We start from the raw sequence: 72,089 nt of genomic DNA, 5'->3' as shown, positions 1-72,089 counted from the left end.
TTATCCTTCACTGCGACGCGTCACGAGAGGGCCTCGGGGCAGTATTGTATCAAAGACAGTCACAGGGTGGGCTGGCAGTCATCGCGTACGGGTCTAGGACACTGACAACTCCTGAGAAGAACTACCATCTCCACTCAGGGAAGTTGGAGTTCCTCGCGATGAAATGGGCCATATGTGAGAGATTTAGAGATTACCTCTACCACGCTCCATCATTCACTGTCTACACAGACAATAATCCCCTCACCTATGTGCTCACGACAGCCAAACTGAATGCGACCACCCACAGGTGGGTAGCAGAGTTAGCCGATTTCCAGTTCTCTATCAAGTACCGGCCTGGACGAGCCAATGGGGACGCAGATGGCCTCTCACGCATGCCGATGGAGCAGTACATGCAGACCTGTTCACAAGAAGTACACCCCGAGGTCATGAACAGTGTGACCCAGGCGCTGTCAGTACAGCTGGAGAGAGCTGAGCCTTGGATGTGTCCGGTAACCATAGCCACAGCACTAGCCGAGTTTGAGAAGGAACATACATCACCTGTGGCAGAGATACCCAGTCAGACGGTGAGAGACGCCCAGAGGGAGGACGCTGTCATTGGTGAGGTGCTGAAGTACATAACCTCCAATCAGTGGCCTCGGGGAAAAACACAGTGTGCGAGCAGGGGTGTTGCGACACTCATGAGAGAGAAGCATCGGCTGTGCCTTGATGATGATGGCATCCTGCGCCGGAAAACAGCTACCCGAACTCAGCTAGTCCTGCCGAAAAAGTTCCATGAGCTGGTGTATAAAGAACTGCACAGAGACCTGGGCCATCTAGGCGTGGAGAGGGTGTTGCACCTGTTGAGGGACCGTTTCTATTGGCCTCACATGCAGAAAGATGTGGAACATTACATCACACAGGTGTGTAGCTGCCTGAAGACCAAGCGCCCCAACAAACCAACCAGAGCCCCTCTCACCAACATCGTGACCACACACCCATTTGAGATGGTCTCCATTGACTTCTTACACTTAGAGAAGTGTAAGGGAGGGTACGAGTATATACTGGTGGTTATGGACCACTTTACCCGTTTTGTTCAAGCCTATGCATGCAGAAACAAAGCTGCCAAGACCGCCGCAGAGAAGGTATTCGGGGACTTTGTGCTGAGATTTGGTTTCCCGGCGACGCTGCACCATGACCAAGGGAAGGAGTTTGACAATAAGATCTTCGCCAAGCTGCAGGAGTACAGTGGAGTCAGGGGTTCTCACACAACACCGTATCACCCGCAAGGAAATGGTCAGGTCGAGCGTTTCAACAGAACGGTTCTGGCGATGCTGAGAAACCTGCCAGCGGTTGCGAAAACGGATTGGAAAGCGTCACTCCCAAAGGTGATACATGCATACAACTGCACCCGAAATGAAGCGACCGGATTTGCACCTTACTATCTGTTGTTCGGCAGAAATCCAAGACTTCCCATTGACCTGATGTTTGGCCTTAGAGCAAAGGACCAGGCACTATCCCATCAAGAATATGCAGAGAAGTGGAAGGCCCGCATGAATGACGCCTATCGCCTAGCATCAGAGACAGCACGGAAGGAGGGGGCCAGAAACAAAACACTATACGACAAAAAGGCCCACGGGACAGAGCTGTATCCCGGATGCAGGGTTCTCATCCGCAACCTGAACGAGAAAGGAGGACCGGGGAAATTAAGACCATTCTGGGAGGACCAGGTGCATGTAGTAACACAGAGGAAGCACGCCGACAGCCCTGTGTATGAGCTGAAGCCGGAGAATGGAAAAGGACGAACCAGAATCATGCATAGGAACCTTCTTCTGCCATGCGACTTCCTGCCGGTGGAACCAAGAGAAGAGGACTTACCTGTGAAACCTAGACGGGAGAGAAAGAAGACAGACAGACAAATGCAGTGGAACCAGGAACAGGACAGTGACTCAGATGATGAGGATAACTGGAGATGCATCGTGGGACGACCAACAGTCAGAGCCAGTGAGCGGATCCAGAGTCAGCTGAGCCCAGACGCCTTGGAGTTCTATCCGGAGGAAAGAGACGGTCAAGATGAAGAGGATTTTGCGGAGCAGCCTGCAACAATAGAGGACAATGGGACAGTGTCAGAGAATGGCGAGACATCTGGAGCTGAAGAAGAGGATGAGCCCGATGACGACAAGAGCCCGGAAGATGCCTTGCAGCCTCCACCAGAAGATGCCTTGCAGCCTCCTCCAGGGGAAGCTGTGCAGCCTGCCAGAGAAAAAGCATATCCTTTGAGAAATAGAAAACCTACACCAGTGTTTACTTATCACAGACTAGGGCAGCCTAGTGTGTCTGGTAGATAAGCAAATCAGACAAGTCAGTATAAATAAATAAATGAAAAAAAAATTATTTTTTTTTAAAAAAACCAAAAAAAAAACTTTTGACATGTTACAATTGTTATAGCTATGTGATTTTAGTTGTCCTGTGATCACCAGACATAGAGTTACTGTAGCATTGGTGTTTTAGAACACACCTGTTACCACCAGGGATATTACTATTACAAAGTTATTTGCTTTTAGTCAGATACTATAGCTCCCCGGCCTCAAGACGGACGAAGCAGTGGATTCAAGTGCACATTATTTACTGCAAACATATACCATTAATAGGAGATGTGTGTTATATGTTATGACTGATTACAGTACAGTATCCAGATTGACTCCTGCTTAGTAATAACCTATCTTTTCAATGAAAAGTTATGCAATGTGGACTGGTAGATTTGTTATGTCGGGACGCCATTATCTTTTTGAGGGGAGAGTGTGGGGTACTTGGGATTTAGTAGCCCCCCATCTATTTTTTATTTTATATACTTACCTTCATTGACCACTCACTACTAGTAAAGAGGAGAATTGTCTGCTGTGTTGTTGTGATAGCCGGTTCTCGCCACAGGAGGGCACTGCAGGTTAATTGCTTCTAGCCTGTGTGACGTAGTGCTGGCTCCCGCGGTGCACTCTGGGGCATTCGGGTAGAGTCGTCAGATGAGTGTTGCCGTTCGTATAGTGAGCCGTGCTCTGAAAACGTGTCCTCTGTAATGTCTATTTGACAGATGGAGTAAAACAACAAAAACACCAGCCCTTGTAAGTGTCATTCTTATCAAGTGTGCTACAATAGGCTCAACATAAATGTGGGAGGAGTTAGCTTGAAGATGCTTGTCGACTCCGGGGCTACTTGCAATGTGATAGACGAAAAGACCTGGGAGGGTTTAAAGTCAGAGAAAATTAGGTGCCACTCATATTTCCCAAAGCCGGAAAGGAAACTATTTTCTTATTCATCTAACCAACCTCTACCCATTAAAGGGGCCTTCACATGCAAAGTAAAAATAGGAGAACGCTGTGAACAAGCAGAATTCATAGTAATCAGAGGTGATGGAGAACCACTACTAGGAAAAGAGTTGGCCATGAAACTAGGTGTACTGAAAATAGGTGCCAACATATCAGCCGTCAGAGACATGAACCAATCACTTCAGCAGCAGTACCCGACTGTATTTCAGGGGGTAGGGAAGCTGAAAACAAAACAGATAAAGCTACACATAGACCCAGAGGTGACACCAGTAGCACAGCCACTCAGGCGTATACCCTTCAACCTACGGGCGCCTGTGGAGGCCAAGATAAAAGAGCTCCTAGATCTAGACGTAATAGAACCGGTCGATGGACCAACACCATGGGTAAATCCAGTGGTCATCGTGCCCAAGGCAAACTCAGAAATAAGACTGTGTTTAGACATGCGACAGGCAAACCTTGCCATCATCAGAGAGAGGTATCCAATACCCACTGTGGATGAGCTACTACAAGGGATGAATGGATCGGTGGTGTTTAGTAAACTGGATTTAAAGTGGGGCTACCACCAACTTGAAATGACCCCAGAATCACGCGGAATCACCACATTCGCCATCCACAACAGAGTCTACAGATACAAGAGACTCATCTTCGACGTGTCTTCCGCCAGCGAACAGTACCAGCATGAAATCACCGCTGCACTGGCTGGTATAGAAGGTGTGGAGAACATCTCAGATGATGTCATAGTCCACGCTAAGGATGAGGAGACACACAACGAGCGACTACACACAGTCATGAGGAGACTGGAGGAGTGCGGACTGACGCTAAACCCTGCCAAGTGTCAGTTCAACATGGATCGACTGATTTTCATGGGAATCCTGCTGTCTGAAAAAGGAATCGGTCCTACAGAGGAGAGAGTGAGAGCCGTGAGCGAGGCGAGAGAGCCGGAAAACGCATCGGAGGTGAGAAGCTTCTTCGGGCTCGTAAGTTACAGCAGCAGATTCATTCCACAGTTTGCAACAGTGTCAGAGCCGCTGCGACGCCTGACAAGAAAGGACACTCCGTTTGAATTCGGTCCAGAACAGAAACAAGCGTTTGAGGCGCTGAAAGAGGGCTTAGCCAAAGCAGGGACACTAGTCTACTTTAACAAAGATGCACCGACCAAAATCATTGCAGATGCTAGTCCAGTGGGATTAGGAGCAGTGTTAGTACAGACCCAGAATGGAGAAAATGTTCCCATTTGTTATGTCAGTCGTGGTCTAACCGACTGTGAACGCAGGTATTCTCAGACAGAGAAAGAGGCCTTAGGTCTGGTATGGGCGTGTGAAAGGTTACTTCCCATACATCTATGGTAGACGATTTGACTTGGTTACAGACCACAAACCTCTTGAATCTATCTACAGCCCACGCTCGAAACCATGCGCTCGTATAGAGCGATGGGTCCTAAGGTTACAGCCTTATGATTTTAAAGTAGTACATATCTCGGGCAAAAAGAACATAGCAGACCCACTATCACGTCTGCTGGGGAACAGCGCACTGAAACAGAAACATGCACACGGATCCGACGAGTATGTGAGATTTGTTGCAGTGAGTGCCACACCCAGAGCATTGACAACCCGCGAGGTGGAGGAGGCATCAGCCCACGACGAAGGAGCTGATCGAGGTGCGTAAAGCTATTGAGAGTGGACACTTTGAGAAGTGCGCAGCATATGCCGCAGTGGCTAGTGAGTTATGTGTAATAGGACAGTTGGTTCTATGTGGAACGCGTATTGTGCTGCCACAAGTACTGCAGGCACGCGCTCTCTCACTAGCACATGAAGGACACTTAGGAATTGTCGGAACTAAACAGCAACTCAGGAGCAAAGTCTGGTGGCCAACAATGGACAGAGAAGCCGAGAGACATTGTAGGTCATGCCACGGATGCCAAGTTGTTGCTCGGCCAGACGCACCGGAACCGTTAAGACCAACAGAGTTACCAGAGGGGCCCTGGCAAGATATTGCCATTGACTTACTCGGACCCCTGCCTACAGGTGACTCGATTCTAGTTGTAGTTGATTACTACAGCCGCTACTATGAGTATGACGTGTTAAAGTCCACAACCACGTCAAAAGTGATAGACAGTCTAGAGACAATCTTCAGTCGACATGGACTTCCCGTCACACTGAGGTCGGACCAGGGTCCTCAGTTCAAACAGAGGAGTTCAGTGAGTACTGTGACACCAACGGAATCAAGCATGTGAAAATAACGCCACGACGGGCGCAGGCGAACGGCGAGGTAGAACGTCAAAACGCCTCGCTGATGAAGAGGATTCGCATCGCTGTTTAAGATGGACTCAATTGGAAGCGAGAACTTAGAAAGTATGTGACAGTATACCGGAGCATCGATCACGCGACCACAGGGAAGAGTCCCGCGGAGCTGCTCTTCAAAAGAAAGATGAGGGGGAAGCTGCCAAGCATCACAGCAGCACACGCTGATCTGGAGGTAAGAGACGGAGATGCGGAACAGAAAGGACAATCAAAGATCTATGCAGACGAACGGCGTCACGCCAGGTACTCGGATGTCAATGTCGGTGACACGGTCCTGGTGAGACAAGAAAAGACTGATAAACTGACAACACTATTCAACACAACGCCACACAAGGTGGTGAGCAAATCAGGAAACCAAGTTGTCGTCGAATCTCCAACCGGAGCCAGATACACACGGAACACAACATTCGTGAAGCGATACACCAGTACTCAGGAGACACCTGCCGGAGGGAGCAGAAGCATCACAGGATGCCGAGGACTGCACATCAAACAGAGAGACACTGGGTGCTCAAAACGCAGAGCGGAGCAACACCAGCAATGACACCCCGGCCGGGGGCAGACAGGCCTCCAAGAGAGAGACGCTTGCCATCGAGGCTGGCAGACTATGATATGACATAGACTGGAGAAATGTAAAAAAAAAAACTGTTGGGTCAAGTTCAGTGACGATTGTTGTTTGATGATGCAAATGTGAAATTAACATGTTAAAAGGTCTTATATGTTTACAGACTGTTCATAAGTGAATATGTGTTAATGGAGAATTAATACATGGTTCTAATTAAGGTGAAAGCATACAGAATATGTGGTATGTGTTTTGGTTAGGAAAGTTTTGATACTGTCATTATATGGGTTCATATTTTTGAATTGAAAATAACCTGAAGTTTATTTCCCAGAAAAGGAGGGATGTCATGTACCGGTTTGGCATGTAAGGGCACCCGTATGTATGTGACGTCACCTGTTGATGTGGGGAGAAGCGCGAGGAATATTGTTCGGGCAGTCTTGCAATACTGTGGAATAAAGCAAGCCACGTTAGGCATTGTGTAATAACGGTGTGCCTAATCATTTATAATTAATGACACCTAAATAAGCATATAGGTGGGAATAACAGATCAGAACAGGGGCAGGGAGCAATGTGACTTACGGTAGGGTGAAAAGTGTCGTGAGTTGATGTTGGTTAAGTAAAAGTTATAAACGTGGCTCCCGGTGTGGCCATTGACTGAACATAATACTATTCGCTCCCTGTCGTGAACTAGTAAAACCCACTGTTGAGACTGTCTGAGCAAAGACAGTTCTAGAAGAGTATTCTTGAGAATGCTTGACTTCCGGTAGAGTGTGTGTGTGTGTGTAAGTGCGTGCGTGTGCGTGTATAAAGTAAATATATTGTGTGAAGTGAAAGCATTGAATCTTCTCAACATTTAAATCTCGGCTAATTATTGTCTGAATTATTGTCTATAACTTTTAGATGCAATAAGTGTGTCTGTGTGTGTGTGTGTGTGTGTGTGTATGTGTGTGTGTGTGTGTGTGTGTGTGTGTGTGTGTGTGTGTGTGTGTGTGTGTGTGTATGCAAATGAATGCCACTCCTTGCCCATTGTTCTATAAGTTTCATTATCTGGTAAAGCGAAACTTTAACGTTCACCTCGGCAGACTTAACGTTCACCTCGGCAGAGTTTCACCTGAAGTGAAACTTAACTACGTAGCAATAAAAAAAAAAAGAAGAGCGAGTGAAGGTAAATGATTTCACCCAAGTGTCTGTGAATGTTCTCATTCATCCAGGTCATGGTCATCCAAAGGAGTTGAATCAAGTGCAACTGGACTTGGTATATATATCCGTGAAGACGTTTCGCCCAAGTGCATTTAAAATGTTTATTTCGACACCATTCCAGTAATAGATACCATTTCCCCCAACTGATGAACCTCTCTTCAAAGAGCACGTGTAGAGTAGAAACTCCTGAATCATTTCCTTCCTTTAATCCTTCAATCATTGTTTAATATTTGCCCATGAATAAACATGCCCCCCCCCCACCTTGTTCTTCATTCTTTAAGAAGAAAGCTTGATGGAAAAAAACACCAACATCCCAACAGAATCAGAATCTATTTTGATTGGCTATATGTTTGCTCATTAACATAATTTGACTTGATCAAAGAAAGGTGACTCAGTTCATCGGGACACAACGTTTACTGACAGAAACATTTCATCACTCATCTAAGTGACCTCTTCAGTCTCAACTGACTGCAGGTACAGCAGCATAACGACCGAAAACGCTGATTGAATGATGGATGATTGAACGAATGAATGAAGGAATGAATGATGAGTTATTTCGAACATGTAACATACACATAAGCCATTGCCAATAATCTGAAGGGATCAACAAATCCACACATCAAACTCAGCGAACAAATCTCCTTATGTATCAGATTATTTGTTATATGTTTGAAAAGGAGTAGGAGGAAGTACACTGATTTTCATATGCAAATTGGGGGTGACCGGTTTCACTGGCCATGTGTACTTTGTGTTTCATTCTGTTCCGTTCTTTACTTAACCTTACAGAAGGAACGCTTAAATCTTCTGGCGGCCGGCCCAGGGTCAAAGTCCAAGTGTCTTTATTGTCTCTTACAGAAAAATTAGTTTCCAGCCAGTAAAACAAAACTCTCACACAAAAACGAAACTTACAAACACAAAGGCAGAATTGACAACAGGACATAGTAGGCAATAGCATAGCCATACATTTGCTGGTCGGTGGGCGTACATGAAACTAGGTGGGCAAATTAAGTTTCTCTAATAGGCCTATATGTCTATATACACATAGTAACTACAATGTAGCCTTTGTGCAAGTACATAGTTGTTATATCCAGGGGACACTTTTATGACTCTGCTCATAAACCAATAAATCACTCAGACACAGGGCTACGATCAACATCGGTCTTTACTCGGAGCCTTCAATTAACTTTTTTAAAACAAACATCCGGGTTCCCAGCATGCATTGCTCACACACCTACGGCAAGTAGTGTAGAACAAAAACATAACAATGGCTAAATAATTTTACCACATGTATTTTGTGATCGCCAGTTTTGTAATTACACAAGCCAATGTTTGGTACAGTATGAATTAGATATGTATATACTTGTATAGTTACAATAGCGTTACTATGTTTATACACAGGTGTTTCGTGTTCTCATGAATGACGCAGGGTTAGTACTCATAACCTGGTTTATTAACCAACACGACGAGGATGCAAGAAGACGACATACGTTGTTACGGGTCTAGATAGATCGATGCCATCGGCTATCCACTAGTTTACCTTAGATACACATGACCCGCGCTCAGGAACATGTTACATCACTTTGAATATACTTGGCTGCACTGAGCAACTCGTGTGTGTGTCATTCTTTATAAGATAGCCTACTGAAACATGGTGCCAGAAGTCGGAGAACTTATTTCTTATTTTACTAGCTCGCATGTTTAAGTTTGTAGGCCTGAGTAGGTCACATGTCGGAGGATTCCGATTCAGAGCAAAGTACTTCTGCTGAAGACGTTGTCACAGAGGAGCTAACGCTAGCATTACCGGCGCCGATAGCATCACATACAATGGCAGCTAACGTGAATATTCCACCACCCTCCCCGATGAGCTTCACAGGCGATTGGAGTGTCAATTGGGACATTTTTCGGGCCGAATATGAAGACTACGTCCTCGTCACGGGCATACTTGGCAAGGACAAGAAAATACAAGCGGCTACTCTAAGAAGTGTGATGGGAAGTGAATGCAGGCATATTTACCGCCACAATCTGAACCTCTCAGAAGATGATCAAGGGGATCCTGACGCCATACCGAGAGAGTTGGGGAAATACTTCAAGCCAGCAAAAAACACAATATACGAGAGGTACTACATTTTCGGGAGTTGCAAGCAGGAGGAAGGAGAATCGTTTGATACCTTTGTGACGAGACTGAGAGAGAGGGCAGCAACCTGTGAGTATGGACAGTTGAAAGATGAAATGATCCGTGATAAGATAGTCCTGGGAGTTGCAAGCGAGGCCGTTAGGCGCAGGCTGTTGAGAGAGAAGGATTTGAACATGGTCACAGCTATTGACATGTGTCGCGCAGCAGAGCAAACTGACATCCGTATGAGAGCAATGGAGTTTGCAACAACACCGCAGCCGGAGGCAGTGCATGCCGTTGCTAGGCAACCCAGACAAAACCAATGGAAACAGAGCAATCCACCCAGAACAGCAGGAGATGCAGGCAATTGCAAATATTGTGGCAGCTCGCATTCAAGGGGCAGAGAGCATTGCCCGACCTTCGGGAAACAATGTAGGTCATGTGGGACACTTAATCACTTTTCTAAAGTGTGCTTAAAGAGCAAAAAGGGGCATGCTGAGGGCAAGGTAAACTGTGTGGAATACACAGAAGAACCCCCAGAGCATAGTAATGATGCAGATGATGTGTACATGTTTGAGTCAATCGGCGCAGTGCACACCAAAGGAAAGAAGTGGTTTGTGACTCTGAAACTCCACGACAAGCCACAACAATGTCAGCTGGACTCTGGAGCCACCTGCAATGTAATGGGCTTTCAAGACAAGAAAAGGCTGGCCCCAAACACACCTCTCCGCCCGAGTGACACCAGACTGAAGCTGTATTCGGGGGAAACACTGAGCTCTATGGGCACCTTTGAGACTGACTGTACTGTGAGAGGCCAAACACACAAGCTCTCATTCGAAATAGTGAGGACCAGCCAACATCCTCTTCTGTCAGGCTCCACCTGTGAACGCTTAGGGCTCATGCATTTCACAATTCCAGAGGATGTGCTCAAAATGGAACACACACAACCAGGAGCCCTAACTAAAGAACAGCTTATCAACAGATACAGTGACGTGTTCAACTCCCCTGTGGAATCCGTGCCTGGGGAGGTCCATTTTGACCTTGATCCTAGTGTTGCTGCAGTACAGAGTGCCCCTCGCAATGTCCCAATCGCAATGAAAGCAGCAGTCAAAGCCCAGCTGGACAAGTACGAGGCTGACGGCCACCTTGCGCCTGTCACAGATCCTACAGATTGGATCAGCAACATGGTGATTGTTAAAAAACCGGAGAAGCTGAGAATATGCATTGACCCTAAACCATTGAACAAAGCCCTAAAGCGCTCTCACTACATCATGCCTACCTTGGAGGACATTTTGTATAAATTGCCCAAGGCCAGAGTCTTCACGTTAGTGGACGCTCGGGATGCATTCCTGCAATGCAAACTGGACTATGAGAGTAGCCTCATGACCACGTTCTGGACCCCCTGGGGGAGGAAGCGGTGGCTCAAGCTACCATTTGGAGTATCGGTGGCGCCCGAGGTATATCAGCGCAAGCAGCACGAGCTCCTCGCCGGTCTGAAGGGCGTTGAGCCCATTGCAGACGATATCCTGGTCGTCGGCTGCGGGGACACAGACAAGGAGGCTGGGGACGACCACGACGTCAAGCTTGCGGCGTTGATGGAACGCTGCCGCGAGGTCAAGCTTCGCCTCGGCCTGAAGAAGTTGCAGTTCAAGGTGGCTGAGGTGCAGTTTCATGGCCACATTCTCTCATCTGCTGGACTGAAGCCCGATCCAGAGAAGGTGAGAGCCATTATTGACATGCCGAACCCAACAGATGCCAAGGGCGTGCAGCGTCTCATTGGCTTCGCTAACTATTTAGCCAAGTTCATGCCTCATCTATCTACTGTCTGCGAGCCGTTGCGACGCCTGTTGGACAAGGACACACCCTGGCACTGGCTGCCTAAGCACGAGGCGGCGGTTCATGAGCTTAAGGCGCTGGCGACAGCCATGCCCGTCCTGCGCTACTATGATGTAACTAAGCCAATCGCAATCCAGAGCGACGCCAGCCAGAGCGGTCTCGGTTGTTGTCTCATGCAGGAAGGTCAGCCCATCGCATTTGCCTCGAGGGCTCTTAACCCCACCGAAAAAACTATGCACAAATTGAGAAGGAGTGTCTCAGTATCGTCTTCGCCTGCCAGAGGTTTCACCATTACCTATATGGCCACGACCCAATCACAGCAGAGACGGACCATAAGCCTCTGATCTCTATTTTCAGCAAGCCACTTCTCAATGCGCCCAAGAGACTCCAGAGCATGCTCATGACTCTGCAGAACTACGACCTGAGGGTAATCTACAAACCAGGCCCAGAGATGTTCATAAGCGACACGCTCAGCAGAGCTACGGCTGGATGCTCCGGCAGAGGGACTGCATATCAGCGACACGCTATCTGCTCTCTGCAACAAGAGCAGGAAGACATACAGCACGTGAACCAGGCAGAGTACCTGAATGTGACTAACCAGCGGCTGGAACAGATCAGACGACACACCGACAGAGATGAATGCTTACAGGCACTGAAGAACACTGTTCTCGTGGGCTGGCCAGATGTAAAGGAGGAAGCGCCCCTCATCGCTAGGGAGTACTGGCCCTTCAGGGATGAAATCAGTGTGCAGAACGGAGTTCTGTTCCGGGGGCAAAAAGTCATCATCCCAAAGTCACTCCGCCCAGAAATGTTGACGCGCATACATTCAAGTCTCATAGGGGGTGATGCATGCTACCGACACGCTCAAGAGACATTGTACCGGCCCAACATGCAGTCAGAGATAAAGGACTTTGTAAGCAGCTGCTCGACCTGCAATGTGTACGCCCACAATCAGCAAAAGGAGACCATGCTCTCTCACGAAGTACCAACCAGGCCATGGCAGGTCTTGAGCATGGACCTATTCAGCTTCAGACAGAAAGACTATCTCCTAATAGTCGACCACTATTCCGATTTTTGGGAGATTGAGCTTCTACCCGACATGTCTGCAGAGACAGTCATCAAGCGATGTAAGGCACAGTTCGCCCGACATGGTCAGCCAGAGAAGGTTATTACAGACAACGGCCCTCAGTTCACAGCTCAGTTCACACGGTTCGCTTCTGAGTGGGAATTTGAGCACGTGACCTCCTCTCCCAGGCACCCGAAAGCGAATGGCAAGGCCGAGTCGGCCGTGAAGATTGTAAAAACTCTTCTGCGTAAGGCCGCGCATGATGGTGAAGACCCCTGGAAAGCCGTGCTTCACTGGAGGAATACACCTACGGAAAACATGGGCAGCAGCCCAGCACAACGCCTCGTGTCCCGCCGGTTGAAGACGTCCATCCCGGCGGCAAGCAAGCTCCTGGAACCAGCTGTTGTCGTGGGCGTCACTGAAAAGCTGCGCCACAGGAAGCAACTCGCCAAATCCTTCTATGACAGATCTGCCCGTGAATTGCCGGCACTTGAAATTGGGGAAGTCGTACGGATGAAGCCCCTGCCAGGTGATAACACTGGCCGCTGGAGAGTCGGAACTTGTCTCCACAGGGTTGCGCCGAGGTCTTATCTTGTGGACATTGATGGCTCCCTGTACCGTCGTAACAGGATCGATCTCAGAGTGGCTGAGCCAGCTGCACGAGCCGTGCACGATCCTGTTGAACCCGCTGCGGCACACACACCGGACGGGGATCCAGCTACAGAAACTGTCATTGAGACCCCTCAGGCTGTGTTCGAGCCGAGCCCCATCAGGTCCATGCCCAAGGCGCCATCTACTCCTTTTGGCGCTCCGCGTTCGGATGGACACACTTACACAAGGGTTGGACGGCTGTCTAAACCTCCACTGAAACTCACTATGTAATCTGAATAATGTTGATGGTTGCTATGTGGGAGAGAGGGGGAAAAGAGGAGAAATGTTATCATACGCTACTGTGGTTATTACACTGGTATGGGATATGAAGAGATTTACTGCTGTTGCACTGTTATTGGTTGTTCGTATATGAAAGTAATTTTATTTTGCACTAACTTCATGTGTATGTGTTTATACTTGGAAAAGGAGGATGTTACGGGTCTAGATAGATCGATGCCATCGGCTATCCACTAGTTTACCTTAGATACACATGACCCGCGCTCAGGAACATGTTACATCACTTTGAATATACTTGGCTGCACTGAGCAACTCGTGTGTGTGTCATTCTTTATAAGATAGCCTACTGAAACATACGTGTAGCTGGCATCCAGCACTACCGCTTCGTGGGCCCTCACCCGGTAACCTGTATAACTGAGTGTTCCTCAGTACGGTGTCTGCAGTGGCTCAATAAACATCATCAATGACACGGTCACTGATCTACAACAGGTATTAGACACTTACAAGTAGCCTACGTAAGAACAAGAACATATTATCGCCTACCATTGTTGTCAAAATCACAGCACAAGACGACGTGGCTTGGTGTTGAACATTAAAATAAGTTCATCATAATCCAATGATGGTCGGTTCTCTTTCGAATGAGAGCAGTGACAAATTGTTCAGGCGGCCGGTGGGCATTGACGCCCTGTTGCTCGTTTTGATCCGACTGACAGTCGAGAAAAGACGTTCTACTGTGCAGCTCGTAATGGGCAGAGTGATGATGGCTCGAAGGAGACTGTTCATGCTGGGAAATATGTCTTTAGGACAGCTGTCAAGAACCTCGATGAGGGATGGATAGGAACGACCCTCGGTTAAGCTGGTGTAAAAAAAAAAACAGTACTGCATCCTCCACAGAAGTACCATAATGTGTGCAGGGTGGCTGCATCGCTGTCATTTGACCAAATGAGTCGGATCGGGGCAGACAGGCAGCGGAGGCCTTCATTATCCCATATGAGTCGTTCTGAAAATGGCTGTTGAGGTCTTGAAATTGTCGGTCCAATATCTCGTTCCCTAATGCCCGTAGATCAGAGTCGCTCCTAATAGATGCTGCTCTTCCCAGTGTAGATGTAACATGCGCGTCCCCAAACCTAGCTGGCAGGTTTCTGTTTCGGGAAATGGTGACATCCCAGTTGCAGATTTCATGTTTGGCCATTAACTCCTCAGTAAGCTTGATGACTTTATCAAAATCACCAGTAGAATTTTCTCTGAAAGCACTGAAACTGTCTTTAAGGCCTTCGATAGGATCAATGCAATCTGTGATTGATAGAGAAGGGGGCTGTAATCCTTTGGTAGGAAAATCACTGGCGTCAAATAACTTGGAAAACGTGACTAATAAGAACACAAATGTTTTGGTTTACACTTGCTGTAGGAGAGACTGTGCGTCAACTTTAGTCTGACCTGTGCTATCGGCGAATTCAGCGAGAGTTTCTAATATTGCATCAAACAGAGTTAAAAATTTATGCACTGAGCCAGACTTTGAACTCCATCTGGTGTCAGTGGACCTCTCCAGTTCGAGACATGGTCTGCGTGGGTGCAGTTGCTTTTGAATTTCTAAAAATCTGGTGTGCCGGTTCGTTCCAGTCATGAAATGATAAGGACTGTTCAAATTTTTTTTAAAAGTGACCACGCTAGGAGATTCCTTCGACGCCGTACAAAGCACAAGGTTTAAGCGGTGCGAGTTACAATGTACATAGATTGCTTTGGGGAAAGTTTCCTTCAAAATTGTCTGAACCCCACCTCGACTACCAGACATAACCGTGGCCCCATCAAAACTGAGTCCAACACACAAGGCAGGGTCTAATTCTAGTGCTGTCAACACCTCCAAAATCTTTTCAGAGATCCCATTCGCCATCATGTCCCTGGTTGCAACAAACCCGACTGCTCTCTCTTTCAATGCACCCTTGTAAAGATATCTTACGCAAACAGTAGCTAGTTCTCGTTTAGACAAATCTTTACATTCGTCCGCCAAAATGGCAAAATATGTGTCCGGTTGTTGGTGTAGCTCTGCTTTAATCTTTCTGAGAAGGAGCGACGCAGCCGTTTCCAGCAGTTCATTCTGGATATCAGGGCTCATGAGAGTCACATTTTTTGGGAGCTCATCTAGTCGCTTTTTAATCTCGGGATCATAACTGCATATGAATTTGAAAATTTCCAGAAAGTTGCCCTTATTAAGTGTCTGTGAATGTTCTCATTCATCCAGGTCATGGTTATCCAAAGGAATTGAATCGAGTGCAACTGAACTTGGTATATATCCGTGAAGACGTTTCGCCTCTTCATCCAAGAGGCTTCATCAGTTCGTGCCTTTCTGACTAGTGTAACGGGGGCAGTCCTATGCTGTTCTATGCTGGTCAGCCTGCTGCACGCCCGTCACTCTCATCATTAGCTCTGCGTTGTGTTCTAGTTGGGTGGGGCCCCAGGTGTTGTGGGGGGCCCTCAGTCTCTCATCATCATCATCATCATCATCATCATGATAAAGGAAGGAGGGGGGACACACAGGACTCTATTTGGCCCCCCTTGCCATTTATTTTGGTTTCAAACCCTTCGACAAACGTCCAGTCCTCCAGCGGGAGCGGTGTTTCTTACGGACGTGGGGGTCGAAGTTCAACCACTGCCCGGACTTCACTCGTGTGCGTTAGAAGGAGAAACCGTCCACGGGACTCCGATGTAAGAAAGGATAAACAAGTATTTTATCCCACAGCTTGCAGTATCTTCTTACAGGGATACTCAAGGTTACGTTCTCCTCAACCAGCAAAACTGTCCTACGGTAAGAAACACGTGTGGCTCGGCTCGATTGCTGCTTGAGACTCCTCCCACAAAACAAAAATGGCCTCTCCCGCGTTCCCTCTTCCGTGTACCCACAAGACCTCTCTCTTAAAGCGACAGTACACGTATATGACGGTCATTGTAAAACATACATAAAAGTAAATAATGACATAAAATAAAATGTAGTAAACACAAATAACAGCACACAGACAGGATTTGGTGATATTTCATACTCAAACAAAATAAAATAAAAACATTAATTTTAACCTGGTTACATTCACCCCTCCTGAAATTCACCAACATCCTGACAGCAGGATAAAAAGAGAAAGAGGAAAGGAAAAGCCCATCACTGACTACTGGCACAAGTGAAAAGAAGGACCTAGTCCTCCAGTCAAGTTAGGAGCTACCTCGGTTACGAGGTCCAGAAAATAATGAGGTTGATCAAGTCTCAGAATTCCCTTAGATCAATGTGACGCCTGATACGCCACACCATGCACTTGGCCCAAAACAACCCTGTCTGATAGACACCTAATAACTCACATTAAACTAGTTTGAATGACTCCAACCTCCATCAAAGTTCAAACCCTCACACTCCGTAGAAATGGCATCTGAGCCATAGATTCTATTAACCTGTTCACTGACCTCACCACCCTCCCTGTGCGTGTCCTAACCCGACCATCGCTCTCTACTTGTGTGCGTGAGACAGTGCGAGCTGCAACATCTGTATCGAGTGAGTGTGATGCCTCTATGTGTGGTGCATGTGTGTTGTGTGGTGCGTGTGTGTTGGGTGGAGACTGAGCAGTGGCCCCCACAGGACTGACTACCAGACTAGACGGAATGAACTCTTCCACTTCTGCCCACTCAGATCTAGGCGAGTCTCCAAGTGATGAGACTGCTAGCCCCACTGCATCCCCTGAGACCGTCAGGACATCTGCACTGTCCTCCTCATCGGACTCTGCGCAGTCAAACAACTGACTGGTTGTACTGGACTCCTCACCCTGATCTAACTCAGGAAGGGGCAAGAAGTTGACCTCCAACAAACGGTTCCTGTGCACCACCCTGGTGTGCCCCTCTGCATCCTGAATCTTGTAGACGTGGATATTGGGGTTGACACCGACAACCGTGTACACTCCGTTCTCCCATTTGTCAGCCAACTTTCTCTTCCCTCGCTCACTCTGGTTCGCAACCAAAACACGATCCCCGACAGACAGGACAGTGCCCTTGGCACGTCTGTTGTACTGTCGCGCCTGATGCTGCTGCTCAGCCATGGAGTGCTTCTGAGCGATCTCCATTGCACTCCTTAGACAGGAAAGCAGAGACTGAGCATAAGAGTCATAATCAACAACGTGAGGATCATGCAAAACCTGCCTGAACATAACATCCACCGGCAGTCTTGGGACACGCCCATACATCAGGAAGAAAGGCGCGTAACCCGTGGTCTCGTGAACAGTGGCATTGTACGCGAGCGTGAGAGAATGGATCTGCTGAGGCCACTGTTGCTTCTGCTGAAGCGGAAGGGAACGGAGCATATTCCCCATCGTGCGATTAAACCGCTCTGTCCCGCCATTACCCATAGGATGGTAGGCCGTCGTGTGGGACTTCGCTACACCCGCCAACCTGAGAAGCTCTGCAATCAGGTTGCTCTCAAAGTTTGTGCCCTGGTCAGAATGTATTCTCTCCGGAAACCCGTAAACACAGAATACATGATCCCAGAGTTTCTTGGCGACCTGCTTCGCTGTCTGATTGGCGCAGGGGAACGCGTGAGCAAGCTTAGTGAAGTGGTCAGTAACCACTAGGACATCGACCGACCGCAGCTTACTGTCCTCAGCGGACCAGAAATCCATACACACAAGCTGCATCGGTGCGGAGGTTTTAATGCTCTCTAGGGGCGCGCAAGCAGCTGGCTCTGGGGTCTTCCCAAACACACATCTCCGACAGCATCTGACATATGCTCTGATATCCCTCTCCATGTCAGGCCAATAAAAACGCTGCCTTGCAAGAGAGAGAGAGAGTACGGTCCTGGCCCTGATGACCAGCGTGATCGTGGATGCCAGACAGTGCCTTGTCTTTCAGACTCAGAGGTAAAACATACTGAGACCTCCTCTGCTTGGACACTGGGTCCTTTGTCACCCTGTACAAGACACCATCATTGACTTCCAACTTCTTCCACTGTTTCAGCAGCCTGAGGACCTTCTGGTCAGCACCTTGCCTCTCACGTCTCGATGGCCGCTTCCGAACAGCGACAAAGGGCAACACCTTGGAGATGCAGGGGTCCTGCTCCTGACTCAACCTGAGCTCCTCGGTGGATAACATTGGCAGTGTATCCTGACCACCTGACAGATGCTGAACGTGCTGGACCAAACTGAGTGCTGTGAATACTGATGCATCAGGCCAGTCACATTTGGCTTGACAAAAAGCCCTGACCTCAGCTGCATCACAAGCAAACCCAGATCGCGCACTACTCACTGTTTGGGACTGGCAACTGAGTCTGAAAACATCCTGCACAGAGTCCCCCTCAACCCTGTCGGCTTCTTGAACAAGGGCCGGGAAGGGCTCCCTAAGTAGCCTCTGACTGACGGGCTTGGAAAAAGGGTCGCGACTCAAGGCATCCGCCACCACGTTTTTCTTCCCTGGCAGGTGTTTGAGATCGAAAGTGTAAGACGCCAACTTAGACACCCAGCGGATCTCACACGCGTCAAGCTTCGGCTTCGTTACTAGATAAGTCAGCGGATTATTATCTGTCCAAACGGTGAAGCTTTGACCCTTCAGCCAGTGGCTGAACTTTTCACAAACACTCCACTTCAGCGCCATGAACTCCAGTCTATGAGCTGGATACTTCCGCTGTGAGGCACTGAGGGACTTGCTTGCAAAACCAACAGGTCTGGCCTTGGACTCTCCTCGGGGCACTTGAGACAGCACCGCGCCGAGTCCGTCCAAAGACGCATCGACCGACAAAATGAAAGGCACCTCAAAGTCTGGATGGGCAAGCACCACACACTCCAGTAACATCGTCTTCAACAGATCAAATGCTTCCCCACATTCCACCGTCCAGTCTGCGGAGGTAAGCTTACGGAAGCTGCCATGGGGCTTCTTATCCTTAGCTGACCTCCCCCTCCTCTTTTGTCCAGCTGTAAGGGCGAACAGGGGCTTAGCCACGGAGGAGCAGTTCGGGAGGAAATGCTGGTAGTAAAATACCATACCAAGGAAAGATTTGATCCTACGAACAGAAGGCGTGCACCCATCACCTTCCATGAGATCCTGCACTGTCATATTGGAGATGACCTCTACTTTGGAGGGATCGACAGACGCACCTCCGCCATCAACCACGTGGCCCAAAAACCGCACCCGCTTCTGCAGCAGATGAGACTTCTTCGGAGCCAGTTTCAAGTTGTTCTCCCTCAACCTCTGAAACACAGTGCGGAGCCTCGACAGAGCCTCAACCTCTGACGGCGCGAAGACAAGAAGATCATCAAGATAGCACAAAAGCTTCGTGAAGTTCAGATCACCAAAGATCCCAATCATCATTCTCATGAAGGCTGCAGGGCTATTACAAAGGCCCTGTGGCATGCGATTGTATTCATGCAACCCAAGGGGAGTCGTGAAAGCAGTGTACTTCTTGTCATCTTCATGCATTGGGATGTTGAAGAAGCCAGAGGTGAGGTCCATCGTACTAAAGAGGCAGTTACCACCCAGCGCGGCAAGACAGTCCGACTGGTGTGGCAAGGGATGAGCGTCTTTCAAGGTCCGAGCATTCAGCCATCTGAAATCAGTGCAGATCCGAAGCCCGCCATCCTTCTTCCATACCATAACCAGCGGTGAAGCGTATGCGCTCGAGGACTTCCGGATAATCCCTTTCTCCTCCATATCAGTGAGAACCTGTCTCAACTTCTGATAGTGGGCTGGGGGAACCCTCCTGTAGGGCAAGCGAAAGGGGCGCTCATCCACCAGATGGATGCGATGTGTGTATCCTGTGACCTCGCCACAGTCCAGAGAGTCCCTGGAGAAGATGTCATGGTACTCGGTGAGCAGCTGAGTGAGCTGGGACTTGCATGCCTCACTAACCTGACAGGAGCTGAGGTCAATGTCACTGAGTCCGAGCTCTGACAAACTCCTAGCCGGCTGGACAGGGGGACAGGCACTATCTGTGGCGTTGGACTCATGCCTCCCTGCAACTGATTGCAGTCCCTGGAAAACATTAAAGTCCTCAATCGCCAAGCATGGAAACACATCAGCCAACTTGCAGTTCCTTTTCAGTGTGATGGCTTTGTCAGATGGATTGACAACAGTCATGGGTACCCACCTATCACCCCAGAGCGGTGTGACAAGTCGACCTACGAGGACACTGCGTGGCATGGCCTTGGAGTCTGTCGGCTCCACAACAACAGTGCTTCCAGCTGACACAGGCACCTCAGCAGGAAGTCTGCCCCAGACTAAGTGCTCGTGCCTCGGTAAGAGTGTCACGGCCTGGGTGAGCTTAACAGTACCTATCTTCTCAGGAACTGCACCACCCCTCCAGCGCTCTACATTCATGAACATGGACAAGAACTGTTCAACGTCAGGACTAGACGGATGTTCTTGTCTGGACGCGATGTCCCAGTACTCAGTACCACTCTTGAGTACATGGGCCACATGTTTAATGACGTTTGTGCCGACTATCAGATCATCATGCTGACCGGGCACGACCAGAGTGGATATGACAAAGGAAACACCATAAAGCTGCATGTTGAGGTCATAAAAACCATCAGGCCTAGTCTCCAGACCACCGCAGCCAATCAAGACAATGTTCTCTTCAGGCTGCTGCTTCTCAGGTAAAACACCCCCAGAGCGGAGCTTCTCTACTGCATTTTCACTGATACTGCATGACATAGAGCCAGTATCCAACATGCCATTAAGCTGCACACTCTGGTTGACAAGAACAGGAGCATAGAACAAGTCACTGAAAGCCTGAATCCTCTGTGTCGCCTGAATGACCATACGCGAACCCTGAGGTGCTTTGGCACACTTGTCTTCATACAAGTGAGCCAGGTCGGAGACATCAGTGAGGGATACATCTACATTACCCACACCATCCCTCTCTAGGTGTGGGTTTAGTAGTTTAACGGACGAGACTGACGACCAGCTCTTCCACCAGGCTGAGAACGGAGCTGGTTGGGCGGCTGAGGGTGAGGACAGTCCCTCTTCCAATGACCAGGAGACAAACAGTTTATACATCGGTTCTCCCGGCTGCAGTGGGAAAATGTGGAGTGATCCGGAGACTTACAAACCCTGCACAACCTCTGTGGTGCGTCTGGCACCCGACCTGCGGCGTTAGCTGGCGGTTGAGTCAGCGTCGGTGTCCGGACTGCAGCGCTAACTGGAACCTGAGTCTGCATTGTGACCAAACGGTCTAGCAAGCTCACCAAACTCCTCATATAGTCATCACCGCCAGAGACAGGTGCGGGAGACGGTGCGGGAGATGGTGTAGGAGACCTTGCACAAAATGGTATAGGAGATGACGCATGAGCCGGGACGGGAGATGGCACCACCGGCACGGTCGTGTTCAAGTCGGGAGCCATGTCGACTACAGGGACATGAACCTGTGAATGGAACCTACGCTCTACTGCGCCTGCTTCACGTTGTCCACCTGCAGCAACACGGGACTTCCTCTCCAGCATGTACTCATCAAGCCTCTCCTGGATCTCGCTAGCAGACCATTTCCCTGCGGACTTGAACTTAAAAACATTGGCAAGAGACTGATCTGGACAGTGTTTGATAAACATCATGCTTACCTCGTGGCTTGGCTCTTCAATACTACGGCCCTGCCACTTCAAGCATTCGTCAGCCACCTCCACTGTTTTATTAAGCCTAATCCAATACTCCATAGCGTCCTCACCTGGCTTGGGCAGCGTACTGTAAAAGTCCGCCAGGGGCATGCTCGAGTATGTGAGGTCACTAAAGTGTTGCTTCAGTACATCAAAAATAATGTGGGGGTTCGCTATGTGGTCGACAGATGTGTTGCGCAGCTTTATCCTCACCACGTCCCCTGCTTTCCCCATAAGCTTAGCTAGAATCTCATGTGACTGCTCACTAACTGGAATGGCTTGCTTCCTCAAATACAAAGTCATAAGGCTCTCCCACTCATGAACTGTAAACTTATCAGAGCTATCGCCCCTGAAAATAGGAGGCTCCCTAGCGTCTGTCTGCATTACTACTCTAACACTAGGCACTGTCTCCGAACACTGTTCAGCAGACCTAGCACTGTCTGTGTGTGTGTTTCTAAGCATTTGTGTTTCCTGCAGCTTAGCAGTGATTGACTCTCCTATCTTCTCTGCTAATCGAGTAATGAGCATGGCTAACTCACCCACTGGCTGCTCGCTGTTACCTAGCACAGCCCCTTCGCTGATACCTGGCCTGGCCCGTTCTACGTAGCGTGTGGAGGTGAACTGAGGAGTGCCAAATGTGGTCGGGTCTCTAGGTCCTGGTGCTCTGGTGTCTGGTTCCCCGCCCTCTAAGAGCTGCCCGAAACTCCTACCTACACCTAGCCGTAAACCCCCACCCACATCTAACTTGTACCCCCTCTCCATAGCACACTGGCGATCCAAAAGATCCTGATCAGCAATGTTACCCCCACTTACGTACGAACCACCCTCTGCCATGTTCCTACCTCTAACACTCAGATAAAATAAAAAATAAAATAAAAAAAGTGAAAAGCTCAATTCATTTAAATAATGAATCTAGAAATCACTAAGAGATTGAAACAATCACACACAATCAACAAATTCACCAATAGATTAATCACATATGCACATATCCAGTAGTTTAGATCAATAGATTATTCACACGAGTCCTTCAATCACATCAACATTAACCTTTTTTCCTTTTTTTTCGTGTGTTTTTCTTCCTTCAGTATATACAAATGTCCTGTTCACAAGCCCAGTCCATGGTAACCACAGCTATGACTGTCCAGTGTCCACACAGCTCAACTCCAGTCCACTGTAACATGAGTGTACAGTCTATAGAAATACCTGAGGACGTCTGGGGCTTGATGACGACAGCAGCCTCCCGCGGCGAGCAACTGATGTCACTTTCAGGATCCAGGAGGGTCACGGCACCAATGTAACGGGGGCAGTCCTATGCTGTTCTATGCTGGTCAGCCTGCTGCATGCCCGTCACTCTCATCATTAGCTCTGCGTTGTGTTCTAGTTGGGTGGGGCCCCAGGTGTTGTGGGGGGCCCTCAGTCTCTCATCATCATCATCATCATCATGATAAAGGAAGGAGGGGGGACACACAGGACTCTATTTGGCCCACCTTGCCATTTATTTTGGTTTCAAACCCTTCGACAAACGTCCAGTCCTCCAGCGGGAGCGGTGTTTCTTACGGACGTGGGGGTCGAAGTTCAACCACTGCCCGGACTTCACTCGTGTGCGTTAGAAGGAGAAACCGTCCACGGGACTCCGATGTAAGAAAGGATAAACAAGTATTTTATCCCACAGCTTGCAGTATCTTCTTACAGGGATACTCAAGGTTACGTTCTCCTCAACCAGCAAAACTGTCCTACGGTAAGAAACACGTGTGGCTCGGCTCGATTGCTGCTTGAGACTCCTCCCACAAAACAAAAATGGCCTCTCCCGCGTTCCCTCTTCCGTGTACCCACAAGACCTCTCTCTTAAAGCGACAGTACACGTATATGACGGTCGTTGTAAAACATACATAAAAGTAAATAATGACATAAAATAAAATGTAGTAAACACAAATAACGGCACACAGACAGGATTTGGTGATATTTCATACTCAAACAAAATAAAATAAAAACATTAATTTTAACCTGGTTACACTAGACCAAGCTAGTCTGACTGGCTGGTGATGAGACTAACATGTTTATCCTCTTTGGAGTCGTTGTCAGCGCTAACGATGTCCATGGCTCTTTGTGTTCCGATGTGTAGCAACGCCCGTCGTTATCTGAGGTATTGATGTAACCGGTTATTTTCTTGCCCGGTGCGGGATTCGATACGGGGTGTACTGCACCACAAGGCGAAATCACTAACAGGTCGACTAAAGGGTCAGACCCGTTAGCTAGGGACTAATGTGTCTTATTAGTAGTTTACAGTCGTCACCCTCCCCGGAAGCGCGCCCTCGCGCTTTGTCATTCCGTGCTCCGAAAAGACTTCTGAGGATCTGCACGCTTCCGGATCCCACCGCTGCCACCAATGTAACCGGTTATTTTCTTGCGGGATTTGATACGGGGTGTACTGCACCACAAGGTGAAAACACCAACCGCTCGACTAAAGAGTCAGACCCGTTAGCTAGGGACTAATGTGTCTTATTAGTAGTTTACATTGATATGCGTCGGAAAAAAACCATCGGAAAACAAAGAGCCATGGACATCGTTAGCTCTGACAACGACTCCAAAGTCGATAAATATCTGAGTCTCATCACCAGCCAGTCCAACCCAGTCGCACGGACTTTCGTGATGGCATCACATTAATTAATAATCGTGATACCATCACGATTATGATCTGATTTACGTGATGTGGTCACGATCTGATAGAACCCTAACCCTAACCCTAACCCTCGAGTCGTGACCACATCAAGTAAACCAGGTCATAATCAGTCGTGATGGTATCATGATCGAAAGTCCGTGCGACTGGGTAGGCCAGTCAGACTAGCTTGGTCTAGTCAGAAAGGCACGAACTGATGAAGCCTCTTGGATGAGAGGCGAAATGTCTTCCCGGATATATACCAAGTCCAGTTGCACTTGATTCAATTCCTTTGGATTTGCCCTTATTAAGAGTTGCCTCGTTCTCGCGGTGGCCACGTAATGGTATGTCCTGTTTGCCACACAAAAGCACAATGTCCATTATTACTTTGATGTGTGCTCGATTCCTTTCAATAAAGGACACATTGGCTGCATGTGCGTCCATATTGAGCTGATTAAGGATATTTCCTCGTCCTGGCTGGTGGCTTTCTCTAAAGGCCTTGGCTTTGACCACTGCAGAAGGATGTGCTTTGCTAGCTTCATGTTTAGAACATAACTGGCTCATGTGTCTCCAGTCATTGAAACCAGTCTTAATGAACCGATCAGGGAAATTCGTGGCATGGTTGGCAAAACACAGCATTTCTCGATATGATATAATCCATCCATTTAATCTTTCATACCATCGACAGGAAAAACTTCTGTCCCAGTTGTCCGTTCTTGTAGCAGGGAATGTTCGCAGCCTAGGCTGAGAAGCTGGCTCATCTACCGCTTATAGGTCTGTGGGGGTGAGTGGAGCAGTGGCACCTATGTCGGTAAATTCCGGTGCGTGGGCTGGGGCCATGACTGCTGGTAGTGGAGGGGGAGAAGGCACGGTTGTTCTGGATTCGGTGGCAGAAGCATGCTTGACGACTTGAGGCGTGTGCTCCTCTTCTTAAGTACGTTGTGGTCTTTTGAAAAAATTGAATAGAGAGCTTGGTTTGGCCATTTTAACGTAGGCTATTCCAGAGCCCTAGAAAGAGAGAGTTACGTTAACTCCGTAGACGTCAATGGGCCAATTATTTAACAGCGATGGCAGATCATGGGAGCCCCGGATAGTTCCAAACAGTGCGCATAGAATATGTGTCACGTTGGAATATATCTATATCTATATATAAATGTAAAAATCTGAAAATATTGGTTAGTAGTTACCAGAAATCGCAGCTAAGCAGTTCATTTAAATGACCCGCTAAGCTTCGTTTAGAATTATTCGACAGCTACATGAACCACGTGACCCTCTTGCGTTCTGACCCCTCATTGATGCAACTCTCTCTTTCTAGGGATCTGGGCTATTCTACTTAAGCTAGTTGGCTAGCTAGCTAGCTAGCAAACGATACTCACGCACACACAGCACTTCAGCAGCACTTCAGGATCTCGCAGCTACGCAGACACAAGCACGTGCCTTGTAACGTGATAAGATGATTGGGTGGGAGTGTGGTCATAAAATACCTAATTAAATATTGATATATTTATGAAATATATGGAGGCTGGTTAATAATATTAATATAAAGGTTTTTTTTAAGTTTTTTTTTTAAAAGAAACGGATTGAAACTGACCAAACTGATTGGGTGGGCAGTGGTTCCAAGTGGGTGGCGGTCGCCCACCCACGCCCACCAGTGGCTACGCGGCTGGTAGGCAAGCAGAACCAAAGGAGTTCAAATAAATATGCAGACCAAGGAAACAAGCGATCTGCAGACAACAAATGAATACTATTGTAGTGAATTCGGGGGGCAACCACAGGAACTGCCGCAGCCGGGACGCGAACCCGTACCTCCCGCACCGCGGGAGACGTCGTGCATGTGTAACGTGCATGGATAAGTAGAGACGTTGGCCCTTGGCTAACGAGTCCGAGCCTTTAGTCGACTGGTTAGCGATGTCTCCCGCGGTGCTAGCGGTACGGGTTCGCTTCCCGGCTGAGGCAGTTCCTGTGGTTGCCCCCCAAATTTGCTACACTATCTACCGTTTAACAATTGAATGGCAATGGGGACAAAGGAAGCCTTGTATCTCTTAGTCCTAATACAGGACATCCTCAACTGACGAAATCTTACTAGCCCATTTGATGAGTCTATCAAACCGTTTTTTAATGGGCCAGATTCAGTTTACCAAACCAAGCAACAATACAGCACATTAAAACGGTTTCAATAAAACTTCTATAAAAGAGTCTTCAGGGTGCCTCCCCGCCTGCCGCCCAATGACTGCTGGGATAAGCTCCAGCATCCCCGCAACCCTGAGAGCAGGATAACCGATTTGGATAATGGATGGATGCTTTACTTATTAGTTTATTAATATAAATCCTTCAATCATACAGCTCCGTTACTTTCAGCTCTAGTCAGCGTCACTCAGAGTCTGTGTCACACTCTAATTGCTCCCCGGAGGAATAAAATCCTATTGTTACATCTTTTCTTTTGTTCTTTGAAGTTAAGTCATTTAGTCAACATATCATTTACTCTAAGTTGTCCGTATTATCAGCAAACAAAAGAATTATGTTATCAACACATCAGTGAACAAATCAATCAAAATATCACTCGTAAATGACTACATGTATACTCTAACATTATACTCTGTATTCTTATAATAATTATTAACAACAGTATCAGTTCAAATATCCAAAACCAAGCATTTTAAGAAACAAACTGTGTGTAACCATTCCACTCCCACATCTCTCGTTCCTTCTTTTCTTTTCCCTCTGAGTATTACACCATACTCAACTCTCAGTTTCACTTTCCTCAGTCCTTGCAAAAAAGATAACGAACCCATTCAGTAAAGTCATTTGGGTAGCACGGTCTGTTAAACTGTCGACCAAGTGGTAACAGGGTGTTGGTCCCCCGCTTCAGCCTGCTTTACGACAGCAGTCTGATTCCTCCTTAGAACACCTCCTGACTCCAGCTCCACCTCATACGATCTGTGGCCCACTGCTTTTATCACCTTTGCCACTCTCCAGGCCTTATGTGGTTCAAAAGGCTGAACTCTCACACTGTCACCTTTTTTTAAGAGGGTCCAAGTTCTTTGCTGTGCGGTTGTAGTAGTTCTCCTGTCTCTGTCTGTTGTGTCTGTGGCAGGAAGAAGGGTCCATGTCCTCCTATTCAGTAGTCTCTGTGGAGGGCTTGTGTTAAGACTTTGGTTTGGTGTATTGTGATGGTCCAGTATAGCCAAGTATGGATTCTGTCCAGTATAGAGATAAAATCATTTCAATAATATGGTTCCTGTATTTAAATCAAATGTAGTTACCACAGTAACTATGATAAGGAAGTGAAGTATAGATCCACGGTGAAAATGTGAAAATTACTCAGCCAGAAAATAAGTTTAAACATTGCATTACACAGAGATATTACACATGCACTCTGTCAACTATTACAACACGCCTCACACACACACACACACACACACACACACACACACACACACACACACACACACACACACACACACACACACACACACACACACACACATATAGTTTGATGTTGTGAACTTTCAGTCGATCATCCTGGTCAGTAGGTGGCAGTGTGTATTTTATTTGTTGTTCTCCGGCCACCATCAGACAAACGAACAAGAATTTGTCAACCGCCGTTTGAGAACCGCTATACGAAAACAAGAAGAAGATGATACAGTTGAGCGGCAACGGCGGCTAACTTTAGCGACACAAATTCAGTGCTTTGAGGGAATTACATTATAACAAAACCAGCGAGTCAAAATGCCTCGTTATGCACAGCTAGTGATGGGTCCGGCAGGCAGTGGTAAGGTAAGTTGGGTTTACCGTAAGGCTGATGTCGAGCAGTTTCTCACTCGACAAATGCTAACTCATTAGCAGCACAGCAGTTTCACTGTTCTGGTCTGTTGTGATTTCAGAGTACTTACTGTTCCACCATGGTCCAGCATGCAGAAGCCATAAACCGATCTGTCCAGGTGGTCAATCTGGACCCTGCAGCTGAGCACTTTGACTATCCTGTCATGGCAGGTGGGAGACGATATCAACAGCCCAACCACCCACCTCTGTTACGGTTGGGTTTCTCGATATGAGCTCACAGTTGGCCAGCGTTAGTTTCATTAAGCCCCAAACGTTTTCGAGTAGAAGAGGAATCTGTGTTTTTAAATACCCCACTGCTCACACTTTGCATCAATAACCCATTGATCAAAATAGTTCAGCTACTTTCTGTCTGAAAACTGTATTGTTTTTGTTTTGTTTTTGTCAGACATACGTGAGCTCATCCAGGTTGATGACGTGATGGAAGACGAGTCTCTTCGGTTTGGCCCTAATGGAGGCTTAGTCTTTTGTATGGAGTTCTTTGCCAACAACTTCGACTGGCTTGAGGAGAACCTAGGTCATGTAGAGGATGACTACATACTGTTTGACTGTCCAGGTAAATTCCCAGTCTTCATGCTGTGGGCAGAACAAACCCACATGGGGGTATACACAAGTATGTACACATTCCATAAGAATGCTGAGATTAGCCGAGAGGTGATGTAACAAATTATTAAAAATGCAACCTCTTGTTAACGCAAATGCTGATCAACATTACAAGGTAGATTTATTTGAATAGCTCTAAATCACTATTTAGAAGGCTTTACATAAACTTACTGAAAAACAGGTAGATAAACTTCCTCAGAAAAAAAGAATGACAGACAGGGATTAAAGAGGGATTCCTCAAGAATAGGCATGCGATATGTCTGTGGTGAGTGGGAAACATAAGTCAGCATAGTAAAAGATTTAGAAATGAAACTGACTACACTTGATGATGACAGAAAAGAAAAATTGATGTTGGGACAGCACTGTATGCAGAGGCACAAGCATACACATACTCATTACTTTAGGAAAAATTAAAGATAAAGGGTGTTAATGGTGGTGTGCTCCTGTCCCATCCAACTTGGAAGAATCTGAAAAAAACTAACCACCTATAAACCAAATAATGCTGATACATTTTAGAAATGTAGGATAAGTGTGTGACACAGTAAATGAGCTTTGATAACAAGTGGTCCTTGGTTATTCTTACTCTTATTATTATTATTATTTAACACTAGAACCGCCATGGGGTAAATTTTAGCTGCGGCAGATTTTCGATTGTATATATCACTATATTTTAATAAAATATTGAATACCCCGGTCTTTGACTTTTTCTAAAATTGGGTTGTGTTGCACTCCCTATTAAATATAATCAAGATAATTCCAGATTAAAAACAAAGGCATTTATACGTATAACCGCCACCGGATAAAATTTACTCGTATATAAAAATGCATTTATGGCTTATGTTTAAACATTCTAAGTTGCTAGGCAACAGCATGAAATGCATTTATTTTCATGCATTTTATGTTTAAACATTCTAAGTTGCTAGGCAGTGGCATAACATTTTCACGCGGTTTGTTTAAACATTCTAAGGCAACGGCATTAGAGCGTGTGATCTGAAAACTGTACAGCCCATGATGCTCAGGGGTCATCATGGGCATTCTGACTGGTCTGCGGCTACGCAGCCCCATACGCAGCAAGCTGTGATGCACTGTATGTTCTGACACCTGTCTATCATAGTGAGCATTAACTTTTTCAGCAATTTGAGCTACAGTAACTCTTATGTGGGATCAGACCAGATGGGCTAGCCTTGGCTGTCCATACACATCAATTAGCCTTGGGAACACCCCACATGACCTGCCGTTTTGGAGATGCTCTGACCCAGCTGTTTAGCCAACACGATTTGGCCCTTGTCAGAGTCGCGCAGATCCCTACGCTTGCCCTTTTTCCCTGCTTCCAACACATCAATTTAAAGAACTGACTGTACAATTGCTGCCTAACATATCCCATTCCTTGACAGGTGGCATTGTAACGAGATAATCAATATTATTCACTTACCTGTCAGTGGTTTTAATGTTTTGACTGATCGGTGTATATTTTCCTCCCACAGTCCAGACATGTAAGTCAGGTGAATTGGCAGTACTAAATTGTCCCTAGGTATGAATGGGTGTGTGTGTGGGGGGGGAGGGGGGCTGTGATGGCCCTGGCGGCCTGTCTCCCTGCCTGCCACCCAATGACTGCTGGAATAGGCTCCAGCATCCCCATGACCCTGAGAGCAGGATAAGCGGTTCAGATAATGGATGGATGGTGTATGTTTTCGATATGATGTTATAAAAAAAAGATTTAATGGTTACCTCAAGTTTCTTGGTGATGTTCTTCCATTCACACATTGTTGAAATGCTGAAATTATTAATTTATGACCCAAATATATACATTTTTCTGTGAACACCCCTTTTCAGTGTCATTTTAGACCGATTCATACTGACTGACAGCCATGCAAAGCAATTATTGTTGTTAAACATACTTCGATTATAAAAACAGGATAAAAACACAGGAAATGGTTAAAGAGATTCATTTTGTGACTTCAGAAATTCATTTGTAAAGATATTGCCTAAATACAATGACACGGTACATTTTCATTCTACTAGAAATGCAGTAGCCAGGCACATGAGTAAATTTTACCCGCTGACGATTTTAGGTATATAGCGACCCCTGGCGGTTTAGTGTTAACTTTGGAAATCCAATTTAAGGTACAAACAGATAGGAATTGGGATTCACCCTTTGTCTTTGAGTGAATGAAAGGCCAGTTTGGTTCTCCAAACACAACAATTTAGAGACATCTCAGTTGAACTTAAAACAGTGATATATTAACTGGTGCAAATGTGGATAGTTGCTGTTGGATTAAATGTTGCATTGTGATGATAAAATTCAAAGTTGGCAGTTGCATTTCCACCAGACCTCTACATCATTTTTTGCTAGCATATTTGTAGCCCATGCTTCTTAGTTTTGGACTGTGTAGCTTTAGGGTGTCCAGCGGAAAAATTTACCATCAAAGGCTCCCATCTTGCAGGTCAGATAGAGCTCTACACACATCTTCCAGTGATGAGGCAACTGGTGGAACAGCTCCAGCAGTGGGAGTTCCGGGTCTGTGGTGTCTTCCTGGTAGACTCCCAGTTCATGGTGGAGACTTTCAAGGTGATAGTCAATATCACAAAAACATTTAACTTTTGACTCACTTACCATTGATCCCAGTATGTTGTTATAGAGGAGTGTAAACTAAAAGAATAACATTTTGAATTGCTCAGAAACAGTAAAAAAAATTACCTAAAGAGTTGATACCTTTTCACTATCTTTAGTTCATCTCAGGTGTCATGGCCGCCCTCAGTGCAATGGTGTCATTGGAGATCCCTCAGGTTAATATTATGACCAAAATGGACCTGCTCAATCCTAAGGCAAAGAAGGAAATTGAAAAGTAAGTTTTGTCTGTGTATGGTTTATTGTGCTGACTAATTTTACATAAGTTTGCCTTTGCTCCTACGAGTTCTTATGAAACACTCAGACCTTTCGACTGTATTAAGGCACGGGACCCCCTCAAGTATGTACACAATCTCTTTCAATAATACTGGCTCTGCCCTTTAGTGAAACATTGTTTTTGAATGACTTGTGAATATTTTTAATTTATACAGTTTTATGCACTGGAACTTTTCTATTTCTTGCACCTTGTTTGCTTTTATCTTTGGTGTTTTTTCCCTCTCTTCTAGGTATTGCTGAAATTCTGTGGAACCCTTTCAAAACACATTCTGTTACGTAAAATGCATGATATGGTTGTGTTTCTCTACTTTTGATGCTAGATACCTGGACCCAGACATGTACTCCATGTTAGAGGATAACTCTGTCATCCCAAACAAAAAATTCAAGAAGCTGACTGAAACCATCTGTGATCTGGTAAGAATGGTGGTCTTCACAGAATGCCACAGTATGGATAATGTTTATTAAGAACTCCTTTTGTTTATTTTATTCACATAATCCAATTGATCATCAACTCAGATTTTCTTTAGTCCTTCTTTACTTAAGCTTTTTATTCTGATTTTTGCATTTTCCTGAACACATACCTCTTTTAATTAATCTGTTAGATCCGAAATGAAATGAAGAGAATAACATAGTGTTCATGTACTGAAATTTACACCAGCTGCAAACTAAATTTAGTTATGTCCATAGCTGGTGAGTTTTTATACTCTTACAGGCCTCTTAGTAAGGAGCTATCAATTTTGTGCAGGTTATTTTCCATAATAAAAATCATAAAGTTTATGACATTCTATGTAATGTCGTTGAATGGGTACAATAGTTTTGGGTTTTGTTTTTTTTTTGGTTAAGAGAGATACTCCGAAAAAAGAGGACTTTCGGAGTTTTTGGTTTGAACTAGGCTTTGTAAATTTTATAGCATGAATACGTGTAAATAAATAGCTTTCTTTCATACTTGAGTGTCTTATGAGTTGAAGTTTCTGATTCATATGTGTGTCTGATGGTTTCTTCAGATTGAGAACTACAGCATGGTGAGATTTCTGCCTTTTGACCGCACAGATGAAGAAGGCGTCAACATAGTACTACAACACATAGACTTCTCTATACAGTATGGAGAGGATCTGGAGTTCAAGGAGTCAAAGGTCAAGAAAATGATATAATAATATAGCAAAATGCTTATTGCACAAAAACACATTACATTTATTTGACACTTGTAATGGAGAATAAAATTGACTTAGTTAATTGGTGCTAATTTAATTTATCTTAAGATTGCATTTTGTTTTTCATTTTTGACTAATTGAACATTAATTTTGTGTAAATTTTTTCATGTCTTTTTCAATAGGAGGTTGATCAAGATCCTGGTAACCTAAATTACGATGAATATTTCCAAGACAAAGTGGAGAGCTGAGATTTGGCATAGCTCTCAACATTAACAAAACAAAGATCGTCTGTGGGATATGTAAAAGTTCAGAAATAACACCTGAAGGTGATAAATTACACTTGAGCTGGATATGGAGCCGAGTAACCCACTGTTTTATAAATGCTTCCAAGACAAAGTGGAGAGCCGAGATGTGACGCAAAACCAAGAACAACGCAAAAGAGACTGTGGGACATCCGGGAGTGGAGACAAAACGATCAACCACACCAGTTATAATGATTGTGTCTGGATCATATTTATTCTCAGAGCTACATTTTTTTTCTTCTATTCTTGCTATGTTCAAAGTATGTCTCTAATTTTACATTATATATTGGTCGTTTTGACTTTCAAGCGACGTCAGCAAGCGCCATTTTTGAATAAAATTTTCAGCTTCCCTTGCAAGATTGGTTGTATGTCGCCCCCCCGTGGTTGAAAGCGTACATAACGCACACTTCCACTTCCTGTATACATCGGTAGGGTGTGACGGGCGGAAGCGACACCCTGCAAGCGCTAACATTTTCCTTCGCCCAACGGAAAGGCTGATCTAGTCCAAGATGCCGGTGAGTAAACCGAAGAGTTTTAACAGAAACGGCTCTCGTAGGGGTTGAGTGAAGGCCATGCCGAAATGCCCACCGACAGCCATCCGGGTGCTTTCCAGAGGCTGGATTTCGAGACCTTCGCTAGAACAGCTAGCTAGCTTGCCAATGAACGATGATTTAAACAGCTAACAGATCGTTAAATTAGTTCAACAATTGTGATTACTTCGTGGTGCGGTGACCAACATAAACGGCACCTCGTCCTGTCTGAGTGACGGGAGAGCTGTAATTAGGTTGACGGGACATGTTTTGCATCTCTTTTCTTCTTCTTTGCTAGCCGTGTACCTAAAACAAGTGTATACTTCGTCCTCAGGCATACCACTCGAACTTGATGTGTGCCCCCAACCAGTTGGTGGGAAATATGGCGTTGCTTCCCCTCAAAACCCAGTTCAAGGGACCAGCTCCAAAGGAGGGTATGCATATATTTTGCCCCACAAGTCACTGACATCGGTCGTGCGTTGCATTGTCAGTATTTAATTCACAAAGTATGTGCAGCTACCTATTTAAACCCGGAAGAGTGTTTCTCCCCCTTTTAAAACGTCACTGGCTGATCGGTGTTACAGCCATATATGGTCTGACAGCCAGTGTTTATCCTCACTTTTGTTCTCCATCATGTTTGGTCAAAAAATAAACAAATTGTGTTAGTTTTTTGGGCGCAGGGGTCACGGTTTCCAATCGAGGCACTCTAAGGAGGAAAATGAACTGTTTTACTCTCAGTTGAAAGCTAAATATTTCACCCATCCTTGCTGAGGCATTTCCTTTGGCTCTTATAGCGGACTCAGATATCATCGATGAGGCCATCTACTACTTCAAAGCCAATGTGTTCTTTAAGAACTATGAAATTAAGGTGAGAATCCTATCTACACTTGTGTTCACCTCATGCATGCCAGCTGTCGTGCGTGCTCGATTTATGTTAGAATTAAATTGCTAAGTGTTTTGGGGAAGTGGAACACTGGGGCACCATATGTAAATATTGTTAGGTGCAATTTTAAGAATCGTGTTCATGTACAATGAACATTGTCAATTTTGCAAATCAATCAACAGACATAGCCCTACAGTGACCTTTAACTTCCTTTATTGATACACATGGGACCACCTTGGCACTTGTTGTCCACAACTATCTTGTAAGCAATATTACTAATGTCTTGAACTCCTGTTAGCTTTACAACCTTGTTTTTTAGCATTTGCAAATATTCAAGTCAATCATTATGTTCAAGTGATGTAATCAGATTACAGGCTAAATGGTTGGGTAAGGGAAAATATTTATATGTAATGAGAGTTTGGTCTGCGCTTCAGTGCTATTATTTTTCCTTTATGTATCCTGTATCTTAGACCTGCCTCTCCATATGTGTCTTGAGGCCACTGTATGCTTTGTTTGTCCACATGTCTCAGCTTGCTTCTCTCAGGAATACCCACAGCAGTACAGTCTTCTCAGTTTCATAGCGCTTAAAGCTATACCGCCTGTTACTTTTTAGTCTTGACAGGAAATATACTCTTTGTAAGACCTTGTTTGTAAATGTGTATTGATCAGACAAAATACAATATTTTTTCAGAATCTGTAGTATAGTTTAGTAAAGCAATAATGCGTACATGTTTATTTTTTCAGAATGAGGCTGACAGAACATTGATTTATGTTACACTGTACATATCTGAGTGCCTAAAGAAGCTACAAAAGGTAAGAGCTTATGGGTAAAATATAATTACATTTTACAGTGGCATTACTTTATTGAATAGTGGTGATTATCATACTATGGAATAGCAACTCCCATAGGATGTTTTTGGGCTTTCATTTCAATGATTGTTGTAATGTGAAGTATGCTTAGACCTACTATATTTGGAAAGTAAAATGGACTTAAAATAGGAAAACAAAAATCATTATTATCATATGGTGCCAAAGTTTATAATTCTACAAATTGACACCTGCAGCAGCGTTGACCAGCCACTTTGCTTACCTAGTCATGGTATATAAGCAGTGTTATCCATTTACTTAAAGGTAAAAGTAACAAGGGCTATCTTATTTGGGGATCTCACTCTGCATTGTTGTATATTTTTTCCTTCCAGTGCAGCTCTAGGGGCCAGGGTGAGAAAGAGATGTATACTTTGGGCATCACTAACTTTCCCATTCCTGGAGAGCCCGGTTTTCCTCTCAACGCTATGTATGCCAAACCTAGCAACAAGCAGGAGGAGGGTAAGCAATGAAAAAACATTGTAAACTATCGAACAAAAAGGCCATATTTAAGAATGTTCACAATAGACAAAAAGGAAAATTAAGCAGGGTATTGCAATTGTTGTAAACGCTAAACATTAGAACTGAAGTTTTAGCTTAATATTGATGTCACAATGATGGTGTAATTTGGGGGCTGATAATTGAAGGAAATGAGAGAGAGAGAAGGTTGTGTGTGATATGGGGGTAGTGAATCAGGAAGTGCGGCGGATTAGAAAGCAAGAAGTGAAGGCAGCTATGAAGAGGACGAAGAGCGGAAAGGTGGTTGGTCCAGATGACATACCTGTGGAGACAAGGAGGTGTTTAGGAGAGATGGCAGTGAGGTTTTTAACTAGATTGTTTAACACAGTCTTGGAAAGGGAGGGCATGCCTGAGGATTGGAGAAGAAGCATACTGGTATCAATTTTCAAGAATAAGGACGATGTGCAGAACTGTAACTACAGAGGTATGAAGTCAGTCAGCCAAAGCATGAAGATATGGGAAAGAGTAGTGGAAAGTAGGTTAAAAGGAGAGTTGAAAGTAAGCGAGCAGCAGTATAGTTTAATGGCGCAAAAGAGCACTACAGAATGCGATGTTTGCTTTGAGAATGATGAAGTATAGAGAAGGTCAGAAGGAATTACATTGGGTCTTTGTGGATTTAGAGAACACATATGACAGGGTGCCGAGACAGGAGGTGTGGTATTGTATGAGGAAGTGGGGAGTGGCAGAGAATGGTAAGAGTTGTGCAGGATATGTATGAGGGCAGTATGACAGTGGTGAAATGTGTGGTGTGAATCACAGATGGGTTCAACGTGGAGGTGGGATTCCATCAAGGATCGGCTCTGAGCCCTTTCCTTTTTGCAATGGTGTTGCACAGGTTGACAGACGAGATCAGGCAGGAGTCTCCATGGATTATGATGTTTGCGGAATTTGTGATCTGTAGTGAGAGTAGGGTGCAGGTTGAAGAGAGCCTGGAGAAGTGAAGATATGCACTGGAGAGAAGAGGAATTGAAGTCAGTAGGAGCAAGACGGAATACATATGCATGAACAAGAGGAAGGACAGTGGAATGGTGAGGATGCAAGGAGAGTAGAGGTGACAAAGGTGGATGAGTTAAAATACTTGGGGTCAACTGTTAAAAGTAACGGGGAGTGCGGAATAGAGGTGAAGAAGAGAGTGCAGGCAGGGTGGAGAAGAGTGTGAGAAGTGATTCGCAACAGAAGGGTACCAGCAGGAGTTAAAGGGAAGGTCTACAAGATGGTAGTGATACCAGCTATATTGTTGGTTTTGGAGACGGTGGCACTGACAAAAAAACATGAGGCGGCGCTGGAGGTGGCAGAGTTGAAAATGGTAAGATTTTTATTGGGACTGACAGATGAAGGACAGGATTAGGAATGCGTATATTAGAGGGACAGCTCAGGTTGGATGGTTTGGAGACAAAGCAAGATTGAGATGGTTTGGACATGTGTTGAGGAGAGATGCTGGGTATATTGGGAGAAGGATGCTGAATATGGAACTGCCAGGGAAGAGGAAAAGAAGAAGGTCAAAAAGGAGGTTTATGTATGTGGTGAGGGAGGATATGCAGGTGGCTGGCGTGACAGAGGAAGATGCAGAGGACAGGAAGAGATGGAAATGGATGATCCGCTGTGGCGAACCCTATTGGGAACAGCCAAAAGTAGTAGTAGTAGTAGTAGTAGTAGTAGATATAACTTTTGTATGAACTGTCTGACTAATCCAACGATATAATATTTGTTCATGATGGACGGTGAAGGTAATGGTGGTATCTGGCGATGGTGGTGGAAATCATAGTGTGATTACAACATTGGTTATGTTACTTCTCCAGAGACTATGAGGGCGTATCTCCAGCAGATCCGACAAGAGACTGGTTTGAGGCTATGTGATCGTGTGTTTGACCCTCAGACAGATAAACCCAGCAAGGTGAGTAAAAACCTTCCAAAGCTGTCTTTTTGCTGAACACATGGTTAAGGTATTTGGCAGTAATGGCAAAAAAAATCTTAATAAAGTTGACACGATGGTCCTTTGCTTAACTATCATTTATTAAGATAGAGATTTTACCACGCACAGTTTATTGGTGTATGTAAAAAAATTGCATTTTCGTCTGGTAAATTGTGTACTGACTTTACTAAATATTTGCTGATTAAAGAGTTAAACTAGGCCTAGATAAGCACCTGTACTCTTAAGAATTGATATGTGTGCTTTCTTTGAATGAAACTTATTAGAATCTGAATCAGGTCTGTCTTAAACACTAGAAGATAATTTACCAAATTTTAGGCCTGATTCACCCCTCTTGAGAATCAGGAGGGCAGTCCAGATTTGAGGCTGCTCTAACAGTTGCTTTTCCAGGTTATCCTTTTGCGCGGGATATTTACATAGTAGCCTCCCAATCTACTTGCAACCCAGTTGAAGCTACCCTGATATAAAACGTGTGATATTCACTACTCTTAAGCCCTTGGATGCTGTTTATCATTCTTCCCTTAGATTTATTACTGGTGATGTTTATAGCACTCATCATTGCATCCTGTATGATAAATTTGGGTGGTCTTCTCTGTCTGTGAGACATGTTAGGCATTTGTATGTTTATCTACAAGGCCCTTAATGGGAAGCTGCCATCTTTTATCACATCTGTTAGTTTGGTCCTCTGGACCAGTCATTCCCAGAGACTGGGTCACAACCCACAAGGTCGCCAAATAAAATTTGCAGAATTTCTTACCTAGTCTTATTTAAGATTTATTTATATCTCCAGTACACCTTTGAGCCACATGAGGGAGCTCGTTGGTATTCCTACCACACTCACGGTTCCGCTAGAAATAGACTGAACGCACTTCAGCCAATGTGCACATTGCACTCTCCTCTTGTACACCGAACTGCAATACTAAAGAGCAAGTAGGCCCACCTATCATATTAGCAAGCCGTAATTAAAATTAATATACACAATTGGATATTTGAAGTTGGCCTAAAAAGATAATACTCAGGATAAGTAAAAAGCACATAATGGGCCTAATGAGATTTGACGTGGAGTAGACCTGATGTGGTTAACGAATTGATTGTTGACTGTTCGAATTGATTGACATTGATAATAGCTGCAGGAGGGCTGCAGACTACCACGTGCTTCCTGCGATACGTGTGGAGTTGCCAGCCGCTTCTTTTCACCTGACAGTGAGGTGTTTCGCCAGGGGGATGTAGCGTGTGGGAGGATCACACTATTCCCACAAGTTCCCCCTCCCCCCCTAACAGGCGCCCTGACCGACTAGAGGAGGCACTAGTGTAGCGACCAAGACACATACCCACATTTGGCTTCCCACCCGCAGACACAGCCAATTGTGTCTGTACGTACGCCCAGCCAAGCCGGAGGTAACATGGCAATTCAAACCAGCGATCCCCGTGTTGGTAGGCAACAGAATAGACCGCCATGCCACCCGGATGCCCCTCTTATCTTGTATCGTTTATCATTTTGTATCGTTCCAAGTCATTTTTTACTGCTACTCGACATTGTAAACGAGGCCGTCATCAGTGATTTTTGAGTTTAAATAAAGGCAAACATTGATAGTAATGATTTTTTTCTAACTAATCTTAGTAAGTTCATTTTTGTCATGTTGATTTGTGATACATTCACAACAAAATTTCATTTATCTGTATTTGTTTTTTCTTTCAGTGGTGGGTTTGCTTTGTCAAGAAGCAGTTCATGAACAAAAGTCTGTCAGCTCCTGGACAGTGAACGACGGGGGGGGGGGGGGGGGGGGGCAGTTTCTATCCTACTCATGTGCAAGATGGGTTGACTTTTCTCTTTTTTTTTGGGTTATGTTGTTCGGCCAAGATTACTTTATACTGAATGAAAGTTGGGTGTTAACATTAAGCTGGTGCTTAATTCAATAAAGCAATTTTGGAGGAAGTGTGACAGTGTCAGTAAATATAAATCATTTCTCAAGTAAAACGAGTTGGCATTGTGCTTAACTTTTTATAGACTTTGGAACAACGGGTGTAAAATTTGTCAGGATGGGTAGAAAAATTGCACTTTCAGTCAATAATATGCACATGAAACTTTATTGCTTGTTTTCACATTGCTTGATTTAACAATATACAATCAAACTACCCCAATGGGCAACATTGCACAATTGCCACCAAGTTCCATTTCAGATATTTAAATACTCTGAATAGAACACATATTGCGGTTGGACACTGGACAGGTACTTCATTATGGCAACAAGCACTACATCTCACACAAGGAACTGAAATCTTTGTAAATGCGCAGTGCCGGACAATTCAAAACAGGAAAACGTATAAAGACAAAACTTGCTTTCTAAGAAAGTTTACAACATCTACATAGACAAAAATACTGTTGTAGAGCTGAGATCTTTATTACAAAAAATATTAGTGTCTCATGCTTTATAGCTTTTTGGTTTGATCAAAGTCATTTTGTCTGAACCCAGAACAGAAGAGAGCACTTCTGATGCAGACATCACTGAAGACGAGTTTCCTTCACTTGCAGGGAAACGTTTAAGGCAGCACTGTGTGACGTTTTCCCCAATGAAAAGGAATTTCTCTGCATAACGCTTTGGAAAAGCAGAAAACAAACAAATGTATTTTTGATCTCTCCAACTTTAATGACCCACAAATACTCCAGAACTCGGAAGTTGCATAAGTGATGACTAAGTCTAAAGTGAATGGCTCAGTGTGGCAGGCTGAAAATAAAAAGAAAGCCCTTAAAGACAAGAGACACACATCTTGGAAAAAAAATACAATCTAAAATAAATAAGTTCAGAGGTAAGACAACGGTTCAATATTGGGGAAAAAATTTTTTCCTCCAAATGTTCACCTGGCAAAAACTATTTACATATTGGCTTTCTCTTGACATCCTCCAGTAAAAATGACACTTCTTTGTCGACGCCTGTTCAACCTAGTGGTTCACACTTGAGATTTTTTAAAGAATGCTGTAAACTGTTGTAAAGTTGACTGACAGGCTGACAAGTCTCAATGACAATACTGAATTTATATTACATTTCTTGGCCACACAGGCTTTGTAATTAGCAGATGTAACATGTGCACCATATCCAAATACATCTTTCAGAGAAACCACGTCGAGCCTTTTCTAGAAAATCACTGACATATGTCGACCGATAGTGAAAGTAAGCAACGTTTTATGCATAGCTGTAAATCCTCTTGATATGTGAAAAACAAATGAAAATGCAAATCTCAATTTCATTTTGGGATTACAGAAATGCAACAATCATCAACATAAATTGCATATGATGGGATGAGGGAGCACAGAGTAACGCCAGTGAAAATGCAGAACAGGTCTGAACTGCTGTCAACTGCCTTATTTTAAGATATGCTGTTGGCCCTCAATCTGGTACGACATTGAGAGAGAAATGCGTAAACTTTATCTTGACATTGATTTGCATTTATTGACCACAGGCAAGACATTATTTTTTTTTGGGGGGGGGGGGGGGGCTTTTAAAAGTGAAGCAACTAGCGAACGATACAAAAGTGATGTCAAGTGGTCCTACTAGTCAACTACAAGCCCAAGTTCAATACCCAGTTGATCATCTCCAACCTGGAAAAAAATCAAAAGAAAACATAATTGCTATTTGGTTACTATCATAGCAGCAATATTTTGTTACATCACTGAGTGTCTTTATGCATGCTCAATAATCCAGGTAAGAGAATCAAAGAAAGTTGAATCAGTTCATCTGGATACGTTTACTGCGAGAGAAATGTTTCATCACTAAGTGACTTCTTCAGTCTCAACTGACTGTAGGTATGCCCACCCTTATAAACAATATAGTGGCATAACGACCAAAAACAACCACCAATTTCATATGCAAATTGCCATGACCATTAACTGGAGTTACAATGGCCATGTGTACTATTCACATCGGCTGCATATCAACGACGATCAACAATTTGCATATGAAACCAATCCTTTTCAGTCGTTATGCCACTGTATTGTTTATAAGGGTGGGGATACCTGCAGTCAGTTGTCAAAGAAGGTTGAATTGGTTCATCTGGATACAGCGTTTATTGACAGATACGTTTCATCACTCAACTAAGTGACATCTCCAGTCTAAACTGACTGCAGGAATGTTGCAATCACAGCACTGTAAGATGGTGACAGATGTACTCTTAGCCCCCCCCCCCCCTTGGTTCTGGGATGGTCGTTCCCACTTAACATAGATGGCCTCTGATTCCCCGTTCAAACCATCGTTCCTCCCTATCAAGGATGTATACATCCTCATCCCTGAGAGAGTGGCCACTGGCCTGTAGATGGGTGTAGACCAGCGTTTCTCAAACCTCTCCTGGCGGACCACTTGTCCTGCATGTTTTAGATCTCTCTCTGCTCCAACACAGCTGATTTAAATGATCCAGTTTTGTTATTAGGCAGCTTCGGGAGCTCATAACGAGTTGATCATTTGAATCGGCTGTGTTGGAGCAGGGAGAGATCTAAAACATGCAGGACAAGTGGTCCGCCAGGAGAGTTTGAGAAACGCTGGTGTAGACTGCGGTGGTCCCATGCCAGAAGCTGGGTCCCCACCCCAGGATCGGGTCCCCTGGCACAAACAGAACAATATAGTGTAAACGGTTAAGTGCCATGACCTTTGAAGCTCTAATTAATGGTCATACCCATATTTCCATATGAAACTGGTCGTTGGTTTCAGTCGTTGTGCAGCTGTATTGTATTGTTTATAAGGATGGGGATACCTGCAGTCAGTTTAGACTGAAGATGTCACTTAGTTGAGAGATGAAAGGTATCTGTCAATAAACGTTGTATCCAGATGAACTGATTCAACCGTCTTTGATTTTCTTACCTGGACAGATGAGACTGAAGCGGTCACGTAGATGAGTGATGAAACGTTTCTCTCTCAATAAACGTTGTGTCCAGATGAACTGATTCAACTTTCTTTGACATCACTGTAAGAAAGATAGTAAGGACCATAAAATGATTTTGTATGAGAATGGTCACTTTATTACCACAAATAATGCAACACTAATTTACAAAACAAAAAGTTGTCAGACATTGAAGGTTAATGTAAAGTTCTACGTTACTTGTAGCTGATTAATGGTTTCACTTGGCAGTTGCTAGGAAAGTTATCACCAAGATGAGGTGCTAGTATAACCTCAGTGAATTTAATGATAATGCAAGTTCAATCACATCCCTGCCCCACCAATTAAAGGTCAACAAAACAGCCCAGTTAAGATAGACTGCAGCCCTATTTGAGATTTAAAAAAAATACAAGAATCTGGGGAAAATGTTGGGATGGGCTACAGGTATCAAACCACATCCTGCAGTCTTGTTTTACCTTTGGGAATACCTCAGTCTACTTTGGACAACGTTCAAGTCAACAGCAATCAAGGAGGGAAGTGAGAGCGCTAATTCTATAAACTAACTATACTATATATAGAAAAAAAAATAAACAAACAAACAAAAACTTAAAAAAAAGGGATTAGAACTAATGAAAAATACATTATTATTTAACTTTGGTCAGTCTCGATAACTGTATCCGCTCTCTCTTTAAATACTTCTCTTGCTCAAATACTCCTCTCCTCAAAAGAAGAATTTTATCCTATTTTTTTATTCATAGTAGAAGGTGGAGGGCGTAGCTGGGAGGGTTGTGACTAGTATTGCATCACATAGCCAAGCCTATGACAATCCATGGTTGCAATAAAGCAGTTTTCACCACAGAAGAAGCACTTAGCTGAAATTCACTGCTTTGCATATAAACTTAGCACAAAAAGTAAGGAAATGTGTGTTTGGTAGATTATTTCTTTGTTGTAACAATGCTTCCTCGCAATAAATCTTATATCAGGCACCTGATTGTCAGCACCTGGGGTACCAGAAGCTCAAAACAAGAGTCAATAGTAACAGCAAAATAAGCTGTTTGGCATTGGCAGAGAAGATTTGGCAAATTTTTCATGGGCGCAACCCACATACTCTGCTCTGCTGCTCATCCCACAAATGCATGTTCCTTACAAATGTGGCCCCATTTAAAAGGGAAATAGACAGGCTTTCCGGTGGTATCAGATTTATTGCCAAGAAACACTTACAACAAAGAAATAATCTACCAAACACAAATTTCCTTACTTTTTGTGCTAAGTACAGGTTGCACTAAAATGTCAAGCTAAAGACCAGGGTCGACGTCTCTGACTTCAGTGTGTCCAAGTACATTGTTATTCAGTGAAAATAAGTTGGTTTAGTGTTGTGTAGACCTTTAAGGACATCTGCCATGCCAGGTTAGCAGAAAGGTGAGTCCTGACAAGTGGCTGTACTTACTCGGGGTTGATGATTGGAGTAAGGTCTTTATCAAAAGCTATCCTGACTCTTCCTTACACAGCGTGTTACTTTCCTCTTGAACGTCCCTGTTGGGTCCTCCCTATACTCTCTCTGCAGGGAACAAAAAAATACAGAGGCAGACTGGTAAAAAAAAACAGCAAAGCATAAAAAGATGTACATGTTTTAATTGATTATGTGCTTCATTAAAACAGCATTGAGCGACACTTTCGATGTGAATCAAATTACTCCGTGTAATGTGAAGGGATTGCTTGTACTGCAGGTGGCATTGATTATCAACACTGCATTCTACAATTTTCCTTATAAAGAGAGGCTTTGCCTTCACTTTCAGCTCATTGTTGGCGTCATCCGGCCCAAAGTTAACACCTTTCTTCCCCGATATAAAAGTACTTGACAACAACAACAACGACAACTTAGTTTTGTATAGTGCCTTTCAAGGAACCCAAGGATGCTTTACACTAGATGAGAACAAAAAAAAAATTAAAATTAAAACAAAGATCAAAAGACTACAGACCATAGGTCTTAGTAAACAGGCAGGTTTTCAGTAATTTTTTAAAATTGTCCAAAGAAGCGGCATTGCGGATCTCTGCTAGAATAGATTCCAAAGGGTGGGGGCTGCCACAAAAAGGCTCTATCCCCAAAAGTCCGCAGGCTGGTGTGGGGGATGGAAAGCAGTTGCCCACTGGGGACTGAGGTTCGCGCCCCGGTCTTGTCAGATCCGACTATGGCCGGACTCGACGAAGCAGCAATAATTGGTAATGCTGTCTTCGGGAGGGGGGCGGAGTCGGCTTGTGTTCCGTCACATGAATGCGTCTCTGTGTGGTTGGAAAAAGCAGTGGTTCGGCCTGGATTCGCCTTGTCATGAAACTGGCAAGGCGTCTCCTTTGAGACTACCGGCCAGAGAGATGCAGTTGGCAAACACATGCAGTACGAAGGTGGGTGTTTGAACTGAAATAGGGATTGATTGGCCGCTAAATTGGGAGAAAAAGGGAAAAATCAGAAATACATTTAGAAAAAAGAAATGGAAGGTTGGAGATCGGCTGGTAGTTAGCGAGGTCATCTGGGTCCAGGCCTGGCTTTTTGAGGATAGGGGTGACTGCAGCATTTTGAAGCTGGAGGGTACTGTGCCAGATTCCAAGTAGGAGTTGATAATGTCCACAATTATGGGGCACAGGGTAGGTAAACATGCCTTGACCAGGACAGTGGGCACAGGGTCCAGGGAAGAAATTGAAGCCTTGGCGATGGTGACCAACTTAGCAACTTGAGGAGCATCCACAGGGGAGAAAGAGAGGCAGCACTTAGGTAGGCATACAGCGGGGGAAGCAACATCCTGCAACTGAGGTACATATGGGGGGGGGGTCGAGGCAGGAACTTGGAGCAGAAGTCAGGGACACCTGAAGGGCAGGGGGCTTTTGAGACTTGATCATAACAGATTAATTGACAAATTGGAAAGGTATGGTATCAGAGGGGTGGTGTAACACCCCCCTAAAGTCTCCACTACCTTCATGTCTGAGCTATCTGCGCTACTCACCTCTGTCTGCTCTATATCTTCATCTACACTCCTGTTAGGGGATTTCAATATCTATGTGGACTCCAGTAACTGTAAATTTGCTGGTGAATTCCTGTCATTACTGGACTGCTTTAACTTCATACAGCATGTTCAAGGTCCTACCCATGCCAAAGCTCACACTCTGGATCTTGTGTGCTCTAGTGGTACAATTCCCCTCCATTTGAAGTGCCCGGACATTGTGGTATCCGACCTTCATGCCATCTACTTTGCTTTTCCTGTCCCCCTGCCCAGGCAGCACACAAAACGTACCATCATGTTTAGGAAGATCAAGACAGTGAGTGCGCCAGCCCTGACCAACATGATAGTGTCTAACCTCAGATCCACCCGACACTACGATTGATGGTCTGGTAGCCCACTACAATACAGCCTTATCCCTCAGCCTTGACTTTTTTGCCCCTCTCAAAACCCGGTCTGTCTCCTTCTTTCATCCTGCTCCCTGGTTCACCACCGAACTCCTCATCATGAAGGCCACTCGTCATTGACTGGAGAGGCTCTATAAAAGGACTGGCCTCACTGTCCACCTTGACGCCTTTAAAGATCATGTGAAGACCAATAAAGAAGCTCTCTCCCAGGCCAAAATTCATTACTACTCCACTATTATTGGCAACCAGCAAAATCACCCCAGGATGCTGTTCTCCACCATCAACTGACTACTTTGCCCAGACAGACTACCATGAGAAGTTATGACGTTACTTAGCGACATACATACTTATGAGCCCCTGAAATGAGATCCAGGCAGTGGTGACAAGAAAAAGGTGAGATTGTCTGAAGCTGTAAGAACAGGACAATGCCATTGACAGAATTTTGTACCACAGATTATTCCCAGGTGAAGCTACACCTAGTCTGTATGGGTTACCTAAGATACATAAACAGGATGTGCCATTGTGAGCTATTGTTTGTATGATTAACTCAGTGGCCTGTAACATCTCTAAGTTTCTTGCATCTATTCTTAACCCGTTATTGGGGCAGTAATGAACATCATATTCAGAACACTATGGAATTTGTGGATAAGGTGAGGGACATCATTATGGAGAGGGATGAAACAATGGTCTCTTATGATGTTAAGTCTTTCTTCACATGTTTTCCTGTTGATGAAGCAGTGGAGGTAGTCCATATGAAATTACAAAATGACTCCACGTTTAGCAATGGGACCATACTTAACACTGACCAAGTGTGTCTGCTCCTGACGATGTGTCTTCAGTCCATGTACTTCACATACAGGGGGCAGGACTCTAGGCAGAGGCATGGGTGTGCTATTGGTTCCCCAGTCTCAGCTGTAGTGGCCAACTTGTATATGGAAGAAGTGGAAAAGAGGGCTTTGATGTCCTATCAAGGGACACCACCTCACCATTGGTTCAGATTTGTGGACGACACCTGGGTTAAAATGAACTTTCAGGATGTACCACATTTCACCGACCACATCAACTCTGGACAACCACATCAAGTTCACAAGGGAGGATGTGAAAAATGACAGGTTAGCCTTGTTAGACTGTGAAATTGCAATTAGTGATGGGGGAGATTTGATTGTTGATGTTTACCATAAACCAACACATACTGACCAGTACTTAAGGTTTGACTCTCATTATCTACTACTGGAGCACAAACTAGGAGTCATCAGGATGCTGTACCACTGAGCTGACAACATCCCCACCGACACAGCAGCCAGGGAAGGGGAGAAAACCCACATTAAATAGGCCCTGGTTAAGTGCGGTTATTCTAACTGGGCATTTGTCAAAGCCAGGAAGACGCCCAAACAGTGCACCAGTCTCGAAGAGAAGAGAAGGACAATAGCTGCCTAAGCATAAACCAGTGGTGATTCCGCATGTGGCAGGAGTGTCAGAAAAGCTGAGATGGGTATTTTCCAAACACTGAGTGTAAGTTGCTTTCAAACCCCAAAACACGCTGTGCCAGAAGTTGGTCCACCCCAAGGATCGGGTCCCTTGGCACAAACAGAGCAATATAGTGCGTGCGGCTAAGCGCCAGGAGGAGTGCCGTGACTCATACATTGGGGAAACTAAACAGACACTGAGCCAAGAGAATGGCACAACACAGGAGAGCTAACATGTCAGGCCAGGACTCCGCAGTCTACACTCATCTACAGGCCAGTGGCCACTCTTTCAAGGATGGGGATGTGCACATCCTTGATAGGAAGGAATGCTGGTTTGAACAGGGAATCAAAGAGGCCATCTAAGTTAAGAGGGAACGACCATCCCAGAACTGGGGAGTCCTCTGTGAATAGTACACATGGCCATTGAAACTGTAGTTAATGGTCACACCCATATTTACACACGGAACTGGTCATTGGTTTCGGTCATTATGCATCTGTCCCCATCTTATGATGCTGTGATTGCAAACATTCCTGAACACTAGAATGACCAAAACGGTATTCAAAGTTTAATAACTATGTGAAAAAAGATACAGACCTGCCGCTCCGTGAATTCTCCTATAATTGCATATACTTGCATTTAAAATTAGTTTTAGAACAATTGCACAAAAGTTATAAGATCTACCTAAAACGACCATGACCACTTGTAATTTGCATGTGATCATGCACGTCATGTCACTATTTATGACATGTTTTGGTCACATCATTTCCTTCTTTGCTTTGCAGAGAAATAGTCTAACCTTGATTTTTGATTATTGCCAACATGTCTGGTTACAGATGCTGTTTAAGACGCACCATGACTACCACCAATGCATTGCAGTATTTACAAGCGTTGGACAGCGGCCATTTTAAATTGTTTGAAAAATAGTATCAAAAGTTGTTAAAATGTTAGTTCTGGTGTCAGTTAGTTTATTAAAGCTACAGTTGGTAACTTTTTTGTGTTTTATTTGGTAAAAATGTTATAATACCTTTTCAGCTATCAGTAATATAAGTGGTCTGAGAATAAATCGGGATCTCAGTGTTGTCCCCTGCCTCTGTATTCAGGAATCTGAAAATGCTACCGCTCCCATAAGCTTTGACCAATCAGGGCCTCTCTCTGGCCTCTGCGCCCTGATAGGTTGAGGGGCTATCCCTACTTCTTGTCAGTCATGTTGCTGTCTGAGTTTCCTGAGTGTTCACGAGAAATCCATAACAATGGCGAACAACGAAGCTCAGGCAGCGTTGGAATCAACTCCTAGTAAATTTCCAATTCCTCCATTGCCAACAACTGCATATTCAAGCAAAAAAAAAAAAGTAAAAATACCGAAGACACTGCAATAGTGTAATGCTAACAGCGAAGAGGATCTCGATACATCTCTGTGTAGCTAGTTGCTTTAGTCGTATCAAGTTTGAGGAAATTATACAAGAAATGGTCAAATTTTGTGCAACCTCAAAGTGACAATGACAATGACATAGCATGGTATGTCTGTGAGAAATATGTAAATACAGTTTTCTTACCTCGGATTCAGACATACTGGAGCTCCTTTCTGTTTTCTGTAGCGTTAGGTTGTTATTTCTCTGTTACCACCGCCGGTAAAAACGAACTCACATGAACGAGCCTGAGTTTTGTTTGGGGGAAGGGCTACCTGAGGAAGGGAGGGGCTGGAGAAGGAGCAGGAGGGGAGGGGGTGTTGGTGTTTGTGTTCAAAATCTCTCTCTCTTGTTCTTTTCTCCAAAGTTACCAACTGCAGCTTTAACAGACACAGTAACATATGTAATCCATAAATATCTCAATTGGGTATTTATCTTGACAGAATATAGTTTAAAAAGTTTTTGTTCTGGCCATTGTTTGGGACTGTTTCAATATTTATTTTCAGTTCTTTTTTTACATTTCTCGTTTTATAGGCCTTGTTACGTTTGTTAGATTAGCAATATGTGTTTTCTGTTTGTTTTTCAGGTAATATTTTCACTATTTTAATTTTGCTATTCAAGTTTGACCATGTCTCTGAAGTTTAAATTGTTTAAAAATAGTATTATAGATGTTAAAATGTTAATTTTGGTGTCAGTCGTTTCCTAACAGACATACTAATATATGCAATGCATTAATATCTCAACTGAGTATTTATCTTGACAGAATATAGTTTAAAAACCGATGGTCATTTTGACCGCCCATGGTCGTTTTCGCTAAGAGTGAAATCCCAGTCGTTCTAGTGCTAATCCTCTGTGAATAGTACACATGGCCAACGAAACTCTAGTTAATGGTCACACCCATATTTGCATATGAATCTGGTCGTTGGTTTCGGTCGTTATGCAACTGTCTCATTTATAAGGGGTGGGGATACCTGAAGTCAGTTAAGACTGATGATGTCACTTAGTTGAGTGATTAAATGTAGTTGTCAATAAACATATCAAGATCAACTGATTCAACCTTCTTTGATTTTCCTACCTGAATTATAGAGCATGCATCAAGATGTATTGGGATGATGATATGTGTGCATTGACGGTTATGCTGACCCCCACCGCAGCCCAGGTCCACTGGGAGTGTAACTCAACACCACATGTGCCTCTAGCCAAAACATTTGACATCCAGTGGAAGGATTTAGGGCCGTGAGTCACTTGGTGTTCACAAGACTGCATGTTGGAGTCTAGGGGAGAAGGAGAATAATACTCACCCCGAATGCAAGCATATAGATCCCCATTTCAGAGCATTCTTATGAGAAAACAAACTGTGCATTTAGCACAGAGCAGTAAATTCAACTTGAGGGGGTGGGGAAATTTCCTTCAGTTAACCATTGGCTCACCAGAGATGCAAGGAGTGCCACAAATTTTATGGGCTACAGACAGTTACGATGTGGCGTTAGTTTAAGGGGCTGAACCCCTTCACGTGACACCCAAAGGCACATACTATCCGTGTCAGGCACAATATCCACTCAAACCAGAGGCAATAATAGGTATAACACCAGTGTTTAACAGTTTGCTGGCAGCAGGAGTCATTATCCCATATGCTCATTCATCAGTGAGGACACCTTTCTTTTCAGTTAAACGATAAAGCTGGAGAATCGGCCAGCAGAGTGGCAATTTGTGTAAGATTTACAAGCAGTAAATGCAGCAGTACATGCAAGGGCACCTATTGTATTGTGCCTAATCCACATATAATACTTTCACAGGTACCACCGACTAGCATCTGGTTCTCTGTAATCAATTTAGCTAACACATTCTTCAGTGTTCCAGTACATCCAGACTCTCAGTCCTAGTTTGCTTTCACGTTTCAGTGCAAAACATATATGTGGTTATGTTGAGTCCCCAGCAAAATACACTCAGGTTTTGCATGCAAGTCTGGAGAATTTGAATCTTCCAGCAGGGAACGTGCTGACACGGTATGTTAACAATTTGATGATCTGTTCATCAAAACAAAACAAAAAAAACAAGCTTGTGGAACTGATACCATTGCATTGCTAAAACATCTAGCTGAACAGGACCACAAAGACAGTCTGAGTAAATTGCAATTTGTTCAGGAAAAAGTCACCTGTCTAGGGCATGAGATCTCTAAAAATGGTAAATCATTGAGCTCATAACAAGTGGAAGCCATCGTCAAAATTCCAAAACCTTGCACTAAGAGAATTAATGTCATTTTTAGGGATGACAGGCTACTGCAGACAGTGGCTCTGTGATTATGCACCCCTGGAGACTCCACTATTAACTACTACGCATGGCCATGGACTAAAACCAACTGACAATGTGACATGGACAGAAGCTACCGATGCAGCTTTTACTCGACTGAAACGGCCTTTGAATACCATGCCCATGTTGGGACTGCCCGACCCTGACAGACCATTCACACAGACTGTGGACGAAAAGGCAGGCTTTATGACAGCTGTTCTGTTACAAGAACATGGGGGAAAGCAGCGACCAGTGGCATATTTTTCCTCAAAATTAAGCAGTGTAGCATTGGGCCTGCCTCTCTGTCTGAGAGCAATAGCAGCAGCTGAGAAAGCCATAGTTGCATCGCGGGATATAGTCAGATATCAGAAAATTACACTATTATTACCTCATTCAGTGGCCTCTACTCTGCTAAAGCAGAAAATGGCTCAGTTGTCTCCAGCGTTCTGGTGGCGATACAACAACATTCTCTTATCTCTGCCCAATGTCGAGGTCAAACATTGTACAGCTCTAAATCCTGCCACCCTGCTCCCTACTGCTGAAGATGGGGAACCTCATGATTGTTTGGCCATGATAGTGCAAGTGTGTAGGAAACACCTCTCATTAACTCTGACTATATATGTTATGAGATACATTTTAAGCATTCACATAGGTTTTCCCAAATGTTGGCACTGTTTTGTTTTTGGGTTTTTTTTCGCAATGTATCTGCTCAGATTAGCGTAGATAACTTCTTGAGTCTTTTACTCATTTCTGGTCAAGAGTGGGGTGAGATGTTTGGCTCGAGAAGACACAGGATAATTATGAATTCTGTCTGACTGCTGAGTTTATATGGAGTGTATTGATGTAAACCTGATGCATTTCAGTTGGCTTACAACTGACAGACAGGCTTCACAGTTATTCTGTGTGAGGTAAGATGTTCCCCAGGCAGTATTCCCATTGTTACGTTTTCATTTGATGTTTTATCTACACAAATTGTTATTGATTAAAAGTAATCAAAAAGGGGGGGGGGTTGTGAGAGCAATTCACATTTGATGTTTGCTTACTTTTAATCTTTCACCATGTATGACCTATAATATGTTTTAACTTTATTTTACATTGCTTAGATAGATGCTTAAAGTCCATGTGTAACAGAACAAAGGTAGTCTTATTAAGTGTCTTCTCCAGGTGCACAAATAAAGGCCTATTGTTAACTGTTGGTTGATAGTAGAGGAATAAATGGGAGACTCACTGAGTGTATCAAGTCTGTACACACTAATTGGAGAAATGGCCTTCGTGGGATGAGAGCTGGAAGACATCTGATAAGGAGGGGAAGAATAAATAACGGCCCTATAAGAGAGTCTGTACTGTATTAATCGGCATGTATTCAAATATCTAGGCTTGTGTGTCATTTTCATGAACATATTATTGTATGCTATATTATATTAAAGTGTGATGATACTGTAAGATATTTTTGTCTCACTCATTTAATGTGGAATTAAATAATTGCCACGACACTACACTGTACCCAGATTCTGAGAGAATGATATACCAAAGGATTACACTTGTAGGTATACAATTCTAATGGAACAGCTGAACCAAGCAAAGCCGGTAGTGAGGTTTTACTACAGTATGACAATTAAATATTAAGCTATGGTGGTGTCTCCATGGATGGTGCACTCAGCCAATAAAACATAATTTGTATTTTCACTGCCCAATAATAGAAATGAACATTTGTTAAGCCTAGCCCTCCTGATTGTTTTGTTCTTTGCATAAAATCTTTACGAATCCTTGGGACTTTACTATTCCAAATAAATGCATAAATATATTTGTCCAGTGTGTTAAAATATTTTTTGGTATACAAGTTGGGATACATTGAAATAAATATAATAATTTAGGTAAAGTGTTCATTTTGATGACATTAATGCATCCAATTAGTGATAATGGGAGATTATCCCATCTCGGAAAATCTGCCTTGGTGCGTTCAAGAAGGGGGTAAAAATTTTCCTCAAATAAATGTTTATATAAATGTGTAACCTTGATGCCCAAATAGGTCAGGTGATCCATCTTTACCTTAAATTGAAAAGCTTTCAATGAAATCTCTCTGGCTTTACAGTTGATAGCGAGTAGTTCGCTCTTGTACATATTTAATTTATAACCTGACATATTACCAAAGTTTTGAAAAATGGTAAGTGCATAGGGAAGAGAGCTTATAGGGTCAGAAATGTAGAGTGAAAGATTGGTATACAGCGACAATTTATGTTCTTGGCTTGCCCGTTGGATTCCCCTGACCTTATCTTCAGTTTGTAGCTTGATTGCTAATGGCTCGATCGTAAACAGAAGAGGAGAGAGGGGACATCCTTTCCTGTTTCCATGATGGAGTGGAAAATAGGGGGAGTGGGAATTATTTGTTCTAATAAGAGCTATATGGGTGAACTGTATAGGAGTTTTATCCACAAAATACATTTCTGACCAAAACCAAATTTGTCAAGGGTGTAACACAAATAATCCCACTTCACCCGGCTGAAAGCTTTTTCAGCATCAAGCAATAAAGCAATCTCAGGCAGTGGAGATGATGGAGTACATAGTATAATATTAAGAAGCCTGCATAAATTAAAGAAGCAATGTCTACCCTTCATGAATCCCGTTTGACCTGAAGAAATCATGGAGAGCAAACATTGTTTTAGTCTAAGGGCAAGAGTTTTAGATAATATTTTGAAATCTACATTTAAAACGGATATTTGGTGGTACCAGGAACACTCTAATGGGTCTTTATTTTGTTTCAGTAGAAGTGAGATTGTTGCTTGTTCAAGTGTAGGAGGAAGCCATTTTGAATTAAATGACTCAGTGTATGTTTCTTGTAAAGGTGGAGATAAGTTTTCACTACATACTTTGAAAAACTCAACTGGAAAGCCATCCGGGCCTGGAGATTTTCCACTCTGCATTGATTTAATGGCCATTTTAATATCTTCTAAGGCAGTGTTTCTCAACCCTGTCCTTAAGGAACCCCTATCCTGCATATTTTCTTTGCAACCCTGAATAGGTACCTGTTTGTAGTTATTCAACCAATCAGCAATGAATTTTGTCAGATGTTGCACACCTTGCATAATTAAGTGCTGCGAGATTATTGGTCGAGAAAGTACAAGCAGGTTTACCTATGCAGGGTTACAATGAAAATCTGCAGGATAGGGGTTCCTTGAGGACTGGGTTGAGAAACACTGTTCTAAGGTAATTTGGTCTTCTAGTTTACTTTTAAAATGTGGGTCTAAAGTTGGAAGTGGTAATCTATCGAAAAAACTGTCAAATAATTCAGATGTTTAATGAGTCACATTTATAAAGATCAGAATAAAAACATTGAAAACTAATTTATCTTGTTAGGATCCATGGTATTATTTCCTCATTGGATTTTGATTTCAGGAATTATAAGGGTAGATTCTGATTTACATAGCTGATGGGATAAAATCTTGGATGCTTTTTCTCCATGTTCATAACATTATTGTCTAGACCAGCAATGGCTAACCATGTGCCATGGAGAGCCATGTGTATGAGGGTTTTCATTCCAACCCGACTCCACACCAGGTGACTTCACTGATTAGCAACCCTTCAACGAAAGAGGAAGATTGTATCAGTGAAGTCACTTGGTGTGGAGTCCGGCTAGAATGAAAACCTGCATACACATGGGTCTCAATGGGGGCTGTTCTCATGAACGGTTCGTATGATATCGTACAAAAAGTAGTGCATAGGAATTCGTATGTATTCCATGTAATTCTGGGTCACACGTACCCCTAACCCTACCCCCCCCCTCCGCAGAACAGTGCCCCCCCACCCTAACCCTATCCCCTCACAGAACAGCTCCCTGCCCCCCCAGGCTCGCCCCCCCACAGAACAGCCCCCCCCCGCGGGGAGAGGCCGGGCGCTCCCCGCAGAGGATTGTGCATGCGCTCTGAATCGCAGAATTTCGTAGGATATCTGCGAAAATTTGGACATCACTTTTCATGAGAATACATTGCTCCTTGGCACATGGTTAGCCATCCCTGGTCTAGACTTAAACAGCATCTGTTCAGATTTTTTAGCTGAGAGTAGATCGAATTCTGTTTTTAAATTTAGCCTTTGCTTGTAGAGATCTGGAGAAAGAGCGGCTGAGTGTTGTTGATCCAACTTCATTATGAGATCTGTTAATTCACTCAAACGTTTTATATTTATCAGTGAACGAACAGTATGTATGGCCCCGTTGGAATGCCTTTAAACTTTCCCAAATAGTACTATAAGTTAAATTAGTAGTTATATTTGTTTTCAGAAAAATATCCATCTGTTTTGAAATGTACTGGATAAAGCCTTCATCAGATAGTAACAGAGGTTTAAGCCGACATTAGTAAACCGAATGTTGATTTGGGAAGCTGAGCTCTAAAACAGAGGACTATGATTGGATAATACTATTATATGTGCACACTTTAACAATGGTTAGCACCTTTTTATCAGTGAAGAAATAATCAATACGTGAGTGTTTGATGCATCAGAGAGAAAATGAGTATTGTCTGGTTGACGGAAAAAGAAATTGCCAAGCATCAACAGCCCTATATGTCTTCAGATATGAATGTAAAACCGAAGAGGACTTTGAGGGGGGTAAGGGTGTTATTGAGGAACAGTCTAATGCTGGATCCATAATAGCATTTATATCTCCCCTATAAAGAGTGAAGAACATTTCTGAAAAAATTACTATCATCCCAATTGGGGGCATGCAATTTTGCTAAAATTAAAGGGGTATTAAATAATGAGCCAATCACAACTACATAACGACCATTTGGGTCAGCTGTTACAATCAGAAACAATAAATGGAGTAGCTTTATGGATAAGAATTGCAGTACCCCTAGCTTTACTATTGCATTTAGAGTGGAACATTTGCCTGACCCATTTTTTTCCTAATTTTAGGGTGGTCTATATTTTTAGGTGTGTTTCTTGAAGAAAGGCGATGTTTACTTTGAGGTGTAAAAGATGGGAGAATACTTTATTACGTTTGATAGGGTGGTTAAGCCCCCTAACATTCCAGCTGATAAAGTTAATATGGCAACCATTAGTTTCTGAAGTTGAAGGTATAGGTATCACCATCTAAATTCACAGAAAGGGGAAATATTAAGAATCATATTTATACATTTTGTGATATATTTGGATTAACTGTGCAAGTATAGTCAACCTTAATACAGCTAAACAAGTCAAAATAAATAAAGATAAAAATATAAAGACAAAAAGCAAAAAAAAATCAATCCCACCCTCCCCATTATCCTCAGGTCATCCTCTAAAGAACACACACAAGATTCCCAAAGCTTCCGAGCTTTTCCTGAGATCATAGAACACACTCTTAATCTCAACCCTCGTCCCTTTAACAAGTAGGTTTTCTGAGCTATAAACCATATATTTAATTAAAGATTCAATTCAGATAGTCAACGAGAGGAAAAACAAACAAACAAACAAACAAAAAAAACCTGGGAAATTTACTTAATAATGGCCATCATAACATACAAGAGAGCGCCCGTCTAAATCACAGCAACAACCCACGCTGGTGGAGTCAATCATAATTCAAAACAGTTGGGCAACAGTAACTTAAACATAGCCCACTGGCGACACAAGACAAGTGCACCCCACTGGGACCTGCCCCTTAACCCCATTGTCTCAGTTTGTTATCCAAGGAAATACACCACTTGTCATGTAGAGGCTATGTTAGCCGAAAGGCTACAGAGCTTAACTAGTTCCATAAGCACGTAATCAAGAACACAAAAGAACTGCCTATCAGAACATGAACGAAATCAAAGGCACATCAGTTATCACCATTAAAGCCCCCCCCCCTACAGTTAAATCCAGTCGAATGGATATTTTTTTCATTGATCAAACCACCTAACAGAGTCAGCCTATGTTGACAATGACAGATAGAACGAAACTGAACAAACTCACCAAATAGTTGGTTAGGCCTGAACAGAGTCAAACAAGAGTATGTTGGGGGGGGGGGGTAACATTAGTCAAGTTCAATGTAGTACAGACAGTTGTTGTTGATGTTGTTGGAAGAAATTATTTTCTCGGTCGATAATATTTTCAACATCCTGTGATTTGTGTTTGGAATATCTTAACAGCTTTAATTCCTTTTTTTTTGTCATGTTCTCTAATCCTTGCTGTTAGCTGATCATCAATGTCTCCAGCTGGAGGTGAAAGACTACTGTCTGGTCTTGTCATGGTTGTGTATAATGTTTTACTTTGCACATTTTATTAATTGGTGTGTTGAACCTTGTGTTGTTCAGTACTCACTGAGATTTTTCAATTTTTTTTTTCCAAAAAGAAAAATATACTAAAAGACTGACTGCAACTTGGCACATAAACTATACTAATTATGTATCTTGGTCATTTGGCATTAGAGCCAGTTCCATCTTAATATCCCAAAATAAGGTTGTTGTGTTACTCACAGCTGCTTCCACGTTGGCAGGAGAGTCTGCATTAGGGTCTGCTAACATAGAAATAACACTAATTAAGATGGTCTCCACTGTATGGATAGGTAGCCAGCGCTCCTCAGGTCTCTCATAGCCGTACTTGTCCTCTCCAGGTGCATGCAGGATGGAGATGCACACCTCACCGGTGACTGCCACTGGAAAACAAATGTTTCAGAGTGACAAAGTCACTTAAATGAATGATTACCCAATAAATTTTGTGTCCAGATGAATTGATTCGACTTTCCGGGAGAAGCGAATATTATACAGAGCGCACTGAATAGCTCATCTGCGTGTGTGAGTGTCTGTAGTAGAACCCAATTTCCCCTCGGGATGAATAAAGTATTCTGATTCTGATCTAAAGCAGCAAAGTTGCCTCTCACTAGTGACTCATGATTAATTCAATGGGAAGTAGAGCTTACCATTGGGATGCCACATGTCTGTGATAAACCTCATCTTGGGAGGATTCAAAGGGTAGTCACGAGGAAAGGTCAACATGGCTTTGAAGAGACCACCCTCACTACAAATGGGAAACAGGACATCTTTAATTAAGAGCACAGCCTTTTGTATGCAGTCGGGGTAAAATAATTTTCCAGTCATCTAACTTACAACATTGTATCTTGAGGACCCATGATAACCACTTCCCAATGGTAGATGTCATCATCATCTATCGGACCTGCAGAAAAGCCCTGCACGGGGTGTTTGTTGAGCTCTACAACAGAGACACTGTTCACTCGCTGAATTCTGTGTTCAGCTTTTAACATTAAATCATTCATAAGAGGAAGTAAAATCCATGAATTATCTTAAATTTATTTATAGGCAGGAATGCGACTCAATGAAACTAAAATTAGGAGTGACTATAATGTCGGTAGAAAACAGGTGCCAAGTTGTTTGATGGAGGCCTCAGGACAACCACATGCCCATGTTAAGCTCTCAAGCTAAATATCCTTGAAAAGTACACATCTTAACAAGCACACAATTATCCTAACCACGTACCCGAACATCCTTAACAAGCACATGGCATTTGTCAGACATGGAACTTTGCAATGCCAACAAAAGTAGCTAAAAGCACCTCCGAGACAAGGAGTAACACAACAGGGCTCAACGTAACCTAGCTTAACAACCAAAATTCAACAAAAAGGCCGCCTTGTTTGTTCTAATGAAAATATGGGAAAGGACATATTTGGTCAGCCGACGAGCCAGCTATCGTTAAGACTATCGATTGCTGTAACTAATGCGATACCCAGCTAGCTTACCTTTTAGTTGTTTGCGGAGTAACAACGCGGCCTGCTCGGTCATTTTTATGCTTAGTTCCGTGTAAATTTCGGTCGGTAAATTTACACGACGGCTACAAGGCAGAGACAGTAAGCAAATGTGATAACAGCAATACCAACCACGCTTCTCTGCTTGCGCCCCACCAAACGCCAGGAAACATCTGAGGCGCAAGCTCAAACAAACAATCGCACATGCGCAATTTCTACACGCTACACTTCTTTGCTTGTTTTACGGCGGTTGGCGTCCACCTTATTGGCGCATTACTGCCATCTTCTGCTCCGGTGTGTGTAACACACACGCACGCACCCCCACACGCGCGCACCCACACATGCAGCTCAGTCAATCGAGTTGCATTTTTATAGCGCTTTTCTAGCTGCAACAGCCACTCAAAGCGCTTTACAATTAATTATCTCTCTCTCTCTCTCTCTCTCTCTCTCTCTCTCTCTCTCTCTCTCTCTCTCTCTCTCTCTCTCTCACACACACACACGCACACACACACACGCACACGCACACACCAATGGCATGGAAGTGTCGGAAATGCCCTGCTGATTCATTTCTGGTCGTCAGCTAACGGTTTGTTTGATCGTTTGTTTGTTTTTCTGCTTCCTCTCTGTTCAACTTTTAACTTTGAAAAACTTTTAATTGATTTTGGCGTTTGCCTGTACTATTTTATGGATTTTATCCAATCATCGATTGTTGGGCGTACTTGATCGCACTGTGAAGTCTCCGACTCTGTTGTGTGTGGACAGAACCGTGTGGACTCAACCCTTAGCCGTGGCCGTGATCGACGGTCACGGATGCCTAGATTTGCTAGCCCCCTGGCTAACGGGTCGGACGCTTTAGTTAACTGGTTAGCGCAGTCGCCCGTGGTCCGGGCTACCCGGGTTCGATTCCAGACTACCCCCTGAATTCACTACATTGGTGGGATTTACCCCGAATCTCCGGTAGCTAGACGGCAATTATGGACGTGAGTGGACTAAATCCACCCCCGTCGAAAAGAGCGAAGGTGAGCGAGACGCGTTCAAGGGAGGCAGACGCCTATCTGAGTGAGGTAGGAGGAGCCAATTGTTTTCCGAGAACAGAGTTCAGCCTGTGTATGCAAATGAGGAATGGGAATGTTTAGTCAGTGGCTTAAGGCGAGCTATTGTAGCAGGAGTAAAAAGTACCTGTATGCTAATACGTTGAATTTCGTCCAAATATTGTAACGTGCACAGATAAATAGACTCGCTAGCCCTTGGCTAACGGGTCGGAGCTTTTAGTCGACTGGTTAAACGTTGTCGCCCGTGGTACGGGAGACCCGGGTTCGCTACCCGGCTGCGGCGGTTCCTGAGCTGCCCCCTGAATTCGCTAAAATATTATGTTGTTGTTCCCAAGGGAGTAATGTTCTCTACTGCCACTGCCACTTTCGGCTGCTCCCGTTAGGGGTTGCCACAGCGGATCATCCGTTTCCATCTCTTCCTGTCCTCTGCATCTTTCTCTGTCACACCAGCCACCTGCATGTCCTCTCTCACCACATCCATAAACCTCCTCTTTGGCCTTCCTCTTTCCCTCTTCCCTGGCAGCACCATATTTAGCATCCCTCTCCCAATATAGCCAGCATCTCTCCTCCACACATGTCCAAACCATCTCAATCTTGCCTCTCTTGCTTTGTCTCCAAACCGTCCAACCTGAGCTGTCCCTCTAATATGCTCGTTCCTAATCCTGTCCTTCTTCGTCACTCCCAATTAAAATTTTAGCATCTTCAACTCTGCCACCTCCAGCTCCGCCTCCTGTCTTTTCATCAGTGCCACTGGCTCCAAACCATATAACATAGCTGGTCTTTTAAAAAAAAAGGCAGGGACCTTCCGCTGTAATTTTCTGAAATCACTTTAGAGGAAAAATTATGAAATGATCAATTCACTTTCCTGAATGTTTTCCTGTGATTCGAGCTGAGAAAAGTGAACTGTGTTAGCCAAGTCTTTCAGCAGATGGCAGTGCAACCCTACATAGTGCCTGTCTTGCAAACAGCACCTCCAGCAATTCTAAGTGCCAGAAAATGCTAAATTACATATTATATATACACTGCTCAAAAAAATAAAGGGAACACATAAGCAATGCAATGTAGCTCCAAGTCAATCACACTTTTGAGATATCAACCTGTCCAGTTAGGAAGCAACACTGATTTGTGAATCAATTTCACCTTTTGGTAAATTGTCTAATTTCCACCAGGTGGAAATTAGACAATTTGCAAGACAACCCCTATAAAAGGAATGGATTTGCAGGTGGTGGCCACAGACCATTTGCCTGTCCTCATCTTTTCTGGCCGATCTTTGGTTAGTTTTTCATTTTGCTAGTGCCCGCACCACTAGAGGTGGCATGAGGCGGTATCTGCAACCTACAGAAGTTGCTCAGGTAGTGCAGCTCATCCAGGATGGCACATCAATGCGTGCTGTGGCAAGAAGATTTGATGTGTCTCCCAGCACAGTGTCCAGAGCATGGAGGAGGTACCAGGAGACAGGCCAGTACACCAGGAGACGTGGAGGGGGCCGCAGGAGGACAACAACCCCGCAGCAGGACTGCTATCTGGTCCTTTGTGCAAGGAGGAACAGGAGGAGCACTGCCGGAGCCCTACAAAACGACCTTCAACAGGCCACTAATGTGCAGGTTTCTGCTCAAACAGTGAGAAACAGAATGCATGAGGATGGTATGAGGGCCCGACGTCCACAATTGGGGCCTGTGCTCACAGCCCAACACCGTGCAGCCCGATTGACCTTTGCCAGAGAACATCTTGGTTGGCAGATTCGCCATTGGCGCCCTGTGCTCTTCACAGATGAGAGCAGGTTCACACTGAACACATGTGACAGACGTGAGAGAGTCTGGAGACGCTGTGGAGAACGTTCTGCTGCCTGCAACATCCTCCAGCATGACTGGTTTGGCGGTGGGTCAGTGATGGTCTGGGGAGGCATATCCTTGGAGGGCCGCACAGACCTCTACGTGCTAGCCAGAGGTACCATGACTGCCATTAGGTACCGGGATGAGATCCTCAGACCCACTGTCAGACCATATGCTGGTGCAGTGGGCCCTGGGTTCCTGCTCATGCATGACAATGCTCGTCCTCATGTGGCCAGAGTGTGTCATTAGTTCCTGTATGTCGAGGGCATTGATGCTATGGACTGGCCTGCATGTTCCCCAGACCTGAATCCAATCGAGCACCTCTGGGACATCATGTCTCGTACCATCCGCCAACGCGATGTCGCACCACAGACTGTCCAGGAGTTGACCGATGCCCTGATCCAGGTCTGGGAGGAGATCCCTCAGGAGACCATCCGTCGTCTCATCAGGAGCATGCCCAGACGTTGTAGGGAGTGCATACAGGCACGTGGAGGCCACACACACTACTGAGCCTCATTTTGAATCGTCTTGAGGAATTTCCACAGAAGTTGGATCAGCCTATGTTCTCATTTTCCACTTTGATTTGAGTATGATTCTGAATCCAGACCTTAATGGGCTAATGATTTTGATTTCCATTGATCATTCTTAGGTTATTTTGCTCTAAACACATTCCTCTGTCTAATAAATAAAGATTTTCAGCTGAAATATTTCATTCATCGAGGTCTATATTGTGTTTTTAGGTGTTCCCTTTATTTTTTTGAGCAGTATACACTACCGTTCAAAAGTTTGGGATCACATTGAAATGTCCATATTTTTGAAGGAAAAGCACTGTACTGTTCAATGAAGATAACTTTAAACTAGTCTTAACTTTAAAGAATTACACTCTATACATTGCTAATGTGGTAAATGACTATTCTAGCTGCAAATGTCTGGTTTTTGGTGCAATATCTACATAGGTGTATAGAGGCCCATTTCAAGCAACTATCACTCCAGTGTTCTAATGGTACAATGTGTTTGCTCATTGGCTCAGAAGGCTAATTGATGATTAGAAAACCCTTGTGCAATCATGTTCACACATCTGAAAACAGTTTAGCTCGTTACAGAAGCTACAAAACTGACCTTCCTTTGAGCAGATTGAGTTTCTGGAGCATCACATTTGTGGGGTCAATTAAACGCTCAAAATGGCCAGAAAAAGAGAACTTTCATCTGAAACTCGACAGTCTATTCTTGTTCTTAGAAATGAAGGCTATTCCATGTGAGAAATTGCTAAGAAATTGAAGATTTCCTACACCGGTGTGTACTACTCCCTTCAGAGGACAGCACAAACAGGCTCTAACCAGAGTAGAAAAAGAAGTGGGAGGCCGCGTTGCACAACTGAGCAAGAAGATAAGTACATTAGAGTCTCTAGTTTGAGAAACAGACGCCTCACAGGTCCCCAACTGGCATCTTCATTAAATAGTACCCGCAAAACACCAGTGTCAACATCTACAGTGAAGAGGCGGCTGCGGGATTCTGGGCTTCAGGGCAGAGTGGCAAAGAAAAAGCCATATCTGAGACTGACCAATAAAAGAAAAAGATTAAGATGGGCAAAAGAACACAGACATTGGACAGAGGAAGACTGGAAAAAAGTGTTGTGGACGGATGAATCCAAGTTTGAGGTGTTTGGATCACAAAGAAGAACGTTTGTGAGACGCAGAACAAATGAAAAGATGCTGGAAGAATGCCTGACGCCATCTGTTAAGCATGGTGGAGGTAATATGATGGTCTGGGGTTGCTTTGGTGCTGGTAAGGTGGGAGATTTGTACAGGGTAAAAGGGATTCTGAATAAGGAAGGCTATCACTCCATTTTGCAACGCCATGCCATACCCAGTGGACAGCGCTTGATTGGAGCCAATTTCATCCTACAACAGGACAATGACCCTAAACACACCTCCAAATTGTGCAAGAACTATTTAGAGCAGAAGCAGGCAGCTGGTATTCTATCGGTAATGGAGTGGCCAGCGCAGTCACCAGATCTGAACCCCATTGAGCTGTTGTGGGAGCAGCTTGACCGTATGGTACGCAAGAAGTGCCCATCCAACCAATCCAACTTGTGGGAGCTGCTTCTGGAAGCGTGGGGTGCAATTTCTCCAGATTACCTCAACAAATTAACAGCTAGAATGCCAAAGGTCTGCAATGCTGTAATTGCTGCAAATGGAGGATTCTTTGACGAAAGCAAAGTTTGATGTAAAAAAAATCTTATTTCAAATACAAATCATTATTTCTAACCTTGTCAATGTCTTGACTCTATTTTCTATTCATTTCACAACATATGGTGGTGAATAAGTGTGACTTTTCATGGAAAACACAAAATTGTTTGGGTGATCCCAAACTTTTGAACGGTAGTGTATATATATATATATATATATATATATATATACACACAATCTTTATTCACCCAGTTGCTTAAATCACAAACTAATCTTATCACAACCTTCACAAACAAACACAACTTTGAAACCCTCTTGTATAGCCACTTTCGTCTCCTGTAAACGAGCTTAGAGAGGTAAGGACATTTTATAAAAATAAATATATATATAAATATATATACACACGCACATACACACACACACACACTCATAACATGCATTATACGTTATATATTATACATTACATACATTATACATTATATATATTATACATTGTATACAATATATTATTATTCTTTATATTATATTATATATTATTATGACCATAAGCGGTCGGTCATTCACGATCCAATTATAAACCCACTCTTTAACCATAGCCTTTTAGTATCCAAATCCAATTAGTATCACATGAGAGTGAATTGGCACAAACATTGCAATAAGGTGTTGTAATTGTTGTTTGAAAGACAAAACCTCATAGAATTACTGGACGCCGTATGACCAAAGGGTAATTAGTTTTAACAGGGCTGGGCCTTGAGTTGAATAAGGGTAATTTGATTATGCTTTCTATTGGAAAAATGTAAATAAAGGCATGATGAAACAAGTCCTTAATCAGGCAGAGCAAAGGCTAGAGGAGGATTTTTCACCAGTACAAAAGATGAAGTGTAACGCAAAAAAAGCAATGTAAATCTAGAAAGGATGATTTTTTTTTTTGTAATTGTTTTATTTTCACAGTGACTTGCCCCGCTTTAAATAATGGGATATTAAATCCCCTCGGGACATCCTGCACCCTACACGGCTGATTACACCCAGCCTTGATTTAATATGCGCTCATCACCCTTGGAATCCTCTGTTCATCCTATAAATTTGTGGGCAAGTCAGAATGATTGAATAAATGGCTGATTAAGATTCGTAATTTCATTACTTAACAGCAGAAACATCATGCTGAGGTGTCCAGTATCCGTCTGCCCTTTCCTATTAAATCAGGGCCATGAAGTTGTATATGTGTGATGGTTTCACAGTAGCTTAGAGGAGAAAAGTTTTTTTTTTCCAGAGATGAAAGTTTGTTGTTGTTGTTGTTTTTTGTTTGGATTTTTAGCACGTCTGTGCTGGTAGGTTTGGTGTTTATTAGCTTACAGCAACAGGTTGCATGCTTTGCAACCTGACACATACAATGTCCGGGTGTCTTGAAGTGTGGCCTTACCAGTAGCCGTTTCAATACATCATGATAAGCCTCGGAGTCTTCTTTCCTTAATGCACTCTTCCCCAGCGTCGGTTGCTACACAACATCCTATAACATGGTAAGTACATAAAACACAAGTTGGCTGTGCTTTGAGCCAGAAGACTCACGGCAGGGCCGCTGTAAATATGTCCAGTCCTAGGACAAAAACGTGACCTTTTTTTTTTTGGCACCACGTGTAAATTTTAACATTAATTATCCATTGATTGATCATTCTTGGCAGTGTACGGGCCTATAGGCTTCCAGCCAAGAAGTGCTGTCTTACTCTTAGTGGTCCTATCTTTCACCCTGAACAGGAGGCATGATGGTCAACATGTCCTCTTTTACACTGCGAGGTGTGACGCCTAAGCAGATGATAATAATAATAATAAAAGCAGGATTGGCCTGGATAACATTTAAGATTGTATAAGTAGCACCCGGGTAGCGTAGCGGTCTATTCCGTTGCCTACCAACATGGGGCTCGCTGGTTCAAATCCCTGTGTTACCTCCAGGTTGGTTGGGCGTCCCTACAGAAACAATTGGCCGTGTCTGCGGGTGGGAGGCCGGATGTGGGTATGTGTCCTGGTCGCTGCACTAGCGCCTCCTCTGGTTGATCGGTGAGCCTGTTGGGAGGGGGGGAATAGCGTGTTCCTCCCACGCGCTACGTCCTCCTGGTGAAACTCCTCACTGTCAGGTGAAAAGAAGCAGCTGGCGACTCCATGTGTATCGGAGGATGCATGTGATAGTCTGCAGCCCTCCCCGGATTGGCAGAGGGGGGGCAGAGCAGTGGGGTAATTGGCCAAGTACAATTTGGGAGATAGAAAAAAAAAAGGTTGTATATGTAGTAACTTCTTCCTGTTCCTTTTTGAACATATATTTGTTGGATTCTCTCTTGAGAATTCTTTTGTTGAATTCTTCTGATATTATGTTTATTTATTTTTTACATTTATGCTTGGTCAATTTTTCTTTTGTTTTGCATATTTGAAATAAAGAAGTTTGATTTGATTTGATTTGATTTGATTCAATTTGAAGATTGTCATCTGTGTACTCCAAAAGGTTGAATGAGGTGCTCAGCGTGTACACCTTGATCAAGCGAGCCTTTTCATTATCTCTTGAAAAAACCAAGACGTGTGTTTGAAAGATTAATCCACATTTACATAACAACAGAAAAAATAAAAAGAAAAAACAAAACAAGCTTTTCTCCTGTGAAATCTGATTTGAAGGAGAAAAGCCCCTTGCCATTAATAACTTAACATTAATAACCACAGATGAATAGAGATGGCTGTAGTCAGGGATGTGATTTGTCCGTTTTTTTTTAATGTGGTTCTATTTGAAATGTCCATCCATCCATCCATTATCCATCCATCCATTATCCAACCATCCGTCCATCCATCCATCCATCCATTATCCATCCATCCATTATCCAACCATCCGTCCATCCATCCATCCATCCATTATCCATCCATCCATTATCCAACCATCCATCCATCCATCCATCCATTATCCAAACAACTTATCCTGCTCTCAGGGTCATGGGGAATCTAGAGCTTATCCAGCAGTCACTGGGCGGCAGGTGGGGAGACACCCTGAACAGGCCGCCAGGCCATCACAGGGCCGACACACACACACACACACACACACACACACACACACACACACACACACACACACACACACACACACACACACACACACACACACACACACACCTAGGGACACCTGACCTACATGTCTTTGGACTGTGGGAGGAAACCGGAGCCCCCGGAGGAAACCCACGCAGACACGGGGAGAACATGCAAACTCCACACAGAGGACGACCCAGGATGACCCCCCAAGGTTGGACTACCCCGGGGCTCGAACCCAGGACCTTCTTGCTGTGAGGCGACCGCGCTAACCACTGTGCCCCCGTGCCGCCCTATTTGCAATATATTTTTTCTTCCTCTGAGAGCGACAGAACGAATCCCCGCTGGTGGAGAAGTTAATCCAAAAGACTTCCGGCACTAAAGCAAGTTCAAATCTAAAGATACTCAGCCAAAAGGCATGGCTTTTACACTGGGTAATAATAAGTCAAGCTTGTTTCACTGTTTTTGGTTTTCTTCGATAAAAGGCCTTTCTGTATTTTACTTGAACATGTCACGCGCTCCATGAAATGGGCTTCGTGCTGGCTGTTATTCATATCAAGAATTTCCTACAAATGTTATATTCTCCTTCTGCCTGGCTTCTGCCACCTGAGAGCATTTTATATGACAGTGAATTAACCCTTAAAGGCGTTGCCTTGTGGGGATAATTGCATGAAGTTCTACTTGTTGTTGTGGTTGTTGTTGTTTTTAATGTGTTTCTCTCTATCACGGTGGGCGTGTGTGCTACTCTGCAGTACAACAATCAGCAGTGCAGTTGTGAGACGAAGCCCCGTCTAACCTTTTCCCCCCTTTGCAGAACGCCGGCTTTGTCTCCTCCGGTAGACAGTAAGCACTCATGCTAATTAAATGTTATGCAATACAAGCATGTAAATTAGAAATGAGTGTTGGTGCAAAAAGAGAAAAAAGCCTTACGGATGCCTTGAATTCAAGATGAGAAAGAGGCTAAAGCAACAGCTTTTGTTCTGTCCAGGGTTCAGGCCCTGTGGTGACGCTGATTGTGGGAAATAGACAGAGAAACATGGACGTATAGGGTGCAGAAAACCAGCTGGGAGATTAAAAAAAAAGAAGGTTTCTTATAATTTATCTGTGAAGCTGGATGTTGGTTTATTATGCTGCCACTGTAATGAACACAGGTGGTGCAGTCAGGGGACACGAGTGAGCATCATCACTTTTTTGCCTCCCTCATCACAATGCCAACGTTTGGGTTTATGAGCCTTAAATGGAAAGAATGTGCCGTTGTTATCCATGAAGATGGGACTTAAAAACAATCGGTCTCAATTTGGTCGGCTCCTATCGGCTGCTGAGCTGCGCTGAGATGGTTGCTGGGGCCAAGAGGCCCCGGTTTTGCATTACATTCAGACACACGTTAAGCATTGGGTGACGTTTTGGTGTGTACCCCAAGTTAGATAGAAGTCAGCTGGTGGCGGGGCCTTTTCCTGCCTGCTGCCGTCAGACGATCCGAGTCTGCTGAGTCCTTTAAATCCAAACTTAAAACTCATCTTTTTGTCCTAACCTACAGTTAGTTGCCTATAAACCGAGGGCTTCACAGCCTGTCCTGCATGCTGGGGCGGTTTCTGTCTCTGTGGATTTACCAACCGCTGTTCTGCTGACGGGCGGCACGGTGGTGCAGTGGTTAGCGAGGTCGCCTCACAGTAAGAAGGTCCTGGGTCCGAGCCCCGGGGTAGTCCAACCTTGGGGGTCGTCCCGGGTCGTCCTCTGTGTGGAGTTTGCAGGTTCTCCTCGTGTCTGTGTGGGTTTCCTCCGGGTGCTCCGGTTTCTTCCCACAGTCCAAAGACATGTAGGTCAGGTGACTCGGCCGTACTAAATTGTTCCTAGGTGTGTGTGTGTGTGGGGGGGGGGGTGTGTGTGTGGGTGATGTGTGGTGTGGGGGGGGCCTGTGGCGGCCTGTGACTGTGGAGATCATTGTTATATAGTGCAGCTCCTTCCCAGACAAGTGTTGTCCAGGTCGCCCTGTTGGTTGCTGTGTCCTCCCAGGTCTTAGGGTCTATGTGGCGTTTTTTGGCGTTCGCTTGGATGTTATCCTTATGCCTTTTCTTATGACCTCCTGGGGCACGTTGTCCTGTGAGAAGCTGGGAGTATAGGGCTTGTTTTGGAAGGCGAGAGCCAGGCATACGGACGACATGGCCAGTCCATCTGAGCCGGTGTTGGGCGATGGTGGTAGCGATGTAGGAATGTTAGCCTCCTCCAGGACGCTGGCGTTGGTGCGACTGTCTTCCCAGGTGATCTTGAGGGTTCTTCGGAGGCGCCAGACGAGACAAGCGCAGACTCAGAAAGGAGGGAGTTTCCACCAAAAAGGCCCAAACCAACCCCACGACTACCACCGCCCACCCCCGCCCACACTACACCAAAATATGCAGCTCCAGGATCGGCCTCTTCGCCCACCTGAAGACCCACAAGGACCAAGAAGGAGGACAGTCATACTCGACCCTCAGTGACCGCCGAAGATGATGATGACGATGATGATGATGGCGTGTGTGTTTGTATGTGTGTGTGTGTGTGTGTGTGTGTGTGTGTGTGTGTGTGTCGGCCCTGTGATGGCCTGGCGGCCTGTGGCTGCTGGGATAGGCTCCAGCGTCCCCGCGACCCTGAGCAGGATAAGCGGTTTGGATAATGGATGGATGGACATATAAAGCTACAAACATGCAAACATGATTACACGTATAAGCATGCACACACACACACATACACACACACACACACACACACACGTATAAGCATGCACACAAGCACTTACGCACACACAAAGAAGTCTGCAATATACAGTATTAACGGTGCCGAAGTCTTGAGAAAATAGCCGCCATGAAGCCATTCATAGAGATGGATCTGATCCCTGCAACCTGCCTCCTGCAAATGTTTGAATTGATAGGCTGCAAATTGAAACTTCAAGACCAAACATAAGTAAGTAAGTAAGAGGGCTACACTAAAATACAGGAAGGGGGGGGGTGGTTAGCCGGCAAATCACCACACAAATAAATGTACTAAAATGAAATTAACATGCATACCCGGGCTTCTCCTCTGCGTTTCCGTGGCCACGTTATAATCTGCGCAGCAGTGCATCTCTTGTGTGTCTAATCTCATCTTCATAGGTGAGACAGAACGCAAATATGCACAGTAGACAAAGGACAACAGCGACTGCTGGGTGATGTGGGAATACTAAACTCGCAGCCTCAAGTCCAGAGGATCTGAGCTGCCTCCAATAAAGCGTCTTGGCCCGTGCTCAGTTGCCTAATCTCATGGGGGGCGGGGGCGGGGGGGGGCAGACGTTACTGCTGACTGCACTCATCGGTTTCGCCACCTATCTTACTTTGCCTCAATTTATCTCCAACTTAGGTGGCATCCGGGTGGCGTGGCGGTCTGTTCCGTTGCCTACCAACACGGGGATCGCCGGTTCGAATCCCCGCGTTACCTCCGGCTTGGTCGGGCGTCCCTACAGACACAACTGGCCGTGTCTGGGGGTCGGAAGCCGGATGTGGGTATGCGTCCTAATCGCGTCACTAGCGCCTCCTCTGGTCGGTCGGGGCGTCTGTTCGGGGGAGGGGGGACTGGGGAATAGCGTGATCCTCCCACGCGCTAAGTCCCCCTGGTGAAACTCCTCACTATCAGGTGAAAAGAAGCGGCTGGCGACTCCACATGTATCGGAGGAGAAATGTGGTCTGCAGCCTTCCCCGGATCGGCAGAGGGGGTGGAGCAGCGACCGGGACAGCTCGGAAGAGTGGGGTAATTGGCCGGATTCAATTGGGGAGAAAAAGGGAGACCACCCCCCCCCAAAAAAAAAGAAAGGAAAGGAATTAATTTACCATGGAGTTCGTTTCTGTGTAATTGTATTGTATTATTTATATCAGAGTCCTCAAACAAAACAACACCTGAGTCTCTTCTGCCAACGGAGACTGTACAGATGCCTGCAGCACCTTCTCTCACCTCTGCTAATATTGGTATTCGGGACAGCAGGAAGTATGGTGGCATACAGATATGATTTTCTGGTTAATAATAATAATAATAATAATAATAATAATAAATCAATCTTTTCTAGTACTCAAAGTCGCTTTACAATAAATGGAGTGAAACAAGACGACAGATGAACATAACACAGACATAAAGGGGTGGATGGGAAGGGGGGGGCAGACATACAGGGGTGGATGGGAAGGGGGGCAGACATACAGGGGTGAATGGGAAGGGGGGGCAGACATACAGGGGTGGATGGGAAGGGGGGGCAGACATACAGGGGTGGATGGGAAGGGGGGGCAGACATACAGGGGTGGATGGGAAGGGGGGGGCAAACATACAGGGGTGGATGGGAAGGGGGGGGCAGACATACAGGGGTGGATGGGAAGGGGGGGGCAGACATACAGGGGTGGATGGGAAGGGGGGGCAGACATACAGGGGTGGATGGGAAGGGGGGGGCAGACATACAGGGGTGGATGGGAAGGGGGGGCTAAGAGAGGGAGAAGCGGCAGCCACACACGAGTCCAGCAGTACTCCCCGACTTGGACAGATATAAAGGGAAAGAAAAAACAAACGTCATGAATCACATAAATCACAGATGCAGGTCAAGTGCTCAGTCCCCAGCCTGCCCCAGCCCAGGGGTGTATGAGCGGTTTGGGGGGGGGGGGGGCACGAGGAGGCAATGGAGAAAAGGTGTGTCTTGAGACGGGATTGGAAAAGTGGGAGGGATTCTGAGTCTCTAACGATTTGGGGAAGTGAGTTCCAGAGCCTGGGAGCTGCTCTGGAGAAGGCTCCGTC

At 44.5% G+C, this 72,089-nt stretch overlaps 3 protein-coding genes across 5 annotated transcripts; 2 read left to right on the top strand and 1 right to left on the bottom strand.

The window, feature by feature from the left end:
• Positions 1–28,149: 28,149 nt before the first annotated feature.
• On the top strand, positions 28,150–33,683 carry gpn3 (GPN-loop GTPase 3). The gene is made up of 8 exons (XM_056290389.1): positions 28,150–28,297; positions 28,405–28,513; positions 28,749–28,916; positions 31,408–31,532; positions 31,694–31,809; positions 32,189–32,282; positions 32,873–33,001; positions 33,202–33,683. Exons 1-8 carry the CDS (start codon positions 28,250–28,252, stop codon positions 33,265–33,267), a joined length of 855 nt encoding a protein of 284 aa, XP_056146364.1. The 5' UTR covers positions 28,150–28,249; the 3' UTR covers positions 33,268–33,683.
• Positions 33,684–33,715: 32 nt separating this feature from the next.
• On the top strand, positions 33,716–41,601 carry LOC130121550 (actin-related protein 2/3 complex subunit 3-B). The gene is made up of 7 exons (XM_056290392.1): positions 33,716–33,836; positions 34,186–34,285; positions 34,646–34,719; positions 35,479–35,547; positions 35,934–36,060; positions 37,917–38,011; positions 39,747–41,601. Exons 1-7 carry the CDS (start codon positions 33,831–33,833, stop codon positions 39,807–39,809), a joined length of 534 nt encoding a protein of 177 aa, XP_056146367.1. The 5' UTR covers positions 33,716–33,830; the 3' UTR covers positions 39,810–41,601.
• LOC130121549 (ubiquitin-conjugating enzyme E2 G1-like) lies at positions 41,507–59,338 on the bottom strand. 3 transcript variants are annotated; one of them, XR_008811086.1, is made up of 7 exons: positions 59,175–59,338; positions 58,528–58,630; positions 58,341–58,438; positions 57,898–58,076; positions 44,361–44,471; positions 42,898–43,000; positions 41,592–41,645 (listed from the first exon to the last, which is right to left on the bottom strand). XR_008811086.1 is itself a non-coding variant. In XM_056290390.1 (6 exons), the coding sequence occupies exons 1-5, from the start codon at positions 59,215–59,217 to the stop codon at positions 44,391–44,393; spliced, it is 504 nt and encodes a 167-aa protein (XP_056146365.1). In that variant the 5' UTR covers positions 59,218–59,338; the 3' UTR covers positions 41,507–41,645; positions 44,361–44,390. The 3 variants fall into 3 exon arrangements, 2 of the variants coding, with proteins under 2 accessions (XP_056146365.1, XP_056146366.1); XM_056290390.1 differs by lacking the exon at positions 42,898–43,000 and having other exon boundaries at positions 41,507–41,645; XM_056290391.1 differs by lacking the exons at positions 41,592–41,645; positions 42,898–43,000; positions 44,361–44,471 and adding exons at positions 50,340–50,457; positions 51,861–51,918.
• Between the last annotated feature and the right edge of the window lie 12,751 nt (positions 59,339–72,089).

This window comes from Lampris incognitus, chromosome 12, assembly GCF_029633865.1.
Source record: "Lampris incognitus isolate fLamInc1 chromosome 12, fLamInc1.hap2, whole genome shotgun sequence".
NCBI classification, from domain to species: Eukaryota; Metazoa; Chordata; class Actinopteri; order Lampriformes; family Lampridae; genus Lampris; species Lampris incognitus.
Note: the sequence above shows the minus strand (reverse complement) of the source record. Positions and strands in the feature narration are given on the sequence as shown.

Excerpts from the sequence above, each read along its gene's own strand:
- LOC130121549 (XM_056290390.1), bottom strand. The coding sequence starts at position 59,217 with ATGACCGAGCAGGCCGCGTTGTTACTCCGCAAACAACTAAAAG. Across the intron at positions 58,631-59,174 it reads ACTCCGCAAACAACTAAAAG|AGCTCAACAAACACCCCGTG; the intron begins GTAAGCTAGCTG and ends TCTCTGTTGTAG. Across the intron at positions 58,077-58,340 it reads AGACATGTGGCATCCCAATG|TGGCAGTCACCGGTGAGGTG; the intron begins GTAAGCTCTACT and ends TTTGTTTTCCAG.
- LOC130121550 (XM_056290392.1), top strand. Across the intron at positions 34,720-35,478 it reads TTAAGAACTATGAAATTAAG|AATGAGGCTGACAGAACATT; the intron begins GTGAGAATCCTA and ends TTATTTTTTCAG. Across the intron at positions 35,548-35,933 it reads GCCTAAAGAAGCTACAAAAG|TGCAGCTCTAGGGGCCAGGG; the intron begins GTAAGAGCTTAT and ends TTTTCCTTCCAG.
- gpn3 (XM_056290389.1), top strand. The coding sequence starts at position 28,250 with ATGCCTCGTTATGCACAGCTAGTGATGGGTCCGGCAGGCAGTGGTAAG. Across the intron at positions 28,514-28,748 it reads TGACTATCCTGTCATGGCAG|ACATACGTGAGCTCATCCAG; the intron begins GTGGGAGACGAT and ends TGTTTTTGTCAG. Across the intron at positions 33,002-33,201 it reads TGGAGTTCAAGGAGTCAAAG|GAGGTTGATCAAGATCCTGG; the intron begins GTCAAGAAAATG and ends CTTTTTCAATAG.